At 34.7% G+C, this 72,089-nt stretch overlaps 3 protein-coding genes and 1 non-coding gene across 8 annotated transcripts; all 4 read left to right on the top strand.

Annotated features, from left to right (window-relative positions):
• Nucleotides 1-23,741: 23,741 nt before the first annotated feature.
• On the top strand, nt 23,742-28,625 carry LOC113741205 (ubiquitin-conjugating enzyme E2 5). Of its 5 annotated transcripts, none has more exons than XM_027268699.2 (8): nt 23,742-24,197; nt 24,500-24,583; nt 24,882-24,941; nt 26,514-26,593; nt 27,059-27,173; nt 27,364-27,416; nt 27,527-27,655; nt 28,305-28,625. In XM_027268699.2, exons 3-8 carry the CDS (start codon nt 24,895-24,897, stop codon nt 28,436-28,438), a joined length of 558 nt encoding a protein of 185 aa, XP_027124500.1. In that variant the 5' UTR covers nt 23,742-24,197; nt 24,500-24,583; nt 24,882-24,894; the 3' UTR covers nt 28,439-28,625. The 5 variants fall into 5 exon arrangements, with proteins under 5 accessions (XP_027124500.1, XP_027124498.1, XP_027124499.1 ...); XM_027268697.2 differs by having other exon boundaries at nt 24,820-24,941; XM_027268698.2 differs by having other exon boundaries at nt 24,811-24,941.
• Nucleotides 28,626-28,749: 124 nt separating this feature from the next.
• Nucleotides 28,750-32,821, top strand: LOC113741552 (probable inactive receptor kinase At2g26730). The gene is made up of 2 exons (XM_027269086.2): nt 28,750-31,395; nt 31,902-32,821. Exons 1-2 carry the CDS (start codon nt 30,105-30,107, stop codon nt 32,480-32,482), a joined length of 1,872 nt encoding a protein of 623 aa, XP_027124887.2. The 5' UTR covers nt 28,750-30,104; the 3' UTR covers nt 32,483-32,821.
• A 2,935-nt stretch (nt 32,822-35,756) lies between these two features.
• LOC113741164 (RING-H2 finger protein ATL46-like) lies at nt 35,757-37,684 on the top strand. Its single transcript, XM_027268645.2, has 2 exons — nt 35,757-35,946; nt 36,182-37,684. Exon 2 carries the CDS (start codon nt 36,480-36,482, stop codon nt 37,452-37,454), a length of 975 nt encoding a protein of 324 aa, XP_027124446.1. The 5' UTR covers nt 35,757-35,946; nt 36,182-36,479; the 3' UTR covers nt 37,455-37,684.
• A 27,260-nt stretch (nt 37,685-64,944) lies between these two features.
• On the top strand, nt 64,945-65,052 carry LOC113743129 (small nucleolar RNA R71). The gene has a single exon (XR_003461014.1). It is a non-coding gene; the product is annotated as a small nucleolar RNA R71 (small nucleolar RNA).
• Nucleotides 65,053-72,089: the final 7,037 nt, after the last annotated feature.

Here is a 72,089-nt window from a genome sequence, read left to right as displayed (position 1 = left end):
TCAGTGCATAAGTCACTCCATGAATGTCGAGTAGAGAGTGCACACGTTCTTGCCACCTTTTGAAGTTTTCATTGGCAAAAACTCCAATTTTGGAGACATCTGGAAAAGATTTAGCCAAAGGTAGTGCCCCTACAACTGATGCGGATGTAGATTGTGAGGTGTTAACATTGACGGAGGCCATAGTTTCTTAGATTGTTGGAAAATAGCCACAAAAATAATGTTAACTAAATCTAATAAAATGTAGCTTGAGTCATACTTAATAGCACTGTCCTAACAAACTATTTCAAGAGGTCGAAATGTTTCCCAGAATTAAACAAGCCTTCTCCAAGAAGGATCAAAACTAGCAAATATTATGTAAATCCAGCAGAGAGTGAAGAAGAAGAAGAAACAGTAGTAGAAGGAATCCAGCAAAACGAAATGTATTTTAGCAATAAGCCTCCACACACCTTTCCTCTCTCAATTCTATTTTCCTAGCATTTTATATTTTATTTATTTCGTAAAATATATCATGGGCACATTACACCACCACGTTTCCCTCAAACAAAAAATTAACTCCAACTAACACTCCTAACACACCTTCCCATTACAATCAAAACTCTTCCAATCAAGAATTTCACTCCGATTTAAACTCTTCTGATTCCATAATAAGATTGCATAAGATCTCTTTCCACTTGATGTTGGTATCCTTATTAGCCCTCAAATTAATTTCCACTCCTCACACACCTTCCCACTACAATCTTCCAATCAAGAATTTGTAAATTCGTCATTGCCATATATTGTCATTTCTACTCTTCCAACGCCATAATAAGATTGCAAACTCGCAAGTACTCTTTCCACTTTATGCTAGTATCGTTAGTAGCCCTCAAATTAATTTCACAATGGAACATGACCGTTTACAAGCATTTCAATAACGCCTAAATTTCAAACTCGTAAGATTGCAAAAGAGAAAACATTTGCTTACAAAACGAAATGTACACCACGATGATCCCACACAAGAATTGGAAAAGTTTCAACAACTTTGCGTTGACGAAAAAGAAATCTCACATCAACTACGATGGATAAAATCTCGACTACACCGATCCAAACATCGCACCCATCAAATTAGAAGTTTCGGTACTATTTATTCTTTAAATATTGGCATTTTCATTGTAATTTCAAGTATCAATAATATTCCCAATATTATAATATTATTGCTGTTTTCATTGTTTATAAGAATCAAATTAGAAGTTTCGGTACTATTTATTCTTTAAATATTGGCATTTTCATTGTAATTTCAAGTATTAATAATGTTCCCAATATTATAATATTATTGTTGTTTTCATTGTTTATAAGAATGTCGAAAGAGTACCAATTGCTTATAAGCACTTTAATGAATACTGCCAAAAGCTACCCAATTGCTTTGTTAATATGTTACATGTTAACAAATAGTACTGAAAGCTATTATTGCATGTGCAGCGGTCAACCATAATGAATAGTATCGAAAGTCATTTACTACATAGGAATGTGCTATTGTACTGGATGACCAGTATTGAGGGGGTATGGAAGGCAAAAATAAGATATCTAGATCCTTTATTTCACACTCTTGATTTGTTTAGGTGCAGTGGTGTATTTTCGCAAAATTCGGCTTCTGGGGGAACGGGCTTGTCATTTAATCTAAGTTGTTCAAAATTGAGATATTAATAACAATATTGACTCCTTAATTTGCATAGATTAATTATTACTACAGTTCAAATACCATATCATTTCTATGCTATTTTATTTTTCATGCTTCTTATGTTTGTTTTTTATTATTTGGGTCATTGATCAACCTAATAAGTTACTACGTTAGAAATCTTATATGTTTTTACTTTTAAGTTTCATATTAGTTCTTACTTTTTATCTTACATTAGTTCTTTCTTCTTAGTTGATTTAATTTTAATCAGACATTACTAAAGCTACAATGTGACGGCCCCACCTCCCCCTAAGGCGAACCAGAGGGTTCGGCGGGCCGCCTGCCCGGCTCTCGCCGGGACTCAGTCGTTCACTACGGTCCTCAAATGAATTGCAATATAAATCTCAAATATACATCACATGGTCCACAAATATACATCCAAGTCTCCAATAATTACATGTCACAATTGCAGCGGAAACAATTCCCAACGATACATAAAATGATTCCAAATCCAAATTGTACAACATAAAGGCCATCCATTCACGTGAACAAGCACAACAAGTCCTGCCTTCGCCTTGAGCCCTGTGGAGGGGAATAAAATATTTTTGGGGTGAGCTAGAAGCTCAGCGAGTAACCAGAAAATCAGTAATCAAATCGGTTTAACAATATTTCTTTTCAGTGATGTCATAAATCACATGATAAGTCCAGAAATGATTACAGCATTTACAAAACATTAAATATGGAGTATCAATAATTCAAGAAACATGTACAATGGAAAGCGATAGTAACATTCATGAAAAGGATACGTTCATTTTTTATAAATAATCCCTCGTTCATCTTTTTTTTTTTCCGGACGTTGGCCGGTCTCCACCCATCCGGACGTAGCCGGACTCCACCCATCCGGACGTAGCCGGACTACAAGGTAATACTCGAGTATACCAAATTCACCCAGGGTCACCATATCGCCTGACCGAGTCCGCTTCTGGCTCGAGTCGATCGGTAACGAAGGGCAGTGGCCAGTTCAGCCAAACGGCTTACATTCATGCGCAACTAGCATTTAATCATTAATCATTGAAAATTTCATATTTATTTAGGTCGAGTGCGATAAAATACACACTCGCCTAGAAAACTCATTTTAACAATCATTGAAAGCACTTAACACATTATCAATCAATAATAACAAGCCAATAAATCAAGGAATACAGCCAACAAGGAACACTCATATGCAAGCACGCATGATATGCAAGAAAACAGTTCAAAAGTAACTTTGGAAACAGTTTAAAGGTAAATAATGTAAGAAAACGGTTCGAAAGTAACTTTGGAAACAATTCAAAAGTAAATAATGCAGGAAACGATTCATAAATAACTTTAGAAATAGTTTGAGGTCACTCACCTCAATGGCTCAGAAATCATCCATCATATAACATTGCCTTGCTCAAACCCAAGTCTTAGATCACAAACTCAATGCAATCAAGTCCTTTCAAAGTTCGGACAGCACTTCCCCTGAATTTGCTTACTTTTCCAGCCATCATGGCTTCATTATGTCCTCAGCCAGTCCCAAAGGTACACACACAACAACAAGTTCATCCAATAGCCATTCAGCAAGCTCCAAGTAGTACTAGTACAAGTCAAACTAGGGAAAAGTTCGGAAATGAAAGTTAAGCTCAAAATCAGAAAAACAGTTTTGACGTCATTTTGCGGTAATGGCACCAAAGGTACTACGATTGTCGGATGAAGGTGAAAGATCCACCGTTTCGAAGCTAAGAGACAGGGCTACAATATTACAGAAGGTCACTCAACCCAGTTTCGAGTGTAACCAGGTCAAAAATGCAAGATACCATACCAGAATCACAAAAACAGATTCACAGAACGCATTCTAGCGGAAACATCATAAATCAGGCTATCCAAGTCCAAATCCAGAAATTCTAAAACCAGATAAAAGCTAAGAAACAGGGATACATTTCATCAGAAGACCTCAACAACCAATTCGGAAGCAATTCCAGCCAAAACAACCAATTACAGTCGCAAATCCCAATTTCGGGTAAACCAGAACAACAATAGTAATTTCGACTTTTCTCACTCTACGCTACTCCGATTAACCTGAAATTTTGTAGGCACCTATAAAATGTAATTCCCTACAACTTTCATGTTTTAAGAAAAGGCCAATTCAGCCTCTATCTAGGACCTAAAATTTCGGACAGAATGAAGAACCAAGAACCCTAATTTTCCAGATTTCTTCCAAAACAGAATTTACTTGCAATCTTCCACTTTTTCCACCTTCTAGAATCATTAAACATCATTTCCAATCATCATACATAACCACATAATCATACTCATATTAAAACAGAAAAATCCCCAAAAATAATAAAAGTTCATCCATCCAACCACAACTCAAAATATAATCCATCAAACCATCTCTTTAGCCATCACAAGTCTCTAATTTAGCATAATCAAGAACAAAGAAAGGATGGCTAGACATGATACCTTCAAATATCAAGAAAGGTGATGACTTAGGGATTTTTCTTCCAAAACAACTCCACCAAGAGCTTCAATCTTCCTTAGCTAGCAAGTTTTATGGAGTGATTTGCAATTTAATCGGTTGGAACTCAAGATTTGGACAAGAAATTGAAGTGCAAGATGATGGATTTTCTCTCTCTTTTTCTCTCAAAATTTCGTCCAAGACAAGCTAAAATGGAGAGAAATTGGGTCCAAATTGGTTTTAGTAAAGTTAGAAAAGTCTTGGTCAAAAGTCAAGGTCCAATGGTTTTGTGACAAATGGTCCTTTAGGGTTTTAATCTTATCTTTTTGTCTCTCCAATACAAATATCTTAACACATTGTAAAATAATATCACTTAATACAAAATTCCAACAAGTTGTCAAAAATATAATGCATTTACCGCACTTGCGGGTCCCACGTCCAAAATACGCTTTTAATTTCTCAAAAACTAACCGATACTAGAAAAATCATTTTAAAACTATCTTTGCTCATAACTTTATCTGGAGAATTTTTCTAATCAAGAAAATGTAGAAAAGGCGGGCGTTTAAAAAAATAAACCCTAGAAAATTAGAAAATTTCCGGGTTCTCAAACTCATTTTTTTTCGGGGCGTCACATACAACGATGAAGTTATAAAAGATAAAAGTCTATCGTGGAATTATTACCCATTCCGACTACCAAAATTGCTTATATGTAAGGATGAATATAACATAATATGATTGAATTAATATAACATAATATGATTCATTCCAAAACTCAACACTAAAGCTGCAACCATGAGGTTATAAACTATAATCTTTCTTCAAATCACTAAAATCTTATCTTGAAGTTATAAAAGATAACCTTTCTTTGGATCACTACAATCTTATCTAATATCATAGGTTAACATAAATATATCGTCACTTCTACTACCAAATTGCCTATTTGTTTGGATCAATAATTAACATAATCAAAAATATTTTTTACTATTCTAAATGTTTAATTGCATGCCATAAAAAATATAGTGACTCATAACTCTTAACTTTCCCGTACATGCTTCACATTGTACATCAATTTCACCCACTAAATAATTTCTCAAACATAAAACATTACCAACTACTATCATAAACATTATCAAATTAAGGTTAAATTTCCTCAAATCTTACTATTAAATACACATATTATCATTCATTAATTGAAAAAATATTTTTCCAATCTAAAATACTTCTTTTCGATTTTTCTAATCTTTGCACATAACGTAATTTATGTTAACAATTGAAGTAATTTTTTTCATTTACATTTTAATTAATGCATGTTAACAAATGGTTTTATGTAGGGGTCACTTTACAAACTATGGCTACTAATGACAACACTATTGCTATGCAACGTTCATCAGATCTTCATATGGTTTTATATCAGACCACTCATGGTATCTTTTCTTCGACCATTATACGTCTTTCCTTTATAATATTCATACAGTATATTAGATCATTACATTTTTTATGAGTATTACATTAATAATTGTAACTTAATTTAATATGTCTTTTAATACAATTATTTTAGTATACTTCTAGATCAAACAAATGATTACTCAACATCTTTTTAACTTCAACATCCATCGACCGCAACTGTGATTCTCCATGATCATGGTAAATCCAAATTTATCCACAATTTCAAATTCATGCTTAACCATTAATTTTTTTTAACGCACTGCATAATTATATTAACTTTCTATATTACATAATGGTAGATGAATTCCATAATGACTCACCAACTACTGAAATTCCTATTACACCTACGTCATCGGCTAATGGTCCCGATGATGGTGAGTCCAAGTTTTCTCATCTATCTTGACTAAGTAATCAATTATTATTTATGCAATTCAATTTCTTTCAATTCATTTTTTGCATTTGACTTCTAAAAATTCATTTTACATACAGACTCATCAGAAGAATTTGTTCCTGCTATACAAGACATTGTGCCTACTAACACAGTTAGAGCAGAACAAATTGGTAATCTACTAATACTTTTCTCATGTTACCATAATTAATATTTCTTGCTATATATGTTCTTAGGCATACAAATATTATGTGCTTTATTTTTATACAACAACTTTATATTATGTCTTTCATACAGTGATAGTTTTAGGTATGTACCTTATTATACTTATTTCATCAATCAATTAGATCAAATAGACCGAAAACGATGGTGACGTCGAATCACAAGAAGATGGACATTTGGTCCAAGAACAGTAATCTGTCACAAATGTCAATCTCTAATGTGGGTGGAAGAAAGTATTCAAAGTAGCACAAAACAAAATCCAAGATTTAATTTGAGTTATCGAGATGGGGATGTTTGTTTTACCACTATTGCCTCAAACTCCCCAAGTTTTACAACATATATTTACCACTCCAACTTTGAAAGAAAAGATTCGATTGCTGAATGAACTATTCGGGTTTACATCCATGGGAGGCAAAATAGATCATTCTGTAGTCAATTATGCTGGACCATATTCATTTCAAATTAGTGGAGAAAATTATCATCTAATTGGATTGCTTTTACCACCTCTTGGAGAATTAGGTAGATTCATACAATTGTATATTCATGATACCGATAATGAGTTGCAGAATTGTATGAATCTTCTGAACAGTCATGATGGCAATCCAATTGGGATTGATGCATCAATAGTTGAAGGATTGCAAGATATGTTAGATGAAATAAATCCATATGTACAAGTTTTTTAAAGTGCAAGAGACATGCTTCGAAATCAAAATGTTGTCAATCTGCAAGTACAGATAATTAATGCTCAAGGTGACAGACAATATATCCAACCAATTACAAGTGAAATTGATGTTTTGATTGTCGGCGAAGATACTGATCATGTCACACACCGTGATATTGTGCTTGTCACTCGAGATGGAAATTTGAAAAGAATCAGTGAGACACATCCCTCATACATTCCACTTCAATACCTTTTGCTATTTACATATGGAACAGATGGATGGCATTGTGCAATAAAATTTTCACCCTCTGCCATTAGGAAGAGAGAATTTGTGTCAATGCATGAATTCTATGCGTATCATATACAATTTCAGCAAAATGAAGGCCATACACTTTGAAAGGTGCCAAACTATTTCAACAATTCGTTGTTGATTGTTATGCAGCTATTGATCGCTACAGATTAAATTTTATGAAAACCCATCAATCTGTATTACGTGCTGATGTATATTAATGTTTAGAGGATGTTGTACTTGCTGGAAATACAGATGCATCAGCAGTTGAAAAGAGATTTATTCTACCTTCTTTCATTTTCGGGTGGATTCCGAAATATGGTACAACATTTTCAGGATGCGATGGTAATTTGTAGGACAATTAGAAATTCAGATCTTTTCATTACATTTACTTGCAATCCCAGTTGGCCAGAAATTAAACAAGAGTTGACAAGAATATCGGGACAGAAAGTTGAAAACAGGCCCGATATTACGGCTCGAGTTTTTCGGATAAGCCAAAAAAAAATTGATGGATGTTCTAAAAAGTACCCAACTATTTGGAAACGTACTTGCAGGTACAAAATTTACTTTATTTAAATCATTAATTTCTTTTTTCCAATCCCTATATTCTGCTATGCACTAAGATTACTTCTATAATGTGCAGACATCTCTGTCATTGAATATAAAAAATGTGGTTTACCACATACTCACATCACTCAAACATTAGCTCCGGATGATAAGCCCCTTATTCCAGAGCAAATTGATGATATCATTTGTGCTGAAAAACCTGACAAAATCGTTGACCCACTAGCTTATGATACGATCATCAAGTGCATGTTATATGGACCCTGTCGTGATACTTATCCAAATGCTCCGTATATGGTGAATGAAAAGTGCTTTAAACACTATCCAAAAAAGTTTTGTAGTGAAACCACAATCGATGAAGATGGATTTGTATCATACAGACGTAGAGATGATCCAAGTAAGAGGGTAACTATTAATGGCTTTACATTTGACAACAGATGGGTTGTTTCTTACAATCGAGATTTGATTGTGATGTTTGATAGTCATATCAATATAACCAAAGTTGCACGCCCAAACATCACTAAATATCTGTACAAGTACATGAGTAAATGGGTTGATAGAGCAAATGTTCAGATTGAGAATAACATTGTACTTGCAAATGAAAGTGGTCATCGTCGTTACAGAAGCATTGATGAGATTAAACAGTTCTTAGATTGTCGATATTTATTGCCAATTGAGTCATGTTGGAAGATATTTGATTTCAAAATGCAGAGATAGTATCTATCCGTGATTAGATTGCAGTATCATCTTCCTGATCATCAATTTGTGATATTTAACGATGATAATCATCTTTATGACATTCTTGATCGTGATCACATACATAACACAATACTGACGAAATGGTTTGAAATAAATTAGAGCAATGTTTCAGCTAGAAACTTGACGTTTGTGGAGTTTTCGAGTAAGTGGACTTGGAAGCAAAATAAACGACAATGGGAGTCCATATTGCAAGGTAGGTATATTGGAAGGCTACCCTATGCACATCCTCACTCTGGTGAGCGATACTATTTGAGAATGTTGCTGCATAAAATTTGTGGTGCACAAAGTTTTGAACATTTGAGAACTATTGATGGAATTGTGCATCCAACATTCAAAGTTGCATGTGCAGCACTTGGTCTTCTAGATGATGATAACGAGTGGAACGAAGCTTTAGCTGAAGCATCTACATAGGCATCTGCAAAAAAATTACGAGCATGTATTGCACAATATTTATGCATTCTAAGGTAACTAACCCTTTTGATATATGGCAGTGTCACTAGAAAAGTATGACAGATGATTTACAATATCAGATCAGAAGGGATATGAGAAATCCTCAAATACGCATTGATGATGATGAGTTACAAAATTTGGGATTAGTTGAACTTGAACTCATTTTGAATAAAAAATGGTCGCTCTTTGCGAGATTTTCCACCGATGCCATTGCCGTCCTTTGAAAATGCTCAGTTTTCTATGAATAGACTTATAAGAGAAGAGCTTGGTTACGATTTTACATCAGAGCAGCAATTATTTGATAATTTATATGCTGGTTTGAATGATGATCAATTGAAAGCATATGATCTTATTATGAAATCATACACACATAATCATGGAGGACTATTTTTTGTGTATGGAAGTGGTGAGATGGGTAAAACTTATTTGTGGAGAACATTGATTGCTTGGGTTAGATCGCAGAGAAAAATTGTTCTTTTAGTTGCATCGTCAGGCATTGCTGAAATACTCTTACCGGGTGGAAGAACAAATTCCTATTAATTTGGATGAGTCATCAAGTTGTTCAATCAATAAAAATTCTGACTTAGCCAAATTAATTAGAGAGATATCTTTGATAATTTGGGATGAAGCTCCAATGACACATCGGCATGGATTTGAAGCGGTGGATAGAACTTTAAAAGATATCTTAAAGGTTAGTGAAAATGATTCTGAGAATCATATTTTCAGAGGAAAATTAGTTGTTTTTGGGCAGTGATTTACGACAAACATTATCGATTGTTTCTAAAGGTAGGAGAGAAGCAAAAATATCAGCTACAATAAAATAATCAATGAATCGGGATCACTGTAGAGTACTGCATCTTAAAATAATATGCGCGTAATGAATTTGCATCTTTCTGAAAATATGCATCAGCAATTGACAAATTTTGTAAATTGGTTGCTATTTGTTGGTAACGGAAAGGTTTCAGCAATTTTACTTACTGAATTCGGGGAATCAAATTGGATTCGAATGCCATCGCAATTTCTCATAAAAAATGACAGTCAATCTTTGATGCGGTTAATAGATTCTATCTATCCAAATTTGAGAAATTCATACAAAAATAGCACTTACCTCAAGGAACGTGATATTTTGACTCCAAAAAATGGTGATGTTGACAAGTTGAATGATAAGATGCTATCAATGCTTCTTGGTCAATCACGTACCTACATGAGTGCTGATACTTTTTGCAATACTGAAGGTGACATTGTTGAAAATATGAATACTCCTGAAATGTTGCACTCTTTGAATTTTCTTGGACTTCCAAATCATTTTTTTCAACTTAAAGAAGGAACTCTTATAATTGTTTTGAGAAATCTCAATCAGTCAGAAGGTCTTTGCAATGGAACACGACTTGTCGTTACCAGAATGGGGGATAAAGTCCTCGAGGCAGAAATCATAACAGGATCTAATATTAGAGATTTAGTACTCATACCTCGGATCTCTTTAACACCGCAGAGCGCACGGACTCCTTTTCCAATTAAAAGGAGACAATTTCTTGTGAAAGTGGCATTTGCGATGACTATCAACAAAAGTCAAGGCCAAACATTGAAAAATGTTTGCGTTTACCTTCTGAACTTGTGTTTTCACATGGTCAACTTTATGTTGCTCTTTCCCGTGCTACTTCGCCAGTTGGATTGAAAATACTCATTGTTAATAGAGATAATGATCCATGGGATTGCACAAAAAATATTGTGTATCGTGAGATTTTTTACTCCCTTTGATAAATTGTGAACATCACTTTGTTTAAAAAAAAGTATATTTACTTTATATTATATGTACTATATATGCTTCATACTTCGACATTTTTTTGTACTTCTTTCAATTTGTGTTGCTTACTATCTCAACTATAGTGTTTAAATAATTAGCCTTCATGCTATATCATAATAATTTACGGATATCCGATATACACCTTTACTCTATCTGGACCCTTATGGGTACAACTGGAATGTAAAGGTTAGATTGTTTCAATTAATAGATATAACCATAGCTGGAGTGCTTCAACGTTCGGGATGTATCAAGATGCTTTTTGTACATGATCAAGTAATAATTAAGAGTGTATGTTATTTATTATATTGAATATTGAATATTTACTAATCTCTTGAAAACTATCAGAAATTTGTCATGCAGGGAGTTATAAGAGGCAGTAATATGATAAACATTTTCGCAGATCATCTCCATGAAGGCAAGGTATACTAGTTTCCAAATATACATGTAATTCCGGCAAACCTTAAATATCGGCTTGTACCACACTGATACCAATTATCATTTGGAAACGATATGAAGATAGTTAATATTTTAGATGATTGTGGAACCATACCCCGTTTCAAGTTTAATCTGGTCAAACGAAGAGATACAGAACAGCACATGGACAATGATTTGCAATTGATAGGTATTTCATTCATAATTAACCATACTTCTATTTAAGTTGTATATTTGAACTGGTATTACTTATACTTTTTGATCTTTTGCAGATGTAATTGGTTTAGTTGTATCTATTGGTTCACGTTATCAAACATCTATCAATGATAAAACTAGGTGTGACATACTTTTACTTGACAAAAGGTTAGTTAATAAATTTAATATCTTCAAAACATTTAATATTCTACAAATTTTGATTTATACTTACCAAAATTCTCTAAATGAAGCTTGACAGTAGTTCGGTTGACTTTATGTGATAAATTTGCAACTGATGATGGTGAACACTTGCGTCAAACTGTTACAAAAAATAATGTTTTACTAGCCTGTGGTATTTGTGTGAGAAATTATAAAGGTAATTCAATATCTTTTCACTTTATTTTATTTTATTTTTATAGTTTATCAATAAATATAGCACATTATGCAGGACCGTCACTTTATACTATTCGAGCAAGCAAATTGTATGTCAATCACTACTTGGATTTTACTCAATACCTACACAGTTGGTAAGTTTTAAAAATACAAAAATATTAAATTATTAATAATATTTCATACCTTTACGAATATGTATTTGAAAAATTTGCAGGTTTGAAAATGATAAATGTGCTCAGAAATTAGTGACGTGGTTGCGGTCATGCAATTTTACAATGTCCCAGGCATTGTTGATATCAAATGCTAAGAGAATGCGGATATCCGAATATGCAATTACACCTACGGTACAATTCCTCTCAATTAATTAAGTAATGAACAAGTATCTACATATAGTTGCGAATTAATAATTGTAATCCATACATTCTTTGGATGGTTTTAGGTTAAATATATTCGGATACTTGCTTACATTCAAAGCATCAATATAGACAATATGTTCCATGAGTTATGCAAAAATTGTGGACAACCATGTCAATCTCATTTTGCAAAAATGGTGTGTATTCATTGTAATGACGTAGTCAACACTATTGTCAGGTAATTATGTTCATATACTTTTAATTTTAATATAATTTTTTGTATCATACATCACAATTTCTTCTTAATAGATACAATGTTAACATAGAAGTTAGAGATTACAGTGGTAACCTATACCTCACTCTTCGAAACAGGCATGCACGATTCATGTTTCGTTGTGATGCTTTTTATCTTAGAGATTTAAAAAAGAAGGTATACATTATATATATATATATATACACAATATTATTTACAAACTTTCTAAAACAAAAGATAATTTTGAATTATGTATGCTTTTAATTGTCAGGAAAATGGAGGTACATTGTTCGACCAACACATTAATTCATGCAAAAACCGTGGATTCTCATTTATAGTATGAACTCCACAAAATTTAACAGAATTAATTAAACTCCCAATACTGGCATTCGTACTCAGAGTTGATTGGTGTGAATAATGTTCACACCTTCGTAGAAGATTATCAAATCAAAGGCAAAATGTTTGTAAGTATTTTATTTGCTTATCAAATTAAATATTCAATTATATTTAATTGGACCCTTATGTCACTCAATTTATGATATAGATTTCTATTTTTTTTTTCAGGATCCAACATTTATCAAAGTGATAGTTTATAAATAATGGAGATGTTTTTATCATATATTGAACTATTGTTACAAAGTTTCATTTTTTTAAATATACTTTCATGTGCCCTTGATTATAATTTTTTACTCATTTTAAATTCCTTTATAAATTGTAATTTTTTTAAAAAATGTAATTTCCTGTGTCTAGCGCGGATATTTATACTACTGAAAATAAAAATTTAGAACTGATGCGACGTGGCTAAAGTGATAACAATTAAGGATGAAAAGTCAAGAAGATAAGGGCAAATTATCCATTTGGCCCTTGAACTCTTTGTCTAAGTAAAAATAAGTCCCTCATCTATTTTTTGCTGATTTTAAGCCCTCGAACTTGTAAAATTGGGTATCCGTGACCCTTTTAGCCAGTTTCTCCGGTTTTGCAACCGGAAGGCGAATTCACACGAATGGCAGTATGCTTTAAGAAGGGCATTTTTGTCCGCATATTCTGAGCAAAAAAGGAACAACTCCTCTCTCTTCTATCCATGGACTACTCCTACACCTACTACGACCTCATCTTCCTCCCCGACTTCATTGACTTCTCCACCGATGCCGTCTCCCTCTCCTCTCCTCTCTCCCGCAACCTCTTCCTCTCCCTCCCATTAGTCTCCTCCCCCATGGACACCATCTCCGAGTCCTCCATGGCTTCAGCCATGGCCTCCCTCGGCGAAGTCACAGTGAAGCCCTCCATCTTTGAGATCAAAATCTCCTCGCTCAGCTTCGCCCTCAGCAGCCCGTACAGCAGGCACGCGAAGTCACAGTGAAGCCCCTCGTCTTGCGAGATTAGCTCATTGGAGAAGGTCAAGCCCGGCATCAGCCCCCAATTCTTCACCCAGAATATGGCGCAAAAGCTCCCTGAGAAGAATATCCCCTCCACGTAGGCGAAGGCCACCAGGCGCTCCGCAAAGGACTCGGAGTCGTCGATCCAGTGGAGGTCCCACTTGGTGCCATCAGGTTTTCGTCTAGTCTGCACGAGCTGAAGAATGAGAGGTCGTCGAGTACAAATATCCGAACCTCTGGGCAAGAAATCTCTTCTGACTAGTGCCTCCAGAACACTGGATTTTCCATTGCTCTGGCTTCCGACGACCGCCACTTGCGGCAATTCAATTGTAGACTGACTGGAGAGCTACGCGAATATGTCTTGGAGCTTGTTGACGATCGGAATGACCGAGCTCCCCAACGGCACAACACTACTATTGGATTGATTGGCCAGAGACGGAGAAGCAACAGTGTCGTTTACTGGTTCCTCAGCCATAGATGGACTGTCGTCGGCTGAGAATTGAGACCAATCAAATCAACTGTGCGTTAGCTACCGTGTTCTACTGTGTGTGGAAGAGATCGAAAGAGGGGAGTACTGAAACCCTAGCATCGCGCGAGTTTTGAATCTTTTGACAAAAATGCCATTTTTCAAAGCATACTGCCATTTGTGTGAATTCGCCTTCCGGTTGCAAAACCGGAGAAACTGGCTAAAAGGGTCACGGATACCCAATTTTACAAGTTCGAGAGCTTAAAGTCAGCAAAAAATAGATGATGGACTTATTTTTACTTAGACAAAGAGTTCAAGGGCCAATTGGATAATTTGCCCAGAAGATAACAATGACCACTTCATGAAAATAAGGAGACAAAATTACATGAAAATAAGGAGACAAAAGGATGGTTGTCAGATTGGGGACTCGTCTTCGAAAACAAGGAAGGCAACAACTAAGAGACCCTGGCATTTGAATTATGAGAGAGTGGCAGAGAGAAGGGTTTGGAAAGAATAAGTGGGGTGTTCCGATGGTGTTAGAGGTGGTTATATCGAGACGGCTATAAACAGCTTGGCATATCAAGACCATCGTTCATATAATGGAAATTACGAGCCAATGGCAAGCCACTTGGAAGCTGCTGCAATTGGGACGAGCTAAAACAAGAGGGTGTTGATCGCTTTATTGCACAACTATACTTCGTATAATTATTGGCTTTCACCCTTTGGGGCTATCGCCTAACTTGTCTTTTGATACTTATTACATAGTTGGATTGGTTTTATGGACATAATGATAAAACATGTAGGTACAACTTGGGTACACTCCTTTGGGTAAATGGATGGCTGCCTCCTCTATGCGCATGGATATTGGTGTTGCCTCTAGCTGTATTGTTTTGGTGAAAGCTTTTGGGCGTGTAAGCTGTCTTATGGCATGCAGATATTAGCACTGCCTCTGAGCATGTAGCTTTGACGACCGTCTTTAGGCATGTGGTGTTGGTATCATCTTCAGGCATGTGGCTCGACCATTTGGACCTTCCGGAATAAAACCATATTTGAATCCCACAAACCTCTCCCTAATCCTGTTCTGTGGTGCACAAATTTAGCCACTGAATTCTTTACTAGAGGCCACTATGCCTCTTAACTCCTCTTACCAGAATTCCCAAATTTTGGTAAGATGGATTTCACCCACCATTAATTGGTTCAAATTGAATTCAGATGGCTCTGCACTCGGAAATCCTAGTCCAGCTAGAGCAGGTGGAATTATCAGAGATTCCTCTGGCTACGGGATCAAAGGATATAGTCAAAATTTGGGGATAGCCACGAATGTTCTAGCTGAACTATGGGGTCGAAGGGATGGAATTGAATTAGCTATATCACTAAATATCTCGTCTTTAGAGATTGAAGTTGATGGTGTTGATATTTTATCCTTACTTGATTCTACTGATAATCCAGATAACTCCTTACATCCTATTGTCATGGATTACAAATCCCCGCTCTTGCAGCTTCGGCAAGTTAAGCTCTAGCATGTTTTTCGCGAAGCCAACAAATGTGCTGATGCACTAGCAAAATTAGAAGGCAAATTGGAAACATCTTTTGTGATTTTTGCTTCATGTCCTCGTGAACTTTTTTTGCTTTTGTTGAGGACGTTAGAGGGGTTTACTATCCCCGCAGCATTAGGATGCCTTGTAATAGCTAAGTGACTTCTGTTGTGCTTTCTTTTATTATATGCAACTCGCCGTTTTACCAAAAATAAATAAATAAATAAAAATTCCGGCATGTGGATATAGCAGCTGCCCTTAGACATGTAGAAATTGGTGGTACTAAGGGTGTGTGGTTTTGGTAGCTTCTTTCAGAGATCTAAGGTTTTGGCAAGTGCCTTAGGCCGTATAAATTATTTGGTACCACTAATGGGCGCGTAAATCTTGGACGCCTACAAATTGTTAGTATTAATGGAGTTGCAAGAGATTCACGAAAGTTGCACGACTTTCACTTTGTGAAGCTCCTGTAACTACGGAATATTATTGGCATCTAATGTGTGTGTAAATACATTGGGAATCTTTTAGGATTGGGAATCTTTTAGGACATCTGGCCTAGTTGAGAACTAGATAAGATTGCAATTCGACCTTGATTTTACTATAGATTGAGAAAAAATTCCACACCAGAATATGGATATGGGGGAGTTTGGGTTACTCACCGGAATTTGGAATGATTTAGAGTCCTTGGATAGACTGCCCATATAAGGACCTGCCCTTCATCCTGGCACCCTAACCCAGGCCTGATTGTCAGTCCCCTCTAAACCTAATGGCCAAAAGATGAGGGTCTTGAAATGGAACTAAAAGAGAGCTCAAAAGGCATCAGGAATAGGTGAAATAGCTAATACGCATCCAGTCGAGGCCGAGTGGACAAAAGGCAGATGGTAAACACATTTTCTTCCTTCAGCATCATAACAATTAGGCGCCAGTTAGAGATTCCTTCAAATAATAAATTAGCACTTGGGGCTCATTGATGAGATATAGGGTGACCTTATTGTTTTTGTCTTAATTTGGATGGATGCAAATGCTAAACCAATGAAAGAGAGAGAGAGAGAGAGAGAGAGAGAGAGAGAGAGAATAGGACACTTGGTGGGTGCAAATTTAAGGAGAGTTCTACTTTTGGATCATCCAAAAATAGAGGTAACTCTTACTTTTGGATGATTGGGGCATTGGCCAACTTCATAATCTTCTTCATAAAAAAACCCGAGCTCTTACCGCCGCCCTTTTGAAGTTCCATTTTCATAACATTATTTGCTTTCTTTGCAAAGATTTGGAGCCACTTTTTGTCTATTTATCATGGATATTAGCCCAATTCATCATTTTCTTAAGACACTGGTTCTTTTGAGCTTTTCGAGTGAACCTGCTCACCATGCAATTAACCCATAAGATTAACGCTCTCATTCTCTAAAGTTGTATCTGATGTTATTTTATGAGTACTATTGAACCCTTTGTAATTGATGTTTTTATTCTGATTGGGTGTTATGATTTTAATGTATCTATTTTAAGTTTTATAAAAGTTAGCTTCAAAACTTTTTGATCTATTTAAATGCTGCCTATTATACTTCTATGAAAATTTTGATAAGTTTTAACATATGTGTTGGAGCAAATTAAACAACTGTCGATTTTGAAGAGACCACATGAAGCTGATAAGGATTCGATGCCGCTAATATGCCTGATAGACATTTTGATGTGAAGTGATTCCTTTAAGGGGTGGATGCTGATTCATAGAGTCAATTAGAGAGTTCAGGAATGGTAGTATTGGCCACGGGCAAAAGCATGACTTAGGTTCCGTTTGATAAAACCGAATCTAAATTCTAAAGTCTGAATTCTGAAATCTGAATATTGAAATAATTAATTTGCTGAATTTTAAACACTGAAAAGATATATATGACTGTCTAAATTTTTATACTAAATATATTTATACTGTTTGATAAATATTTATAACTGACTGCTTAATAAGTTTAAGTTGACAATTTTGCCCTTATATCTTTTCATTGAAAAAAGAAATAGAACCTATGATTTAATTAGCTTAAAAGTGTTAAGTATGAAAATGACAATATTTATTTTTAAATCAAATTAATATAAAAGATGAAATATATTATATGAGGAGTATGGAGAAGAAGTGAAAGTCATTAAAAAGGGAGAAAAGATAAATCGAAAACCATTAGATAGAAAATATCAGGTTATTTAATTAGATAAGAATTTTGAATATAATTAACAAACAATGGTAGATTTGGTAAACAAGATAAGATGGTTGATGTAATTCTATTGATTCTTATCAGAATTAAGCATTCAGTTAGCATTTTTGTGCTGAAAAAAATACACACAAGTTCAACAGATAGATTTTCATTTATCAAACACTCAAAACATTTAAATGTAAAGATTCAGATTCAACACTTTTTTATATTATCAAATAGACCCTTACTCGAGAATGCATGACACGATGGATGCCGATTCAAGAGGCTGATTCAGAGCTTGATCTAAGGAACCCATTTCCTTGACAATAGGAGTTGTGTAGAATCATGGCCCTATAAGTGAGGAATTATGCGTAGTTTAGTCCTATAAATTGGATAAATTTGCGGGCCACTAGTTTTTCTTTTTCTTTTCTTTTTTTTTGTCAAGCATCAACATTTGACACCTGCACCTATTTCTATACTATGATGGAAGGGGCCATTGCCCAATTGCCCAACAGGATCATTAGGAATCTAGAGGGGACTAAACCACTTCTAAACTAGACAGGTGCACTAAAGCTACGAGCAATCAGTTGAAAGCATAATAGGTTGTCCATAGTTGCCGAGTGAATAATGTCATGGACCATTATTTAAGGAAACATGGAGAAAATTGGCCCTGTCATATAGGGTAATAGCATTTTTCGAATTTCAATAACCGCCAATAATTTTGTATAAATACCAAGAGAGAGAAACACACACAATTCAATGCCCCGAGAAATATATCAGAAGAAAATTCTCTCTCAAAGATGCAGTAGATTGTTAGGATTAAGTTTAAGATTTCCAAGCTTTCATTTGTTCATTTCAATTCTTAGATTATAGGTTAAAGTTCTTAGGATTTCCCTATTTCATTTTCAAGTTTTCATTCTTAGTCATGTCAGTTAGCTATGTGATCAGGTTTGTAAATATGTAATGTTTCTTTAGTCTGTTGGTTCTTATTAGTTTGGCTTATGTTAAGTAGTCGATACATTGACACTAATTGAAAGTCCTTTATTCAAGGGTCAAGACGAGATGAGAAGTTGACATGAATGGAGGTTTTCTTTTATGCTTCAAAAAAAAGAAAAAGAAAAAAGACGAGATGAGAAGCTTACCTGAAAGGTTAGGAATATTTTATTCTCTCTAGTTTATTTTTCAATTGGCTTTGTCAATCAGCTTGTTCAAAAATCATTTCTATAGCATGCTCATAGCAATCAGCAAGCAGATATATACGATATTAGCTTCAATTCGGTAATTGTAAAAATTTGCATGAACATGATGTTAACTCGAACTAGGACTGTCAATGGGGCTAGGCCAGCTCGAGCTCGGCTCGCTCGACTCGACAGAAAGCCCGATGAGCCCGATCATTTAGTGAGTCGGTCTGAGCCTGAACCTAAAAATTAGGCTCGAATTAAATGTGAGCCGAGATTGGGCCTTATTAGGCTCCAATCCGATATAGGTCCGGCCCTTTAATTACCTATATATATAATATTTATATTTTGATATTATGTACAATTATATATCCAAATATATTATTACTAAATACTAAATATATACATAAATTACAAAACACAAAAATACATCTAAAAACTCTTTCATGAGCTTTCTTGAGAGCCAATATTGGTAATGCATAACTAAATCTCTAATTTTTCTTATTGGTTGAGTAAATTTTTGTATTGGCATAATATTGGTTGATTTTTTTTTGGCCTACAAACACAAAAATCATCATGCATATTTGGATTTAAATCACAAGATTATAAAAAAAGTTTCAACTTTTAAAGATATATTGGCTTATGATCGCATGTTTTATTACTATTTTTCATGCATTTTGAATGGATTAAATATAAATATTGTTGAAATTTTTTTGGTTTATATACATTTTAAGAACTATTATTTGTTCATGTTTAGTTTTAATATTATAGTCTTGTAAATGTTAAATTAGTTTTACAACTTAATAGTTATAGTAATTATATTAAGAAAATGAAGGAGTAATAAGTGAGCTTGAGCTAAGTCCGATTAAGGCTCACAACCCGAATATTATGTGAGTTGAGTATGAGTTTCACATTTACAAACCCGAAACTCATAGCCCGAAACCCGAAAATGATTCAAATTAAATGAGCTGAGTTTGAACTCATCAAAGCCCGACTCATTAGGCCCGATTGACAGGCCTAACTCGAACCAACGACAAGCGTTTGGTAATGAGATTTAAATTTAGGATAAAATACACTTTACTCCCCTATAGTTTAGCAATTTTTCACATAACCCCCTATAGTTTCAAAAATTATATATAACCCTCTCATAATTTAGACTAAAATATCAAAGTGACAGAAATAATCCTCTATAACGAAATTCGTGAAAATATCGAAATTACCCTTGTTTCAAAACTAAAATAGCCGAAGTTTTTAAAATATAAAAACATAATATGCATAACACTTTAAACCCATATGGTATTATGTTTTACTTTATAACTCCCTTATGGTTTAATACTTTATCACATAACCTCCTTATGATTTTCAAAGTATATATAACCCTTGTGGTTAATAAATAATTTTGAAATTTACATAGTTGTATTTTTGATATTTTAGTTGACTTCATTATAAATGCAAATTTCGTTATTTTGATACTTTAATATAAACTATGAGGGAGTTATGTATAGTTTTTGAAACTATAAGGGGTTATGTGAAAAACGCTAAACTACAAGGGGTAAAGTGTATTTTATCCTTAAATTTATGAAATTACCCCTCTTAAGGTTTAGTAACAAAGTTTCTAATCTGATAGAAGATAATAGGAGAGATCGTGGTCGAAATCCAACCAACTAACATCACTAATGATGGATAAATAGTTATTGAGGGGGTTTTTTTCACAACACTTCCATGGAGGGTAAAAATACACTTCCATCATTTTTAAAAAGGTAATATTAATTAGGAAAAATATATAAATGCAATAGAGGGTAATAATTATTAGCGTATGTGTATACATAATAGGTTGGGTAGAATTTAAATGTGTTAATGAGTTCCATTAGACACATGTTAAAAAACCCATAGTCATTTTACACAATTTATTTTCAAATTAATATGAATAGTAGGCAATTCTCCAAGTAGCAGTTAGTTGAGAATTTGATACAGAATGAGGACCTCGGACTTCAGGAATCTCCTGTCTATATCGATATTACTTAATTTAGGATTTTTTAATTAGGATTTTTTTTCTTAATAGACGGTGGAGTTTTAGTAGTTTTCTTTATTATTTCATTTCCTATTCTAATTAGATGTTTGAGGAGTTTCTTATTAGTTAAGTAGTTTTCTAAATTAATTAATTCCTATTCCTTATGTAATTCTGGTAGTAGTTATGTGCCTATAAATAGAATTATTAGGACAATGATATTCATTCAGGCTTTGACAATATTATTGATATTTTAACACTTGTAGTATTGTTTCGGTTTTATACCTTGGCCCTTTGGGTGCGCTCTAGATTTGAGATTATTGTTGAAGCTTGTTTATTTTGTGGAATTAATCATGAATCAACCTTGATTTCTCTACCATGGAGAGTATTCGTGTAATCCCTTTGTCATATCACACTTCTGTCTCGTGTCAATTGGTATCAAAGCAAGTTTCTCCTGTGATGAACATTGATGTGTATCACAATACATTGGATCGTGGAGAAGAGGGTGATTGCGCCTGGAAAGTTGCTCATGACCTCACCCTTATTCGACATGGTCCACATCAATTTCGAGATAGTTAGACTATGAAGCACCATCTTCAGATGATACAATTTTCACAAGTTTTGTTGGGTTAAACCCTAACTTTGGTTTGACCCAAAAAAAAAAAAAAACCTAACTCTAGGGACGAATTTTGTCAAAACATGCAGCTCGCGTATATGGTTTGCAATCTTTTGCCAAAGGAATGTGAGATTAAAGAAATAAATTATTTCGAATCAGGTGCAGAATTTTGAATCATATCTTTGATTCGGCAATGGATGGTAGTAGTTGTTGAAAGCACTATAATGAATTTGTTAAAATTGCCCGTTAAAGAGCATTCCCCAATCTTATAGGATTGGTTGGATACGAGGGGTTGAACACCTGTTGAGGTGATTGCAAGGTGTCATGTTCCGTTATCCATTGGTAAATATATTGATGAAGTTTTGTGTGATGTTGTGGATATAAATTCTTATCGCTTATTGCTTAGTAGACTATGACAATATGATGTAGATGCTATCATAGTGGATATAACAATATTTATTGATTTGTGATGGATGGCAAAAATATTGTTCTATGACTATTGAAAACCGGTTCACAATCTAGGTCTAATCAATTGAAAGGGACTAATTTGTTGCCTATATTTTGCAATTTTAACACAAGTACGAAGGATGTTCAAGGTGCCAAAAATGTTGAAAAAAAATTCCTGACACAACTGTTGAACTCCAACCAGATTTGGTGTCTAATAAATCTGAACATATGCAACTATGATTTCGGATAACAAAAATAAAAGTCCTTTTAAAGAGACTGAAATCAATCAAGTTCCTTCAACTGCAAATCTACTTCTTGGTTTGCCTGTCACATCCATGGAATCAGTTCTTATCTCGAGTTATTGAGCTATTGGCTCTAGAAAGAAATGTGTTTGAAAAGTTTTTTCCAATTGATAATTTTCCTTTGAAGATCAAGAAAGTTGAGTTCCTTGACAATCTGGGAAAAATCGTAAAGTTTATTTTGATAATTGTGGACAATGAAGTTGTTGGTTTTGAAATTGTCTTGGGATCATATACAACTTTCTATATTTATGACTGGATGTAACAGTTCCATCACAAGCATCGACCCTATAAAATTCGTGGCCGGATCATAGTTGCATCTTCTCATGGTTCCTATATTAAACTTCTCTGTGTGGAACTTGGGGATGAATTTTTCTTTTTTTAACTGGAGGAGTTTGATATAGAATGAGGACCCTAGGGTTCAAGAATCTCTTGTCTATATTGATATTACTTAATTTAAAAATTTATAATTAGGATCTTTTCCTATAAGATGAAGTAGTTTTAGCGCGCGCTTTTCTTTATTATTTCATATCCTATTATAGTTATATATACGTTTTAGAAGTTTCTTATTAGTTAAGTAGTTTTCTAAATTAATTAATTCCTATTCCTTATGTAATTCTAATAGTGCTTATGTGCATATAAATAGGATTATTAGGACTATTGCATTCATTTAGACTTTGGATATTATACGTGTAATTCTTATTAGGACTATTGCATTCAAAAAATAGGATTATTGATGGTTTATCACTTGTGTTGTTTGGGTATTATATTGTGTCATTTGGGTGCGCCCCTAGTTTAAGAATCTTGTTTATTTTGGGGAATTGACCGTGAATCAATCTGTCGGAGCAAAAGCGTGATAAGATAAAAGAGTTACACGAACACCTTTCATGTAAAGAAATCAGGATTGATACATGATCAACTCACCAAAATAAATAAGATTCAACAAGAATTTCAAACTCAGGGCGCACCCAACAGGACAAGTTATAAAATATAAACAACATAATAAGTGTTAAAATAACAATAATATTGTCAAAGTCTAAATGAATACAATAGTCTAATAACAATAACATTGTTGGAATCTAAATGAATAAAATAGTTTTAATAATCCTATTTATAGGCACATAAGCACGGCCAGAATTACATAAGGAATAGGAATTAATTAATTTAGGTAACTACTTAACTAAGAAAAACTCCTAAAACATCTCATTTGAATAAGAATAAAATAATAAAAAAATCTGCTAAAACTATTCCGTTTGTCTGAAAAAGGCCCTAATTTTAAATATCTTAAATTAAAGCAATATGGATATAGACGAGAGATTCCGGAGGCTCGGGTCCTTGTTCTTTGTCAGAGTTTTTTCCTCCTCCTGGATTTCCAAACTTTTAAGTTTTCATTTCCCAAATTTTAGCAAACTTTTTTCTCCCATTTGATAGCAGAAAAATATACCACGTTTCTAACTTGTGGCCAAGCAATTAGTACTACGATTAAAGAGCAGTGAGTACAATATGTTTTCAAATCCGTTTTTTGAATTTCCCTTTAAGTTCGCAGGTCCCACGTTGCCATCTCCTTTCCGCAACACGTGCTCCTATTCAGCCATGTCTGTCCGACAAAACTTTCTATCTTTACGCATTTTAAAGTCAGGTTCGGACCATATAAAAAGCACTAATCAGGCATCCATTTGAGGTCTCGTGGACAGTTTTTGAGATTTGTCTGTGCACTCCAGATTCTTCTTCAGCAAAGTGCTCCCAAACCCCAGACACAAAGGTAAATTAACTCATTTTTAGGTGAAATATTTTTGTCCCAACTTCCCATTTTTAGCTGCTTTTCTGTAACATTTATTTTATATATAGATTTCTTTTTGGTTTATGTGACTTTGATCTTTGTTGTTAATGTGACCCTTTGTTTTCCTTAATGTAAGGATTCCGTTTCTTTGATGGATAGCAACTATCTAGTACCATGTTTAAGCCTTGATTAAGTTGAGCTGATCTTGTAATTCAGCCAATATTTCGTTATGCATTAAATCAATGATTTAGCGTTGATAGAGTTGATCTTTCATTTTGTCACAGATCAGAGGAAATCCAGACTTTGGCAGTTAGAGAAATTGAAATGACTTCTCCAAGTAAACGAAGGGAGATGGATGTAATGAAGTTGTAAGTTCCATTTTCCTAATAGTATCCTGTTTCTATGCATTGAGGAATGGACAGAAGGAATTCTTGATGTTTTTGAATTGAAAATAAGTCTACTTACCTGACATGGTGTACCAGAAGTTTCCGCAACTTCAATTAGAACTTTTAGTAGGTTAGCACATGAGCATTTGATATATTATGTACGAGACAGTTAAACTTTGAATTCTTTTGCTGATGCATTCTTTGAAAAGATGATTTAGATTGAAATGTGATGAGCTCTGAAGGTTGATGGTTTATAAATTATAGTCCTCTGGCTCCGTAGATGACAAGTCAGTATGTGGGTAGATCTGGTAGATAAAGGAGAAAGCCTAGCGAGGAACAGGTAAAGCAATGAACCAGCTAATGAGGGAAACTATTAGCCTGTACTTCCATCTACATTCCAGATTGAAAATCTATCTATCATTTTTGTCATGTTGCTGTCCTTTATAGTTTGAGCACAAGACACGATAATGTCCTTGTTCTGTTCATTTCTCATAGTTCTAGTAAGTTTCAAGGAATAGTTAAGGCCTGAAAAGCTGTCGCACTTAGCTTTCTGCACAAAATTTTCAATTCTTTCTTGTATAAGTTCTTATGACTTATGAGAATTGTAGATGTGTACAATCTGGTTCTTGTTCTGTAACCAAAATTGCTGGACTAAAATGGGCATGGCATTTGATGTTTAACTAGGGACTTTTAATTGTTATATATTTTTCTCATACGTGAGCCTTTGATGATTTGACTATCTAGTTGATCACTCACGATTGTGATTATATACCTAACGACTGTACCAGTTTGAATCTGATAAGATACAGAAGGTATTAGATCAATGCCTTGCCCATTCGCCCCATACAAAACTTGTCTGTCATCAAAAGGAAGAATTATTCTACAATTACTACATCTACGTTCTGTGAAATATTGTTGTTGTGAACTGGATATGGACATAAATCAGCTCTGACTTGTGGTGATCTTGTAAACATTTGCATGAGCTGGTCCATATTTGTCACAATTTGGGTCCTCTGGTTCGTAACCTGTTAGTTGGTTGGTAATGTAGCAATACTACACCAATACAAGTAATGGATTCACTTGTAAAGTTCATAACTTAAAAACATGGTTGGATTTATGCAATTTGAGCTATAAATTGGACCTTGCCATGGAAGTTGAGACTATTAAAAGCAAAGGATCAGAATACAGTTAGAGAAGGAATGCTAGTGCTCCAGTTCCTCAGTAGACTCAACTTATGCTCCAAAGTTATCTTGCAATTTGTTATATCTAATGTTTTCATTTCTTTTGAAGCGGTAATTATTCTGCCATGCATGCACAGGTACAAGTTTTCTAATGTGCAACTTGAAAAAGATTTTTTCTTTTATGTATATTGACATGTAAAATAAAATACAGAATCATTTGTCGTCATTAATTTCAATTTCTTGCATTTTGCAATACCAGATTCTGTAGATTTATGGCTTTTGTTTTTACTGGTTGCAAGAAGGATTAACTGGTTGCTTTTTTGGCCTAAAGATGATGATTGGAGCATTGTTTTCCTTTTTTTCTCAATTTGATATTCTAGTTCTTTACCAAACAATTTTCCTCTTGAGAAAAGGTAGGTAGTGGAAGTTCAACTAATGTGTCAAATCCAGCCAGATGCTTGTTTGATGCTGTTGTATCTTTTTCAAGAGATATCATTCTCATTGAAATCCATTGTTGCTCCTGAACCTGGATAACACTTGAATGATGTGATATAAAATATCACCTATAATCTTTTGATCAATGGTGATTAGTAGATGACAAGAAGACCTCTCTGATTGATGATGTTTTAAATCTGAAAGTATTTTGTTGCAAGACAGCGTATTGCTTTTAATATAGCGTGGAAACTGTAATGTTGATTAATTCACTTTTTTCTGTGGTTGTGTTTGTTCAGGATGATGAGCGATTACAGTGTGGAAACCGTAAATGATGGGCTCAGTGAATTCAATGTGCTATTTCATGGTCCAAAAGAAAGTACAGTACAATTCTCATGCCTTCATTTGTGTAGTGTGCCTCATATTTGCTACTACAGTACAGTTCTGTTTTCTTTCTTATTGTTCTTGTTTCAAGATTGTACATTCTTTTTCTTAGGGGAATAAGTAAGAATCTCTTCCAGCTTTGCAAATAATAAAGTTACTGGAAGTTGGTAAATTAAAGCTTCCCCTCAATCTGATACCTTTTCTTTTTTGGTGCATTCATTTTCTATATGAAATAGAAGGATGAACTACTTTTGCTTCCTCTTCTTTGGCTTCAGTGGGAGGGTTCTGAACTTTGGCTTTCTCTTGCATTAAGAAATTATGTATTGTTAAGAATTAGTGTTCCAAACATTTCTGTCTGCATGTGGACCAGAAGAGATTTTTCTCTGGCAACATTTGACTTCTCAGATGAGAATGATTCTGCTGCACATCAATAGCCTAAAACTGTTCAAGATTTTTGCAGGCATATATGAAGGTGGGGTGTGGAAAGTCCATGTTGAGCTTCCTGATGCTTATCCATACAAGTCTCCTTCAATAGGATTTGTTAACAAGATTTTCCACCCAAATGTTGATGAATTGTGAGTTTGCTTGTGCTCTTGGCACTATATATTTTCGTCATTTTTCCAGACTAGTAATACTGTAATCTGTCCAGTCGATCATCACATTTCCTTTCCATCATTCTCTTACGAGAGACATAATTACTTTGCAGTGTATTCATTTTTTTCTTGTTTACTAATACAGTTCTTGTTTGATGTTATCAACTTTCAGGTCCGGTTCTGTCTGCTTAGATGTTATTAATCAATCATGGAGCCCTATGTTTGGTATAATCAGCCATCAAATTAGTTTGCTGTGTTATATTATGACTACTTATTGGATCAGTTCTAATTTTAAGTCTCGACGTTGATTAATTATTGCTATTTATTTTATGCAGATCTTTTAAACATTTTTGAAGTGTTTCTTCCACAGCTTTTACTTTATCCTAATCCTTCTGATCCATTAAATGGTGATGCTGCATCATTAATGATGAAGGACAAAACTCAATATGAACAGAAAGTTAAAGGTAAGACCTTCCACAGTTTTTCTGAATATTGAGCAGTATAATATTTTGTGATCATTTGGTCATTCCAGTGTACTGTAGTTGTAAAATTTCTCAGCAGAGAACAAATAGGAACAGGATTTGCAACTTATGGTTTGAAATCATAGTAAGAACTAAGAAGGTTAGAGAACCACCTATGAAATGCAAGTATGCAACAGTTATCTCTATTTATCAAGCTACAGTTTAGTTTAGTGCTTTAGTTTTAGTCAGTTTGCATACAAGATAGAAATTGGACAAATGAGAAAAAAATCTATACCAATCTTGTTATGATTTGTGATTCTTTAGGAAACATGGGAATCTCATCTTGTAATTTGTGCAATCAGTTTAGATTCTCATGTAAACGGTGATCGGTGTCCAAGCTAGTTTTCTTATGGTAAACCATTAATTTGCAAAGTATGGCTCTTAATCGATGATAAAGGATGCTGGAACAGAACAGGGGTACATAATTACTTTTACTAATTCAAGCTATTACATGATCATGTAGAAAACACGAAACATTTTCAGGACTATCGGATGCTGTAGACAAATGATCTGTCTCTGCATAAGATTCATTTTTTTAATCTACATTTATGGTATGGAAAATAAACTCGTCACTAATTATTCATGCAAGCAGAGTACTGTGAACGCTATGCGAAGGCGGAGAACTTTGTGAAGTCCAAAGAGGATGAAGAGAGTGAAGAAGAGGACATCAGTGATGGACACTGCACATCATCCGATGATGAAATTCCAGGACTAGAAGACCCTTGAATGTCCTTGGGATTTCAAGCCATTTTATGCCCATCATTCAACCACTTTTTGCGACCGTATTTGGCAATCTTTAGGTTACCTTGTAAATCATGAATGATGTGGCTTTCAACTTCAGATATGTTCACAAAATCTGTAGAATTTGTTTATTGCAGATGCAGCTAGTAGAAAAGTTTTAATTACTGAAAAATCAGAGTCTCTCTTTTGTCTTTTTTTTAGTCCTTTTAATTTGATGAATCTGATGACAAGTTTTATACTAACTTTCGCCCCTTGTACAACCCTTTACAAATTTAAACTGATAGTATACAACTTGTGAATGACTTTGTACATGTTTTTGGATGGGGCCAACAAACTTTTCAAAATGAGAATTACCTCCTAATTTACATAGCTGTTATGAGGTTGTGCAAGTTGTTTATAACGATTGATGAGTTACAAACTTGTCAGAAAACTTTTACATGGTTTGGGAGCAACTGCACAGGCAACTATTCATACCCATTTCCGTGAAATTATGTGATTTTAGAATTGCTGATGCAGTGTGAATACGAGGATATTTGTTCTAGCATAAGTTCAATTTTTAATCCTTTTCTTGATTGTGACTACCATCAGTCTCTGTCTTATATTCAGTTGGTATTTGTTTATCTTTTCTGTTGCCTGGCTAGATTAATCTTGGACAAAGACCATACTATGCAATCGGCTGCAGTGTGTCATGCATTTGTTCATGGTAGACAAATCGAATTTTCTGAAAACCAAAGCAAACGACTGATAAAAAAAATACACATAATGAAAGTCCACAGCAGGATATACATAAAGTAATTGCCGTCCAATAATCTTTAAAGTTCTGTTTTTGGCTAATTTTTTTTTGTAGGAAAGGATGAACAAAAACTGTATAAAGAAGTCCAGAGGTGGTTGGATGGATAGTAAGGACGTGCAAAATCTTTATCTGCCCTATGAAAGAATATCCTTGACTATTGTGTTTGTTTGATCTGAACAATTTGTCATACTTGCACAACTGGCAGATGATGAATAAGAAAGAATGGCTCCAATGAAAAGTTTAGAAGAATAACTATTGCACTTTCTTGTTTGCAAGTATGACAAGGTAAATGAAAGGTTAATGGAAAAAATCTAATGGGCCCAAGTTCAAGAATCCGCAAAGAAGTGGAAAATTTTCTTCATGAATTTCATGATTGTTCACCACTAATGATATAACTGCAATCCATGACATTAGAAAAAGAACCATTTGTGTTCTAAAGACCAAAACGTGTCGAACCAGGATTACAATATCATTTCTCAGAAAAAATAAATATAGTCATAAAGCTTAGAAAATCATTAGTAGCATTATCAAACCGCTGTACTTGTTGGGAAGGCAACGGAGAAGTACATAAACTTTCAAAATGTTGACCTTTTCCAACAGCCGGCATCAAATATACAAAGTTTTCTGAGGGGATTTCAGTTGGCTGTAAAGGATTTCGGCAGCAGTAGTCGCCGTGTGGTAAAAATCATCTTTGCAAATTCAGCCAATTGGCATGTTATATTGCCTTTAGTCGCTGCTATCATGTTGCTTTGTTCTTGGAAAACAATATGCTCTGACCAGTCTTTCAGGGATTTTTACAAAATGCAGAAGAAGTGAAATATAGTGGGCTTTTCATAATTTTTGCATTGCTTATGCAAGATGGATTGTGTTCCACCCTCCTGGACATCATTCATGGTGTTTTCGCTTCTTCTGGTGAAGGTGAGTGCAGAAACAGTTGAAGTGAGGCAAGCATTGGTGCAATTTCTGGACAACATTTATCCAGCGAATGCTGGAAGAGATGCGAGTTGGGGGTGGAATTTGAGCTCAGACCCCTGCGATGCACGGTGGAAAGGGGTGGATTGTCGTGGTACTTCATCTGTCAGGAAAATAGTACTTAATGAGATCAATCTCACTGGAATTCTTGATGCCAGTTCTCTGTGTGTGACGAGATCACTTGCTGTTTTGAGCCTGAATGACAACAATGTTTTTGGAAATTTGCCTGAAGAGATATCAAATTGCAGTCGTCTGACACACTTGTATCTTTCTGGAAACAATTTCACAGGCAACCTTCCAAAATCTCTTTCGAGGTTGAATAACCTGAAAAGAATTGATATATCGAACAATAGATTCTCCGGTGCATTGCCTGATTTGTCAAGAATCTCAGGCTTGTTATCTTTCCTTGCTGAAAACAATCAGCTCAGTGGAGAGATACCAGATTTTGATTTCTCCAACCTTGCAAAGTTCAATGTTTCTTACAACAATTTCAGTGGACCTGTTCCTAATGAGGATGGTCATTTTGGTCCAAGTAGCTTCTTGGGTAATCCTGAATTATGTGGACAACCACTATCAATTGCATGTCCAACTCCTCCACCTGTTCCAGCTCCAACACCAGCCAAAAAGAAGCATTCCTCAAGCAAACAATACCTTATCTACTCTGGATATGCTATTTTGGCCTTGATCATTATATTCTTGGTTGGCTGCAAAGTCTTCAAGAGGAAGAAGCATGGTGCAAAGAATTCAATGGCAGCAGAGAATGAAAGTAGCAAGCCTAGTAGTACATCTAGTGATTCAAAGATTAGGGAAGGAAGTCGGTCAGAATTTTCCATAATGTCTCCTGCAACAAGGAAAAGTTCATCTCTAGTTGTTCTTTCAAGTCCAATGGTCAATGGCATGCAATTTGAGGATCTGCTACGAGCACCAGCAGAATTGGTTGGAAGAGGAAAACATGGAACCCTCTATAAGGTCGCACTCAATAATTCAGTGACCTTAGCAGTGAAAAGGATCAAGGACTGGGAGATTTCACGGGACGATTTTAAGAAGAGGATGCAGAAAATAAATGAAGTGAAGCATGCGAATGTGTTGCCTATTGTTGCCTATTATTGCTCTGAGCAGGAGAAGCTCTTAGTTTACGAATTCCAGCAGGATGGCAGTCTCTTCAGACTCCTTAATGGTAAGCCAAAGTACTTCTCCTGGCATTTGATTCCTCATAGTCTTGAATTGCACAATTTTTATGTGTAGATGCTTTAACTTCTGCAATATCTAGTTTTGAAACCAAACAGTAGTGTGTCAAATGTCGAGGAGAAAGGTTCATACAACATGCTTCATTCCTTTTCACAAATTTTCTTAGACTTCACCAACATATCCTTGTTATGTACTCTAGAGAACTTGGGCATCTAGTTCTTTAATCTCTATCAATCTTTAAGAATAGAAAAAGGGAAATTAGAAAGAAACTGTTTCTAGATGAGGAAATTAGGTCTTTGACAATTAGGTTATATATGATTCTCTTTTATGTATGGTCCCACAAAACTTCAGAACAAGAAATGATTTTCAAACACATTGAACTACATGTCATATTTATTCATTGCAACCTCAGAACAGATGCAACAATTGATTGCAAAAGTAGGTAATCACCAAAAAGGGCAAAATGGAATCTAATGGTGATATTTGTATCTCCAGAAAACCAGAAAAGTGAGATGTTTGATTGGGGAAGCAGATTAAACGTTGCAGCTAGTACTGCTAATGCATTAGCTCTCATGCATCAGGAGCTTCACAATGATGGCATTGCACACGGAAACCTTAAATCCTCCAACATATTGATGAACAAGGATATGGACCCCTGCATTAGTGAGTATGGCCTAAAGATGCTTGAGAATCATGATGAACAATTTACTACTCAAATTGAAAGCATAATGGATAGTGATTCACAAGGCAGCAAGAAAATCTTCAAAGCCGACATTTATTCCTTCGGTGTAATTCTCCTTGAGCTGCTGACAGGCAAGCTTGTTCAGAACAGGGCATCTGACTTGGCTAAGTGGGTACATTCAGTAGTGAGAGAAGAATGGACAGCTGAAGTTTTTGACAAGGCACTGATTTCAGAAGGTGCAAGTGAAGAAAGGATGGTTAATTTGTTGCAGGTGGCTTTGAGGTGCATAAATCCTTCCTTAGATGCAAGGCCTAGCAGCAGTCAAGTTGCTGTGATGATAAACTCTATAAAAGGCGATGAAGAGAAATCCACAAATACAAGCATTGAGCTCTAACTTCTGATCATAAATGTTCAGCCATCACGCTTCCTTGAAATGACAGGAAGATATGTTGATCTAATATCTGAATGCAATGCTTCCTCTTCATGCAATCTCAGATACCATGAAATGATTGATTACTACACTGCAGATATGCATGAGCTCTCAAGATGTGGTTAAAAAAAAATTCTTTTCTGTATTCATAATAACTTTTACTACTGTATTTATGGAAAATTTTGACATTTATCTTGTAAAAGTGTAATTTTTTTGTCCAGATTTGGTGTTACTATATTATCAGCTTTGCTCAGCCTGCTGTTGAATGTTTCTCAGTCTGCAATAAAAGGTGTCTTTTTCTTTTGTCCTCTAGAGCAAGTTGAAGAAAGCTTCCCTCCTAAAGCATCCTTCTTCGCTCTTGCGCCCTGTCTAAACTCGGTCAAAAAAGCCGCCCCAAGTGGTGAACCAAAGGAGGTCTTTGGCCCTTGTCCTCACTCTGATCAAGGATCTTGCGGTAAGGGAGATGGGATATTGATCCACAACTATTGACAAAAACAAAATCTTATAAACTTCAACAAAATGTTGCCAGTTAATTGTTGTGAATTTACTGATTCAACATAATATTGATCGGATGAAATTCCCGGGGTAGGAAGACAAGGATCAGAATAAATTCTTCTCTGTTTAACTTGCCTTAACAGAACCGGATTGTTTAGCTCTCTCCCTAATATGTATACTTTCACAATTCTACACATGAATATGATGTTTGTAACTGTAAACCTACTTAACTGAAGTTGAACAAAAATTTAGCATTTGCACTGCCCATTTTCCTTATGAGATGATTTAACAGTGTCAATCACTATAATGCACTGCAAAAGCTAGGTCAATTTGATCCATGGTCCCCAAGCTGATATTCTCTTGTTTTTCTTTGGAAAGATCCCGTAGGACACAATAATGTCTATCTATAATATGATTTTCTTCCAATTGAAATGACCTGGGGTTTTCCCAATTACATGACTCCCTAAAAATCAGATGGTTGCATATACAGTTGGAGAAATGAAAGGATTAAAAGTTCCCAACTTCCTTGTTAACTTGGCTTAATGTCAAACAAAGTTAGGCTACGTTCTATCTGAATGATTAGTCATAATCCCCCACTTCGAAGGACAATAATGGTGGATGGTTTTGTCACCGCACGCGTTGCTTTGTGTCATCTCATGCTCAAATGTATGGAAAACAATGAGATACAATAGAGTCTTGCATCTCCATTTTTGCTCGTGTTCTCCGGGCAAGCATTACAAGTTTAGGTAAATTAGTTTCAGGCTCTTAAAACTTGACTCAATATCTAATTTGGTCAACAATTTAAATACAAAGAAGGAAATAAGTACAGGTGTCGGTGAAGTCAATTGTACAAAATTTGTTTATTTTTTTCCCTTTTTTCTCTCTGACTTGCTTTTTTGATGGGTGAATCATGAATGAATCCTAATGAATAGAAAGTTTGAAAGTTGGTAATCAAAATTATTCTCCACAGGGTTGGTGGACTGCTTAATCATTGCTGATATACTTTTGGCTTACTCGTCTATACAAAAGCATCACAAAAGCAGTGTGAATGGGAGCTTTGTTTAAAATTTAACTTCTTGAAAACCTTGACTAATTTAGGTTGCTGATATCCTTTTAACTTCTCCCCCTCTCATTCTCCCCTTCTTTTTCTGCATTATGGCCGGCAAAGCAAGCACGAATATGGTGTTTGTAAAGAAAATAATTGCAATGGATGTATACTGAAAAATCAACTGATCCCCTTTTTGCATTGTAGGATCCCCTAATATATAAATCGAGGATACAATTTGATCGCTTAGCCATATTGATAATATGCAAATAGGAACAGAACAAAAAAAAAAAAGAAAAAAAGTAAAGGTACACCAAAGAATTCAGGACAAACGAGAAGGGACACAAAATGTAGGGCGGTGAAAGTGACATATGTAGTACATTTGGTGAAGTAGGGAAAATTGCATCACTCATCCTTCACATGTTATAGATGTAAAATTTTAATCGCTCATAATCAAAATGAGTGTTTTTAGTTCTTAAAAAATAAAAAAATGCTTTTGGTCCCTTGTCATCTTTTCAGTCAAATTTTGGCCAGAATAGGTCATGAGCACATCACATGATCAGTTTTAGAAGGGAAACCTTAGCAACTCACTAGGTGATGATCCAATTTCTCACTTAATCTACCATTTTTCCCAATTATTCTCCATCCAAACCCTAATTTTGCAAATCCAAATGTATACAATCCATTTCTCTCTTCCACCATGATCCTCCCATGTCATTCTGACTTCCACCATTGCCACCACCAACCCCCTAATCCCTTCTTACTCCTATCCCGCCACCTCCTCCCCTTCTCCCTCCATCGTCCTCTTCTTCCTCTATCTTTAATGGTCTTGTAATTAGGTCCATCTCTTTCACCCTCTATTTTTTAAATTACATGGAAATGGGTCTTGTAAAGTTTCAAACCTTTGTTCTAAATATGTTGATTCGTCAGGTTATATGGTTGATTTTGGGACTTGCTAATGTTCTATGTTTCATGTGGGTTGTTTTGTTAAAAATTTCATGAGTTTTGGTGATGTTTTTGAGGGGAAAAAATGGGAAGCAACTGCAGCTGTTTTGGAGATTTTGACCATTTTTTTTTGTATAGTTTTGCTAAAAATATTGCCTGATTTATAACCTATACAAAAAATAGAGTGGAGTGGTAAAATTTGAGAGAATTCTATAACTAGAGAATAACGGCCTGCAGTGGCACTATACTAAAATTTGCCATTGTAGATCTAGTGAGCTTTGCAAGAAAATAGGAAAAAAAATGAAATAAGATGATAGAGAAAGGAAAAAGAAATGAAAAAGAAAGAAAGGAAGAAGAAGGAAAATAGAGAAATTAAGTTTTTATTGAAACTACGCCATTTTGGTTATTAGTTTGGCATTTGGAGAATAATTGAGAGAAATGGTTAATTAAAAAATAATGGGGCATTAAGTGAGTTATCAAATTTGCCTTTAAATATTGATCATAGTTATCATATTTTCCCTTTAAATATTGATCATGTGATGGATCGGTAACTTTTTCCAGCCAAAATTTAACCAGAAAGGTGAATAGGGACCAAAATAAATATTTTTTATTTATTAGGGACTAAAATCGCTCATTTTCATCCTAAAGGACTGCGGGTTGGTGCAATATTTCCGGTGAAATTTAGTGATGACCCAAATTGAAACCATAATGTTGAGAAATAGTGATCAAAGTCATTAAGCAATGTCTTGAATAGTATCTTGCACTTGTCACCTGCTATTATCAGCCTTGTCTCCTTTTTGCCTCCCCCAAAATGCTTGTACCCAAAATTGACAACAACATATCAAAGAATATTTGTATCATGGATATTTCAATTTCACAATCTTGGTGTCTCATTACAAGAGATTGGCTTTGATCAGTTACTGATTTTTCTGCACAATCAGAGGTAGGCCAACAGTAACCTGCAAACTTTACTATCACTCCTTGAGATTCTCCCTGTATTATCAGTTTCCCTTAACTATGTTCTGCAATTCTAATCAGACTCTCATCTTGATATGGTATTTCAATTTAATTATTTTTTTACCGTTTTCTCCTATTCATAAAACAATTTCCTGAAACTCATTCTTGTATTCTTTAGTAAGTCCCTTTTTTTTTCCAATTTTTATTTTCATACTTTTCAGGATTCTAGATCAGACCACTTAGAGAAAAGTTCCCAGTTGCTTACCATCTGAGGAATAATATCTCTTTTCTGATGCTTTTCCTCCTGTATCCTCTACCTAGAGATTCTACCCCATTTGGTAGGTAATAAAATATTCTCTTTTAAGCATACCAACTCTGGAGATTCTTAGAGAATTTGGCAATTTGGATAACCAACTTGAAGAAAAAGGTGAGACATCTCTTCTTACATTCTTCCCTTCCTGCCCATTGCAGATTCCTCAGAGAGTTTTCCACTTTATCTCAGAAATAACAATTCCATCCATGGGCAAAATCAGTCCAATAGTTCTACTAGTTATAATCATCCTAGCAGTAATCTTCTTTGTCTATGGTTTGCTTCATCTTCTCTTTAGATATTTCATGAAGATACCATCTTTTTCAGCGGTTTCTCAATCCAATAGAAACAGAGAAACCTCAGGTTCCCATGCTCTTCAAAGACAGCTGCAACAACTCTTTCAGATGCATGATTCTGGCCTTGACCAAGCTCTTATTGATGCCTTGCCAATCTTTTATTACAAAGACATTATGGGATTGAAGGAGCCATTTGATTGTGCTGTTTGCTTGTGTGAATTTTCTGACCAAGATATGCTAAGATTACTTCCCCTTTGCAGCCATGCTTTTCATCTAAATTGCATAGATACTTGGTTACTATCAAACTCTACCTGTCCATTATGTAGAAGTGTCATTAGCTCCGGGACTCCCATTGGAAATAACCCTTTGTTTAATTTTCATGGATCAAGAGAAAGATCGAATCGCTCTTTGGTGGACTCTGAGAATGAGCACTATTGCAACCACAAGCCAGATATTATGCAAGAAAGCGCAAGCGAAATGAGAGTTTTTTCTGTTAGGCTCGGCAAGTATAGAAGCATTAATGAAGAGGGTAGGAATGGAGACCATAGAAGTGATCAGATGGAAATGATCAGTAGCTGCAACTTGGATGGAAGGAGATGCTACTCAATGGGCACATTTCAGTATATAGTTAATTCTGAGATGCAAGTGGCTTTATCCGATGGAGATAGTCTGAAACTAATCAAAGGTAGTGTTGATCAAGGAAACTTTGCACCTGACAATACGGAAAGAGAAGGAAAGAAGATCTGTGCTAGGACTAGAAGGGAGAGCTTTTCTGTGTCCAAGATATGGCTTTGGTCCAAGGAGGAGAGTTCTCAAAGCTTATCCGAAAACACATTAAATGTGAATTCTTTTAATGTTGATATGCCTATGATTGAAGGAACTCACTAAATATCTGCATCATCTTCTTGCTGCATTTCAATTTTAAATAGAGAAATTAATAATCTATATGCATCCAAAGGTTATTCATGTTAGGATGATATGTTTTGTCTTCTTGAGTTGAAGTATTATATAACGGTCATTTTCTTAGGAAACAAAACTAATTATAATGATTGTACATTAAAATGACTCTTGAGTTTTGTTGAGTAGATGATTTGATTTCATAAAGGCTTGATGCAAAATGTCTCCTTGAACTTTCATGTCTATAAGGTTTGCTCTTTAAACTATCTGTAGAAGATTAATTAATACTATTAATTTGTTTCGTGTTACACACCAGCACATGGATTTGGTTGGTTTTGCTTAAATGCAGAGACTATAGCATCACAAAATGGATGGCTTATCAAAATACCATTATAAGTGTAAAATTGCTTCGAATTTTGTTGAGATTGGGAACCAGAGCAATGAATAGGAGAGGTGAGAATGAGAACTCCCATTTCCATGCAAAGAATCGCTTAGTGGTTTAAATCCTTTTCCAAACAGATCCTTTGTTTTAAAACTAAAATGACCTTGTCTAGCACTTGGTGTCACTCAGGGCAGGTGCCTTGTACAAAAAATTTGTCTAATAAGATTTGTGCAACAAGGAGTTGTATTCTCTTGGTCCGAACAAATGGTAAGATCTCTATGCCCTTGGTGGAATCCTAGGTCGTGGTAAATTTGTTTGGATCTTGGCTTGGCACTTGATCCTCATTCTCTCTCTCTCTCTTTTAAAATAAAAGTTCGAATGAATACGGTTCCGATCACCCTTATGAGTTAAGGTATGTCCTAAGAACGATAAGTTAGCTAATAAGGTTCTTATAAATTGCACACCAGCACAGCCCTCACATGCGACATATTTCAAATACAAGATCTTTTATGAGGAAGTGGCTCGTACTTGCTAACTAGTTAGCACTTGATCCTCATACATGTTCTACTTCATGCCTTTTGTGCGAATGACAAAATGTTCATAATCATCTCCTCCATTCCGTTCATAATTACCTCTTGTCTTACATGAATTGTCTAGTCAACCTCATAGTCTCGTGCACATGGTCTCTACAGAACTGTTTACGGACACAGAAAAGAATAGGGACTAGCAACTCTCTCAACTCTGTAGACAATGTGTGCATGATCCCTATTTGCTAGATCAATTAATAAACAGACAGGTCTAGAAATGCAATTTAGCCCAAGGAAGCCCAAAACAAACAGATTATGCGACTAATGATAGGCTTTTGAACCAGTTAAATGCCAAAAATATTTTCCTCCATGGAGATTTGATATACTAGGAAGTATTTATGGTGCATTCACCGGGGCATTGTGGGGGGGCGGGGATGTTGGTTTTGTTGAGGTTGTAGTCGTTGAAAGTCACTTATATGCATTAAGACATAATCTTCGTGCTTGGTTTAGGTGATTTGGTTTGGCATTAAAAAAAAAAAAAAACAATTGTGATCATTTTGTTTTACATCACCGGCCTAAAATTGGTCTTATTGATGGCATGTTACAACTTCAACCCATCCTAGATAGTGACTAGGGTAACATACTTAGAGGTTATGGATTCAGATTGCTCTGTTCTCTCCCCATTTTTTAAATCTCATCCCTTTACTGTTGAAGTCAAAAAAAAAAGGAGGATGTTGTAAATACAAAAAATAGATATAAGATTTGATTATAGGATTAGATTGCAGTTGGATTTAGATACCTTCATTTTATTCTCTAAATTTGTGAGTTTACTTTTGGGATCTAGGTCATTCTACACTTGTATAGATTTGTATCTTTTGGAGTATTGTTGAAGTCAAATCATAGCAGATAAAGTGAGGAAAATGACTTTAAGGTGTGTTGCACTCACTCGTCGCTATCCTTAATGTTTACTTTGCCTCTACAGATAGTGTACAAAAGAATTCTGTAAATTAACCTTTAGAATATGATATAATCCTTATTTGACTATGTTTTGCACTAACCGGATCAAACCGTCGAGTATTCAACGTTTGTAAGACTTGTCAGAAGTGTTTTTTTATAGAGAAGAAAATTTAGAAAAGAATTGTGAAAAGTACTATGATGCTTTTTTGGTGTCTGAGTATTTGTTGTATCTTTCAATAACCATTTGATAATTAGTTATAAATGGGGTTATGCTTGAACAATAAAGGAACACATCCCTTATTTAGGGGTGTAAACAAGACTAATCAAACCAAACATTCTAGTGTTCCAACCTTATTTGATTATTTTAACGAGTTTGTTCAAATTTGTTTGTTTATTTGTCGAATCGAATTTGAATGAATTTTTTTATTAAGTTTAAACGTTATCGAATATAAAATGTTGTTTAAATTTGGTTTGACTAACTAGCGAATCAAGCTCAAACGAGCTCTTACCAAATTAAAATCAATTCAAATATCGAGTAGTATTTATCTTTCAACCTTACCTTTGTTGAATTCAATAGCTAAATGAAGAGTTGCAAGACTCATACCTATTCAGGAAATAAATAACCAGATATAACTGATTTGGAACAAAAGTCCTATTATTTTAAAATTCTCCTACATAACCGTAGCAAGTGTTTACTGGACGCGATCCTTAATGTTGTGCAACAGGATAGGCATTTTGGCTTCCGTAGCAAAACTTTTGAGCTCGTCATTGGGGTCGTTGTGGTAAAACTTGATCTTATTCGACATGTATTCATAGAAACGAGAGATTTACATAAATAAAAAAGGGAACCCTTAAGTGTTTCCCTAAGCGCGCTTAAGACAAGATTTGATAAACTTCAGCGTCCCGACTGTAGCACAAGAGTATCCATAATGAATATAAAACTTCGAAAAAAGAGGAATAAATAACTATGAGGGCAAAGTGCCCCAGCGGCCCTCAAATTATTATGAAATTTAACTTTTAATCCTTCAATTGTTAAATAATAAGTTTTAACTCTTCAACTAATTAAAATATATAAATAAGTTTCTCCCTTCCGTCAACTTGAGTCATTATATCTAATAGAGCTACAGGATTGATGAGATGGCCAAAATGCCCCACTGGCCATCAAACTATTATAAAATTTAACTTTTGACCCTCTAATTATTAACTAACAAATTTTAACCCTACAACTAATTAAAATGTATAATCATAACCCTTCCACTAACTTGAATCGTCATTGTTAAACAGAAACATCTATTGATAAAGAATTCGGAATATGCCCAACCAACTTGGTGTTTGGCAAATCAAGAAGGTTTCGATATAATGATGTAAAGTTTGGAGGAATCTCGCCAAAAAATTAATTATTTGAGAGATTTAGAAAATTCAAGTTTGGAAGAGAACCAACGTTTGTTGGAATATTCTTTGATTTATGTCATTAAAAGACACATATGAACCCAATGAATCTGGAACAACACCGAAAAATGAGTTAAATTTAAAATGAAGACAATTCAATTTCTTCAAGTTGCCTATCCTTGTCGGAATTTCTCTGTTTAGGGATATAGGTTTTCAATTGATTTTGTTCAAGAATTGGAAATTTGGTAAATTAGTTTATGAGTCAAATGGGGTTAAAACAATTTTACCCTAACATATGTCTTGTGAAGATGAAAGCACCCTTCAGTTATGCCCCCTGCTGCACACATGGTAATGTTTCTATTCAACATAATGTCTCAAATTGATGGAAGGGCTAGTATTATACATTTTCATTAGTTGAAGGGGTAAAATTTATCAATTAATAGTTAAAGGGTCAAAAGTTAAATTTTATAATAATTTGAGAGCCTCTGTTGTGCATGTCGTGCTATTTCTATTAAATATAACGACTTAAGTTGATGGAAGTGCTAAGCTTGCATGTTTTAATTAGTTGGAGAGTTAATAATTGAAGAATCAAAAGTTGATAGTTTGAGGGCCACCGAAACATTTTGCCCTAACTATGAAAAGTAGAAGTATAATAGAAAGATTCAATAATAAAAACCCTAACCTTATTATAGGCTTAATTACGTACTGTCCCCTTACTTAAGGGTCCACAACAATTCCTCCCCTCCCCCCTCCCCCTAAATGTCTAGACCACAAAATCCACAAAATGCTCCAAAGACTTAAGACTTGAACATATCTGGATAGCAAAAAGATAATCATACCATCATTGAAAAAAAAATTGCCAAATGACCCTTTTCTTTTTCTTTTTTGTCTTCTTTATATACCAAAAATAGTTTTTCTATATTTCTTCTTCTCCCTCTTCCTTTCCTTTTATGAACTAAAGATTTCTTTTCATACTTAAGATGCATAGTTATGTTCTTATAACATAATATTTAATTATCGTAAAAAATTAAAATGTATATATTTAATAAATGGTAGAAGTAATTTTTTAGTTGGATTTAAATAAATGGTAGAAGCTAAATATGTAACAAAAATGTTTCACTTTAATTTTTCTTTATTCTTTTTTTACTTCTTTTTCTTTCATCTTTATCCTTATCATGTGTCTTGATGCCTAAATATGTGTTGTTATTTGTTATTATAAAAAATATATTCTTAATTTTGATAATAAACTAAAAATTATATATTTAAGAATCATATGTTATGTAATTTTTCTTTTACAAACTATTAAAGCATAGTCAACATTTTATTAACAATCAATGCATATTAGGGAATTGTTAATAAAAAGAAGTAATTCATTTCTTTGTATTGAATTATTGATAAATGTTTTTTAACTTTGTATGACAATTTATGATAATTCAACAATTTTTCATAAGAAAATAACACTATATATCTAAACAAGAAACAAATTCGTTAGCACTTTGTGAAGCTAATATCTCGTGAAGATAATTCATAATTATAAATAACTAAGGTCTCCTTGTAGATAATGTGAAATGATCATTAACTATGTATTGTGGTAATTTTGGCATGCAAATAGGTGGAGAAACTAGGTTGCAAGTGCTCTAAGTTACTTTCAACAAGGGTGGAACGCCCCAGACATTGGAGTGCCGATATCATCGAATTCTTAGTCAATCAACCACAAAAGATAGAGAGTGGTGCCCAAGAAAATTGAAAGGATAGTTTAAGCTAGAAGTGGCAAAATGGATTCATATCCACCAATCCATCCATATAAACCAACCTTAAATGGATTTGGATGATCCATATAAATTTAATGGTTTTAAATGGATAACCATTTAAATCCAATTATGTTGGTAGATTTAAATGGATTATCCATGTCATCCATCTACATCCACTTAACTTAAAAAACAGAAAACACACATAGTGATTGTAAATATTTATAAAAAAGTGGGATAGAATCTTGTGGGATCATCTATTCTTTCCTTCATAACTTATTCATATGTCAAATTAATTTTGTGGGACAACCTATTCTTTCCTTCATAACTTCCTCACATGCCAAGTTGCCAATAATATTAATTGCATTTTATTTGCTTCTAGTTCCTAGATTTCTTCCATCCTTTTCAAAATTATATTTTAGTCTCTGCTCTTATTTTTTTAATTAAACTCTCATGTAGTAATGATTGCAAACATTTACATTCTTAAGTAAAGAAAAAGAGAGAATGCATCATGCAGTGGAAACGTAAACCTCTTTTCATTGTAAAGCCGTATCAATTCACCCAAAAGTTATAAAAATGTAGCAAAGTTCTTAATTGTTCATTGCTTTACAAAATGATACTTAAAGTAATGATGAAAGGCTAAATTGACCACAACAGTTAAATTTTCTTAGAACTAAACTAATTTTATGACGAACTGAAATAGAGTAGTAGTACAAGCATTTGTTATTACCAAAAAAGTTTTAGGTGATTTAAGGATAGAACTTTGGGGATCTATATTTTTTGGAAAAAAACATTTGAATCTTAAATTTAGGATTTGGGAGAGTAAATGGATAAATGGATGGATCATGGTTTACACTATCCATTTAAATGACATCCATTTAGATCCATTTATTAAATGATTTTAATTGGATTGGATCAATTTGATCCACTATCCATTTAACTAAAACCATTTATCAACTGTATATCCATTTTGCCACTTCTAGTTTAAGCAAACCCCACTATACATGGCCCAGATTGAATTGATTTGTTATTGGATAGATGATATTAAGTATGGTGTACAGCTTGAATAAGTGACAAAGTTGAGATTAACAATTGGAGAGGGCATGAATCCTGTTCAAATCTCCAATGTAAATTGTATATAAAAGAAATATTTGATGGTAATATATACTTTCGAATTTTTTTAACAGACAGTGACCCGCGCACTATTCAATTCTAAATGCAATTAGAAATCCAACTTATTTATATAAGAGGTTGAAGAGAAAGACCATCTAGTTTGGATTTAAAGTCGTGTGGCCAGCTAACTTTTGGCAAGTTGTTCATACTGAATTTTGACTTTAGATGGGTGGTTTATTGGACTTTAGAAAAAAAAATTGCTGCTCTACATCTTGGTGACTAACGTTTGGATTGCTATTTTTTGACGCTTTTATAAATAAATAAATAAATAAATAAATATATATATATATATATATATATATATATATATATATATATATATATATATATATATATATACTGTAGTGATTTGATATATGTGAGATAAAAAATAATTAGAAAATATATTCACGAAAAATGTAAAAAAATTTTGGAGAAAAATTGCACTCCAAACAAGGCATAAATGCAACTGTCAGCACAGAAAATTACTACACAGTCCACAATGGAAGGAACAAAACAAAATATACTTAAGCTGCTCAAAGAAAGAATGAAAATCCAGACAATTTTAATTTTAAACAATCTTTTCTATTAGAATCTACCTCACAAACTGCAAAGATGCGGAATTTCTCCCTAAAGAAACCTTGAGCCAACGAAGCATATATATTGCACTGAAGACACTCAAGATTCCTCTTAGGAATCTGAATTACTAACACCAAAAACTATTGATAGGTTAGAATTGTACACCTGTATACGAGTGTTTTGCATATTATGATATTTGAGCTCTAATTCAGCTAGAAACTACTTAATTTTGATCTTATGTCATTCTAACAGGTGAATAGCTCAAATTGAGAACAATGGACCGGTTTTGAAAGTTCAGAAAAGAGGTGAATTCGCGATGAAACGACACGAAACAAATTGAAATAAGGACTGCCAGAGTTATTATGGATTTGAGGACGGATCCCTGTGGATCCACGGGCCGATCATTGTTTTGGTCATCACGTCGGCCTTATTCTGATTCTGATGGATTTTGACCTTCACCCAATGTTCGAGGCCAGTCATTAGGCCGAACATCATTGCATTTTCACGCCAAATCGACTTTCTTACGCTCTATGAAGTCTATTCTTACCATATTTGAACTACAACTTTAGGAAGCTTTAAATGGGGGTTCTTCAGAATATTTTTAGGGTAAGAAAACACGAGACTAGCATTAGTTCATCTTTATAACTTGTTCTTAAGAGATCGAGATCAAGAGGGAGCAATCAACATGAAAGCTAGGGCATTAAAAATTGAGAAGCTTTTCTTTTTCTTATTCTTTTTTTTTTTTGTCAAGAGAAGCTTTTCTTATTCGATTCTCCAATATTGTATTTGTTGCTTGAATTCTTGGATATATCAATGATTTTATCTATGTCTATGTTGAACTAATTTGTTTCTAGGGTTAAAGTTTTGTGAAAGAGTATTGATTAGTTATTCTAGTTAAATTCTTGACTTATTACCTTGATTTATCTATCCAAACTTAATTATATTTATACTTAACCACCATAGACATGCTATTAAAGTTCATATTGAACTGAGAAGAGATCTACAACCGTACACTATATAGATAAACATATTTAGTTTAGACAAAAGAATAGTTTACGGTTTGTATGATGTAATTGATACCACTTAAGATTTTAAAGGGTTCAACTAAAGACTTGTGATCCTTAAAGAGACGTAAAATTTAATTGGATACAAATTAGATGTATTTAGAGATAATCTAAAATACTTATGTATGATACATTCTTGCCATGTTAAGAAAATAACTAAATAATTAATTCAAACTTTGGAACAAAATCTGAACCCTAGTTTCTCGCCAGTTGTTTTCTCCACTTTATTTTATATGACTTGATTATTACTTTATTTCTTAATTAGAGGTCAAAACTCCTCTAACTTTGAATTTTATTATTTTCTATAATAATTGAAGTAGAAAAAATTAACTCGTTCTTATTGGTTAGATCTTTGAAACACTCCAAGCAATTTATTACTAAGATCGACTTTATACACTTCCAGAAATCAACTAGCCATCTATACTAACCAATTAAAACTAGAGTGTAAAATTCTTTTTTAGACTCAATGTCTAATAAAGATGACATCAATCGTAGCCTGACTTCTAAACCACATATCTTATTAGCTTAGAAACAATTTAACCATTATGCTAATTAATTGATGATGTCCTAAATAAGCTTGGTTTTAATGTTATTATTGCACATGCTAGAAACCTGCAGTATCGATCCGGAGTCTTGAAAGCACAACAAGAAGGGCATGGAATAGGGATAGTTGTCAGATCAACTGTTTCTGAATAATGTACTATTTTTTTAACGTTTTATGATTCTAAATGAGATTCTTGTATATTCTTATAATAAAAGTGCGATAACATGTTATTGTTTATGTAAATCTCATGTATAATAATTACATATTTGTCGTTAAATTTTATAAGTAGTTCATGTAGAATCACACATCGATAAAAAAAATTACACCATTTAGGACGATTGTCAGTCCCAACAAGAACAAGGGCAACGGAGGAGAGCAAGGCTTTCCCCTTAATAAGGTATGTAATCGAGCCGAGTCGAGCTCGAGTATTGCCATACTCGAGCTCGACTCGACCTATAAATAACTTGGCTCGAGCTCGACTCGAGCTCGATCGAGTCAAAAAATCTCAAACTCGAGCTTGACTCGAGAAAATCTTTAAAAGCTCGAGACTCGACTCGATAAGGTTCGACCTTTAGTCAAGCCTTATCGAGTCGAGTAATCAAGTTTTTTGACTCGATACCCTACATGTAAATTCAGTATAAATTATACCCATAACGGTCATTTTATAATTATAATACATATATATTATTTAAATTATATATATTATTTAAATTATATGGCTCAACGAGCTACTCGTCGAGCCACGAGCTACAAAATTCTGACTCAAACTCAACTCTAATGTGTACTCGAGTAGCTCAAGACTCGGCTCGAGCTCGATTTGACCGAGTTTAAGCCGAGCCATTGACCAAGCTACTCGTGAGTAGCTCGGCTCGCATACATCCCTACCCCTAATGTCACTTTGATGTCCAAGTCAGTCTTTAAAGTGCTAGGGAGTTTGGTTTTAGAAGAGGATTGTACAATTACCTAAGTTTTTTTTTGTCGCAACAATAATATTTATATAACTTACTCTAATCTAGTTTAAGAGGGAGAGGAGCCGACGGGGTTTAGACAGCATTTTTATCTCAACGATACAGTTATCATTTTTTTTTTGTCAACACAGGGGTGTCCGGGTCAATCCTTACGGGGCCCGACTAATCCCCTGTGGCCTGGGAGAGGAGGCCCCACTCCACACCGAGTACGTTAACAGCGGAACTCGAACCCTAAGCAAGCCAGGAAGGTCACCATACCCTAAGGAGGGAGAACGGACCGCTCGAGCTATCCCGTGGGAGCAGAAGACCAGCCACGTAAAGTGGCAAGTTTGTGGGAGGCAGGGGTTGAACCCCTGACCTCCAGCATCACCAAAGAGGGTGATGACCACTGGACCAAATGGCCAGTGGCGCAACGATACAGTTACCAAAGTTGTGAGGAGTTAGATATTTACACCAGGTGCGGTACTACTACTCACGGGGCATGTGCCCATATATGGATCTTGTAGGATACTGTAGCTTGACGCTATTTATTATCCTATTATGCCGTATTGAATCACGTCACATTAATCATGTTACCCGTTTTTGACCACCTTGGATTGGTTCCTAATTGGTCTGCAGCTCAAGCTCTTTGGACTATGAGCTGTCAGGAATTCAAGTAGAATTCCTGAGACTAAGCTGCCGTAGCACAGGGAAGAGGGTAAGCAATTTAGGGAGAATAAGAAATAAGGAAGAAGAGTAAAGTGATAGAGAAAATGAGGGAGAAATAAGAATCAAGTTTGTTATTCTGCTCAAAAAATGCTCATCTCGTGCACTGAGCTCCTTATAAGGAAATTAGCTAGCTAACCGTCTGCTAACTAACTGAGCTGCTGACATCATTACTTCTAACCACCTGAGTAACCGACCTAACAGAAATAGAAATGGGTATTTATTATTCACTAATTACAATTAAGTCCTTCCAGTCCTGACAATTCCCTCCCCTTATGATTAGCCTTGTCCTCAAGGCTGGAAAAGTGGAAACTGATGGCTAATAACAGAGACATCTTCCCATGAAGCTTCATCACTATCCATATTAGTCCACTTGATCAGATATTGTATCACAGGTTGATCATTTCTGAGGATAACCCTTCGTTTAAGGATTGCTTCAGGTTCCAATATGCACTGATCTTGCATGTCAAACTCTGGCATGGTGGGAGTGGTATGCTGATCTGGCCCAATCTTTTTCTTAAGTAGGGACACATGAAATATTAGATGTATCTTGGCTCCTTCTGGTAACTTGAGTCTGTAACAAACCTGTCCCACCTTCTCCAGAACTTCAAAGGGGCCATAATACTTGGTTGCTAGTTTGAGACTTTTCCTGATAGCTAAGGACTGTTGTCTGTAGGGTTGCAACTTAAGGAACACGTAATCTCCAACTGCTAAAGTCCTTTCAGTTCTGTGCTGGTTGGCAAAATAAGTCATCCTTTGCTGTGCCTTGTCCAGTTGTTCCCGAATGGACTGAGAGATTCTAATTCTTTCCTGTACCAAATCCTTTGCTCCTGGTATGATAGTGTCCTGGTAAGGCCCCAATGGTATGTGTGTTGGCTTGTAACCATAGAGGGCTTCAAAAGGTATGGCTTGTAATCCTGAGTGGAACGTAGTGTTGTACCACAGCTCTGCCAATGACAACCATTTATGCCAATGAGTGGGATCTTCACTAGTCATACACCTCAAGAAGTTCTCCAGGCATTGATTAAGCCTCTCAGACTGCCCGTCTGTCTGGGGATGGTAGGAAGAGCTCAGATGTAAATCCACCCCCATTAGTCTAAAGAGCTCTTGCCAAAACTTGCTAGTGAAAACTTTATCTCTATCACTTACAATTGACACTGGTAGTCCATGCAACTTGTATATATTGTCCAGAAAAAGCTGTGCAACCTGTGTGGCTGAGAAAGGATGCCTGAGTGCCAAGAAATGAGCATATTTAGTGAACCGATCGATAACCACAAGGACAGTGTCAAACCCCTGAGAAATAGGCAACTTCTCGATGAAGTCTATAGTAAGATGAGACCATGCTTTATCAGGAATAGACAGGGCCTGCAATAGGCCTGGATAAGGCACATTTTCATGTTTGCATCTCTGGCATACCTCACAAGAGCTGACAAACTTGACCACATCTTGCTTCATCCCCTCCCAATAAAATTAGCTCTTCAGTTTCTGATATGTCCCTCTTTGACCAGAGTGCCCTCCCAAAGCAGTGTCATGTACTGCTTTCAGCAAGGAGTTCCTGATATTGTTGGCTGATCCCACAACCAGCTTCCCTTTATACTTGATTATACCGTCTATAACTTGATAGTCACTCTCAGCTTGTGAGTCCAGCAAACACTGAGCTATAACAGATTGCCATTTGTCATCCCCTGCATAGCTACTACATAGATCCTTCATCCACTTGGGTCTAACTGCAGAGAGTGCCAGTATAGAGTGTTCTTGTTGGTTTTCCTGGGCATAGCAGACCTTCCTAGATAGAGCATCAGCAGCATTGTTATCACTTCCTTTCTTGTATTGTATCTCATAGTCCATACCCAGCAATTTAGTCAACCACTTATGTTGCAAGGGAGTGGTCAGTCGTTGTTCCAATAAGTACTTCAGTGACTGGTGATCAGTCTTAACAATGAAGTGATGTCCAACCAAATAGTGCCGCCACTTGGTCACAGCTAACACTAAGGCCATTAATTCTTTCTCATAGATAGATTAGCCCAAATTCCTAGGTGAGAGAGCTCTGCTGAGATAAGCTATTGGGTGAGAATCCTGCTGTAAAACTACACCGATACCTCCATTGCTAGCATTTGTTTCAATTACAAATGGTTTCTCAAAGTCTGGTAGCCTTAGGACTGGAGAAGAGCCCATGATTTGCTTCAGTTCCCGAAAGGCAGCTTCTGCTTGCTCATTCCAGCAGAAACTATCTTTCTTGAGTAAGTCTGTCAATGGTCTGCATATGATGCCATAATGCTTGATGAATCACCTGTAATAACCAGTAAGGCCTAGAAATTCCCTTAAGGCCTTAACTGAGTTGGGTGTAGGCCAATTCAGTACATCCTTTATCTTCTCATCTTCCATACTCACTCTTTCTGAGGAGATTATGTGCCCCAGATATTCAATCCTTTGCTGGGCAAAAGAACATTTAGACAGCTTAGCATAGAGCTGGTTTTCCTTCAGTACCTTTAACACCACATCCAAATGCTGTACATGCTGGCCCAAGTCCTTGCTATAAACCAATATGTCATCAAAAAATATGAATACAAACTTGCGTAGGTAAGGCTGATAAACCTAATTCATCAAAGCCTGAAAGGTGGCTGGTGCATTGGTTAACCCAAAGGGCATCACCAGAAATTCATAATGTCCCTCATGGGTCTGAAAAGCAATCTTGTGCACGTCCTGGACTTTGACTCGCACCTGATGATAACCAGCTCGCAGGTCTATCTTGGAGTGGTACTTAGATCCTCCTAGCTCAGCTATCAGCTCCTCAATGTTAGGGATAGGGTATTTGTCTTTAATAGTTAGTTTGTTTAGGTGCCTGTAATCAACACAAAAATGCCAGATTCCATCTTTTTTTTAACAAGCAGCACATGAGAGGCATAGGGACTATTGTTGTGTTTAATGATCCCACTGTCTAGCATTTCTATGACTTGTCTCTCTATCTCAGCCTTTTGTGAGTGTGGATACCTGTAGGGCTTGATTTTGAAGGCATGAGCATCAGCCTTAAGAGGTATGGAATGATCCAGATTCCTCTCAAGTGGTAACCCTGTAGGAGCAGCAAAGACCTCTCTGTACTTGTCCAATAGTTCCTTTACCTCTGCTGGCGTGTCAGTATCTGAACTCCTTTGCTGGAGCTCAGATGTTCGGTTGTAACAACTGTGCTTATAGTTGATGTAGTCTCGTAGGTCCTTATTCCTCAGTAGATTAAGTTTAGCCTCCACTACATATCCCTGCAGGATCACTTCTTCTGCTTCACTGTGAATAGCTATATGAAGCTTGTGGAAATCAAAGGTGATGGGGCTATAATGGGTCATCCAATCCACTCCTAAGATCAGGTCCCACTCTCCTAGCTCCATAATCCTCATGTCAAAACAAAATTTGTGATTGTTGGTGGACCATAGCACTTTTGGACACTTGGTGTACCCCGTCACACTCGAACCATCTCCAATGACTACCGTGAAGGGATTAGTGACTACATATGGTAATTCTAGATTTCTGACCAGATGTTGGCTAATGTAGGTTTCTGAACTACCTGTGTCTACTAAAATGTACACAGGAAATCCTTTGATTTCTCCTCGGAGAGTAATTGTCTTCCTTTTCAATGCTTCAGAGAGTGCATGTAATGATACATCCATCAGTTCCTCAGGATTGCCTGTTTTTTCATCTTGCTCCCCTACCGCATCTAGGAATTCCCCTTCGTCTTCCTCCTCAACTACTATCATATTCAGCTGTTTATTCTTACACTAATGTCCGGCACCATAACGCTCCCCACATTTGAAACACAGTTCATTGTTCCTCCGAAATTGAATCTCCTGTGGAGATATCTTCCTAGTTGGCGTGGTTTCATTATTCTCATTTTTTAGCATACTAGATGGGGGAACCTTATAGGCATTAGAAACAGCCGCAGTGCTGTTAAACAGGCCAAATTTAGGATCAACAGGTGATTTTGTTATTAGCTTAGCAGACTTTTGTTGCAGTTTCCAGGCTTCCTCCTGCAATCGAGCTAACTCCATCGCATCCGACACTTTGTTTGGTTTCAACATTTTAACCATGGTTTTAATTTCCTCTCGCAATCCACTAATAAAACTTGAAACGAAGTATGATTCAGAGAGGTGAGAATTCTTTACCAGCATTAGTGATTTCAATTCTTCAAACTTTTCTTGGTAATCCTCCACAGTTCCAGATTGTTTCAACTTATTGAAATCCTCCACCACATCGCGCGTACCTTTTTCTGCAAATCTCTCGCTGAGCATGTCGGCAAATTGCTGCCATGACAAATCTGGAAACTCCACCTTGATGCCTTGGTACCATACATCTGCCTTACTGTCAAGGAACATTTTGACTACTTCCATCTGCTGCTCTGGTGCAATTTGGTAAGTGATGAAGTACTTCTGGCACTTGCGAAGCCAGATGCGTGGATTCTCTCCGGTGAACAAAGGCAATTCGATCCTTGGTGGATTGGGTAAGAATACCTTGGGAGGTTTGACTCTTGAGCATTGATTGGTGCCAAGCTCCGGTTGGAGCTTCGTGTGTGGTGGCGGCGTGGGTAGAATGGGGCTTTTTCTAGTTGAGTTGTTTCCTCTCTTTCCCCATTCCTTTCTCTGGCCATGATCTGAACCAAGGCATTGAGTTTCTGGTCCATGCCGACGATCATTGTTGGAGATCTCCATTTCTCCTCGCAGCTGCTGTTGAACTTCCTGCTGGTTTTGCTGAAGAGAAAGGATTGATTGCAGAGCTTCCTGCAATCGAACTTCTTGTTTCCGCAATTGATCTTCCATATTCTTGAATCGGGTGCCTTCTGCCATTGTGATTAGCTGCAATAATCTGAGGATTCGCAGCTCTGATACCAGTTGTCAGGAATTCAAGTAGAATTCCTGAGACTGAGCTGCCGTAGCACAGGGAAGAGGGTAAGCAATTTAGGGAGAATAAGAAATGAGGAAGAAGAGTAAAGTGAGAGAGAAAATGAGGGAGAAATAAGAATCAAGTTTGTTATTCTGCTCAAAAAATGCTCATCTCGTGCACTGAGCTCCTTATAAGGAAATTAGCTAGCTAACCGTCTGCTAACTAACTGAGCTGCTAACATCATTACTTCTAACCACCTGAGTAACCGACCTAACAGAAACAGAAATGGGTATTTATTATTCACTAATTACAATTAAGTCCTTCCAGTCCTGACATGAGCCAAGGCCATGGCTCGGATCCCATAGTTGCATTGTCTCCATTAAACCCCAGTCTCAATTGTTTTCTTCACCAATGCTATCACTCCTCTATATACAACGGATCCAACTATGGTATGAATTTCCTACCGTAGGTAAAACCTCCCACACCTCTAGAATTGTGACAACAAAGCACTTCTTAGTATGGCGTGGGACAAGGCGAACAACGTTCAGACGCGTGGCCACACAGACTTCTCATGACGTTTGCTAAGGGGGTCGTACCAACCATATAGAAACACCGGAAATCCTTTTCTTTTTTTTTTTTTTGGTAAGAAGGGAAATCCTTTTCATAGTATAAGAAAAGTTTGGATTGTGATTTTCTGTCAAAAAATTTTAACGTTTTTGGTGAACACAATTTTTAATCATCTTTTTTATCTCATATACATTAAATTGTTACAGTACATTTTCTTACAAAAAAATCCTAAAAATAGCAACCCAAAGAAGACCTAATTTTTTTACATGGGAAGCATATGCAATTTGTGGGGGCAATGAATGGGGGTTTAAAGAAGTTGGAGGGTGTAAGGTAAAAAGGAAAAGTACCGTATATATTGGTGGCCTCCTAATGGATTTTGAATATCGTCCTGGTATACTATCACAAAGCCAATTGTAAGGCGTCAATCGGAAAGCAGTTGGGGATGCCCCAATACCATTTTTGGTGCCAAAAAGTTCTTCATATGGTTCAACATATACTATTATTCTCTTGTAAAAAAATTATTTTGATGCATAGATATATTTATAGTTATTGAGTTGCGTGAAATATTTAATTATCATAAATTATTATATGAAATGAGAAAGTGTGTAGTTAATGAAAAAAAGTGTGGTTGATGAAAGTAACTTAAGTTGTTTTTATTTTTTCTTTAACAGCTTGCTGTTGTGATTGATAAGATGTTGATGATGCATTGGTGTGTATTAAGTTTTAATAAGATATTTATGATGCACTAATTGTTAAAAAAATAAAAAATACGCAAAATACTATCTAAATATAGGTTTTTCTAGTTTCTTATAATAATTTATGATAGTTAAGCATGTTACAAAAAAAATAATGGGATACTTTTAAGTGTTAAATAAATTATTTATAAACATAAAGAAGAAAGAACACAAAGAAACAAAAAAATAATTACAAGTAAAATATTGGGTTTGTTTGGATTGAGCATTATTTCCCCAATTTTATTTGTTTACATCATCATTATAATTTTCAATACACCTTTTTATCTCACATACATCACATCACAAAAAGTATTACAGTAAAGATATCCCAAATAACTTACAATCCAAACAAACCCATTATATTTATTAATGAAATAGAAATTCCTTAGGATAAATATATACATTTTTACTTCTTATGATAATTAATTTTTTTAGTAAGAAATTTCTTATGCCATCATTATCAAAATTTGCATTTCATAGTAGGAATTGAGAAGGAGGAAAAAGAAATTTAAACATAATAAGAAAAACAACAAGAAAAAAGATAAAAAATGGTCATTCAACAATATTCCAAAAATGAGGGCATAATTGTCTTTTGGATACCCAAATACATTAGGCCATTATCATCAAATAGTAATATATGGGTTTGGTGAATACAAGGGACAATTTGTTACTTACACCTAATTACAAGAGAATAATATGTAATTAAGTAAAAAAAATGAATCGGACAGCAATAGTTCGAAGTGAGAAGAAATAGGTATATGGCGTGCTTTCAGATGCTTTAGGACATAGTAAATGTAACAGTTTGATTATGGTTTAAATTTCATTGGAAATAATTGTTGCATTGAAAATAAAAATTGACCTTTTTTTTTTAAAAAAAAATTCTCTATTTAGGGGAGGAATGTACTTTACAAACTGTGAAGGGGGGGACGAAGTCTTTTCCAAAGTAAATTCATATGCTTTTGTTGGTGCTAATTCCCTTTTAAATGTTCCATGTTAATATTGTTGATGACAATTACAAAATATTCCCTTTAAAATCTTACCTTACATTGAAATAATATTCATGCATTTTCTTCGCGTGTAAGTGGATAACGTGGATTTGCTGCTGAATACTTTTGAGTTACAAATTTTTCAATTTTACATAACTGGTCCTGCCTGTCCCTACAATATACTTTTTTTTACGGCAACAATGATATTTTTATAATCTAATCTATCCTAATCTACCGGGAGGAAAAGTTAAAGAGACTGTATATAAAGAGGCCTAGTAGGTATAACAGCCTGACTAGACTAAGGGCATCTTCAATGGCGTGTAATCATGAGTGCAATGCCTATCATTACACTAGTTCATTACACCCCACCCATTGTGGCCGTGTAATGCCTATTACACGCATAATTCTGATCAGAATGATGCGTGTAATGGGTGAGTTAGGGTCAAATAGTAATGACAAAAAATTGTTTAATAATTGCATAATTATCACATATTTGGTTAATAATTGCATAATTATTTTTCAAAAAATAAAAATATATTATTTTTGAAAGATAGAAAAAGATATATTGTCCAAACTTAGAAATTAATAATATTATTTTTTTTAAAAATAAAAAATACAAAAGGTAAAAAATTTAATGAAAGTTAATTTTTTAAAAAAAAAATAAAAAAAATATTTTTTAAAATATTATTTTATTTATTTATGGGATATGAGTTATGCGTTTTTAAAATAAATGTTTGATTTAATTGTGGACCCATGCTATTACACCTTGTGGAGTGTAATCTATTGTGAGTGAAAGTATAATAAAAAAGGAGAAAGTAGAATACTGAGGGAGGAGGAGGAGGAGCCTAAGGAGGCTGTGGTAAGAAGCTAGTGGGTATACAGACCCAACTAGACCAAGGAAGTGTTATGACACAACCCTTAGATTTTTTTCGCTGCAAAAAATAAAAAATACAAAAGGTAAAAAATTTAATGAAAGTTAATACTTTTTTTTAAAAATAACAAAATTATTTTTAAAATATTACTTTATTTATTTATGGGATATGAGTTATGCGTTATTAAAATAAATGTTTGATTTAATTGTGGACCCATGCTATTACACCTTGTGGAGTGTAATCTATTGTAAGTGAAAGTATAATAAAAAAGGAGAAAGTAGAATACTGAGGGAGGAGGAGGAGAAGCCTAAGGAGGCTGTGGTAAGAAGTTAGTGGGAATACAGACCCAACTAAACCAAAAAAGTGTTATGACACAATCCTTAGATTTTTTTTGCTGCAGGTGAGATTTGAACCCTCATCTACAGCCCAAAGTCTCTCCCTGATGGCCACTGAGTCATTGGCCCAGTGGTTGGCCCTGCAATGTACCTTTTTTCCAAGTCCAAAGGACTTTTGATATTTGGACAAACCTAAACCCCGTGAAAGCCCACAAAAGCCGGCAACTTTTGAGGCCCTGCAATGTACCTTTTTTTTTTGTCAGCAACGAATACATTTGTATAACCTATTCTATCATAATCTAGGGGGAGGGGGAGCCTAAGGAGGCTGTGATAGGGGCTAGTGAGTATACAGACCCAACTAGACCAAGGGAGTGTTATGACACAACCCTTAGATTTTTTTCGTTGCTGTCCAAGGAGGGATTTAAGTCCCTCTCTGGTGGCCACTGAACCATTGGCCCAGTGGTTGACTTCAATGTACCTGAACTTTAATATTTTGTAAGATATCACTGTATTGGGTTCCTTTGGATCCCTTTGACAGATTTCAAAGATTATCTGTCGGCCCACGTGTACATTTTCCGGACTCCTTTGCCTCGTCAGTTTCACAATTACAACTTTACCTACGGTAGGAACTTTGTACCAAGTACTTTCCGTAGAGGACATGCAACAAATACACATACATTGTAATTGATTTTCATTTAAACTTTTTTTTTCTTTGCTGGCGAGAGATTAGAGATACAGTCTCCAGATAGCAACAAAATGGGGGAAAGCAACCCCCTTATATAATCTGCACCACGTATTTGCCTTCTTTATTGACTTTCACTACCATGCCTTCTTGATCAAAATTTGGATATGTTCATCCTTTCATCATCAAAGATGCCACAATTACTCTTAGGAGAATCACCAAAATAATTGCTAAAAACAAACAATAATAAATTTCTTTTTTGCAAAAACAAAAAACAATAAGAGCCCTCTCTGGTCACTGATTTTTTTCTTCTTTCTTTAAATTAAATTGAAAAGACAATTCTTTAATTTAATTATGTAATGATTAATCTACTCAAAATCTATTTCCACCTTCAAATAAAACATAACCTTTGCCAGGATATTCACAAAAAAAAAATTGATTTGTACCCTAGAAAATTAGAGATGTGCTCCCACTAATTAAAAAATGTACACTTTAAGTAGTAGATCTACAAAAGAGGAATTGTTTATGCCCTAATTATTGAAAGCCTACACACACACTAAATGATTTGATAACGACTTCTTGAAAATGTGACAAAGTAATTATCACGATTCATGACTCTTATGATGGTGAAGTCAAGTTCAAGGCTATTAGTGTGGGTTTATCCACAAGCGTCGGTTCATCCACCTTTAATAGTTCTACTTCAATAACGTCTAACATATTAGTGAGAGTTTTGGGTCACTTTATGTTATTTACTAGGGGGAGATCCAGTGCAATACGCAGGAATTAGTACCTTTGGAGTTAGTACCTGTGGAGTGTACGAGTTATTGAGGTAGCAATTAATTAATTTCTAAGAAGAAAGTGGAAGCGTAACGGATCTTCTGTCCCACTTTTTGTATCACTGTCTGTCCCATTTTTTATTAAATTATTATTTTTTCTTCATAAGTGAAGGGTTCCAAATATAAGTACAAGTTTAATTTCAAAATATACCCGTTTGACTACAAGTATATATGTCAAATAGTAGTTTAGGGCATATATCGGATTGATCCCACAGGAAACAACTTTACAAGTATTAGGTCCTTTACTTGCTCTATTGTTTAGACTAATCTATCAATAAAAGCAATGAAAATAGCAATACTAACTATCTAACTAAATTAGCTAGATAACTTGCAAGTAAACAATGTAAAAATATCACTAAACATTTGAATATAGGGAAATAGAGTCCACTTATGACACCAAAGATACAAATAAATAGATTTACCTCTTGTTACTACTCTTGTTTAACTAGAGATTCATTTCCATAGTTACAAAAACTCATTCTCATGATGTAGTGGTTTAGAATAGTCTAGTTTTCCCTATTTCATGGTGAATAATTAGATCTACTCTTTTGTTCTTCACGAAATGCAAAAATAATCCACTTAAGTGCACCTTTATTCTCATGAGTCTGCTTCTTAAACTCCATTTATGTTGGTCCATCATTATTATCAACTTTCATTGATTAATAATAAGTAACTGAGAACTTACTATTGATGATTGAGCAATAACAAGTGATAAGCATGCATAAATGAACAAGTTAATACAAGATGTACCAAGTATAAATCATATTCAACTCATATCAAGTAGCCATAAGGTTCATCTACTCCCTAGATCTGGAAATTTAATTACTCATATGATAAATAACAAGAAAGAACATAGTTTCATTGCATGAACACATATTGAATCACAAGTAAAAAGATAGATAATGAAAGTTTAACCAATATGATGAACAAGCTCCGAATGATCTTCTATTTTTTTAACAAAAATGAGTTGTACAATGAAGTCTCCTATTGTTCTCACAAATTTCTTGTTAGAAAGAACCAAAAAAGACTAACACTAAACTCTAGAGCTAAAATCTGATAAGAACTCCTTCTAATGACTAACTTTTCTCTTCTCTAATGATTCTTACATCTATAATGTTAAGAGAGTCAAAAAGTGTCTAAAGACAAGACATAAATCTTCCATTCCACTCCCCTAGGGTTTCTTGAGTATGCGCAGCTGAAATTCTGTATTGGAATTGAGCTGAAAAATAATGTGAAAACAGTGTAAGTTGCAGAACAACTTGCAGAAATTCTGGCCACAATCACAACCTTGGAATATGCAACCTCAAGTCGCGTATTCATGGGTCCCGTACTCTCCTTTGCCACGTTTTCTTGCTTCTTTTCTGCTCCAATTCGATTTTAAGGTTCAAAGTAAGATGTTTTCATTTGAGCTCATGCATTACTCCAAGAATAATTGTTTTGAATAACCAATTTCCTTTTCAAAGTATCATTGAATCGAGCTTTAATGGATTTGACGTGTGTCCGACTTGATTTGACGATTTGTGTTTTCTCAATTCCTACAAATATAACCACTTTTTGCACATTAATTTGCTCAAATAAAACTTGCAAAATTTAGAAATTTAAGAAGCAAGTTATATCTTAAACCATCCTTATTTGTACCAAAAATAAGCACAAAATACTACTTAATAATACTAATAATAAACACTTATCAAATTCTCCCACACTTAAGTTATTGCTTGTCCTCAAGCAATAAGAAAATAACCCGACAATGATTTAAGAAATGAGACGAATCAAGTGAATTTGAAATTCATTCCTTCTCTCAACTCGACAAGCTTTCATTATGCAACCATTCATAGTACCCTCAATACTCATCATATCGCGCAAAAGAGAGATAATTATGCCCAAAATTTAACCTATGTAACAAATTCAATCTCTCTCTCATCTACTCTCACAAATAGCTAACCTATACAGTCACCTTAGAGTTTCTTCCTTTGAAATGACTTGTTAACTTCCGAGGTTTAAGAGAGAAGTATTCACTTTATTTTTCTTTTATTCATTCTTAACAGAGTGGAAGTGTCTTTTGATGCGAAAATTGACATTTTTAGATGAAGATCCCTAGTTATTTGACACTTCACTTATCTCTCCTTAATTCCAAATACATTTTTACGCGAAAATCGATATTTTTAGATGAAAACTCATGATTACTCGGTACTGGAATTTATTGGAGTTTTTTTTGAACAATCCCCTCAAAGAATATAGATACAAGGAAGAAAACATCTTAACGACTATATAAATCAATTACATGTAAAAATAGATAGGATGAGAGATTTCATTTACCATGTAAAATTGTAGGCATAATTTTTCCTGTTTTACAAGATATACTTTCTCACATGTAATAATAGTGATCACCTAATTTTCTCTATTTTACAAGATATACTTTCTCACATGTAATAATAGTGATCACATAATAATTACTTCCAAATCGAAGAAACATTGAATTGTTAGGTTACTTAAATCATCTCACTTAAATAGGAGAAATTTAAACAAAAAGGGATTTAATTGTCATGCCTTGGGCAACTTCATTGAAGTAGATTGCAAAAATTTGGGACTAAAAATTGAAATTTGGAAAAAATTTTGACAGAATTTTTCCTAAAAATTGGACGAAACTCCCTGCCGCAATACCCAAGAAGTAATATTTTAAGTATAAGATAATTTTTCAATAACATTTCCAACATTTAAGCACAAAAGTAATATCTAAAGACAATTCTCCCCCCACACTTAACATACACATTGTCCTCAATGTGTAGGGAAAGAAAGTAAAGAGAATAAGAACAAGTTATTTTTCAGTTTAAACGGTTGAGATCCGAATCAACCATGAGTCACGAGCTATCTACAATCGACAACCAAGTATCGACTAGAGCTGCCAAAAACCCAGAAGTGCAAAACAATAAGTGCAAGTTAAACATGCCCCCAAGAAAAGATAAAAAGAAAACTACTAAAAATAAGCAAAATTGACTCTGTGAAAAGATGCCCATGCTATGAAGTGAAAAGATGGATAACTCTGTGCTACGGCGAACAGTCTCCCATATGGCTCTAGTCAAATTGACTTCCTGCCTCTTGAATACCAAGGACAATAGACGAGGAAATGCTAACTTAAATGACGTTGTGCGTCTTCTCGCTGTCGACTGTATGTAACTTATGATGATGTTCGGAAGGGGAATACGAGCATATGAAGAGTTCCAGTTGTGAAACATGTAGTTTAGGAAATAAATATCACTTTTCCAGATCTCGCTGTGACCAGTCTTCTTCGGGATTACATTGTACGCCATCGTGTATATAATGAGATGACGGCGAGTGTCAAAAATGCTTGCCACCATTGTCTCCTTTCTTGAAGACCGGAATGGTTGTTACTCGAGACCAAATCGAGACATGGCATATGATGGGTCCTATTTCTTGTTAGGAGCAATAAACCCTTTCTTCAAATCAACCACCGGACCAGTGTTGGTGTGACCCAATATTTGTGCTAGCAGGTCACGGCTTAAGTAAATTCTAGTCCCGCACACCCACGAGTCCACCAACTCCCCATTGTGACTTGCCATGTTAGCAATGTTGGCGTAGAACTCACGCACTAAGTCAAGGTAATAGTGAGTTGGTAAGTTAAGAATAGGCACCCAACCAAGTTGGTTGAACCTTCAAAGATGCGGTACACCGACTCAATCTCTGAGTTCATATGCTTCTCAAAGATAAACTCCAAATTAGCATATGTCTCATGCCATTCTTGATTCTTTCAAGTTGAAAATTTGGCACTATCATAAACAACTAGCTGAGCTTGTCGTGGCGTGCTCTCTCGTTGACACCGTGGCATAGGTTGAGGCGAAGGTGATCTTTTCTCTTCTTCACTTTCCTCGACTTCCTCGCTCAGCTCCATCTCCTCGCTTTCTTCATTACTAGAAAAAGAGGGTTCATGAACCACTGGTCATTTTTCTCTTACCATGGTATCTAAGAAAGAAAGGACCATTAACTTCATATACCAAAATTGTGTACACATAACACATTATACAAAAAGTAATTCTTACAAAATGGCTAAGAAAAATCTTTCCAACTATAGTACCCATAGACATTTTATAGAATTATCTTTCAAGTATAGGGATCAAAATAGACTCAATTAACCATACATACACATTTTAATGTCATAAATAATCAATGCAATTCCCCAAAATGTACAATATTATGACATGTAAGGCATTACATGAAAAATTCCAGAAAAATTACCAAAATCACCAAATTATTAACATTGGCAACAAATATGATCAATTTAGTGACTTTTAGCGAAATCATGTTCATAGAAAATATAAATTAGCAACAATAATTGACATTTAGCAATAAACATAATTAGACAAAAATAAATCCAAAAATCACAAAATCCGTCAAAATTACTCCTAATCAATAATGTACATGCTAAAACATCACCAACCAACCATTTTTTATCCAAACACATTAATGAATATGTCTCATTATTATTCAAAGCTAATTTTCAATTTTTGTTCCAATATAGCAACCTTAATTTTTTATCAACCATATGAACGTCAATTGCTACATTTGAACATGAAATCATGGTTAAACAATCTCAATAAGAAAATTAGAGGTCATAAACATCTAAATTTCAAAATTAGAAGATGCCAGAAAATTCAGAAATTTGAAAAATATCAACTTCTAAAATTCTAAAATTTGATGAAGATTCTTACCTCAATCACAAAGAATGACGTTTGATGATGAAGAATATGCAAAAAATCATATCAAAAACACCCCAATTGACCTCTAATTGCAAAATTGAAGAACCAAGAACCCTAACCTCAATTTCTTAAAAACCGAAATTTTGGATGTTTTTCTTAAATTTCAATCAGTTAAAAAGGCTCTAGGAGAGTTAAAAAATGTTGGATTGGCGATTTCTAACAAGAAAATGGAGTAAAATTAATGTTTTGTGAAGGTGTGTGTGTGAGAGAGAGTTAAAATATGCGGATGAAGAAGAATAAGAGAAGAAGAAAAGAAAAGCAGGTTGCATTTTTCATTTTAAAGCCAAGGAACAATACGCAACTTCAGGAAAACGCGACTTGAGGTTGCGTTTTACTTAATCATGCTTTCTGTTTTAAACTTGCATAATACAATACGCGACTTCAGAAAACACGACCTGAAGTCGCGTATTCTATTGCCGTGTTTTCTATTGTAAACTCACAGAAAACAATGCACAAGGTGATGAATACGTGTCCTCAAGTCGCATTTTTCTAATACCCGCGTTTTCTTCGGCATTTTTTTTGCAAAAATTTTAACTTTCTAAAATTATACATGCTGCCCCAATTACTCAAAATGCATTCTGAATCTTTTTTTTTTGTGAAAATAATCAATATGCACATATATAGAATGATCAAAACATGCATTTTACCTCCTTCTAATGAATGAAAAACAATATTTGATAAAATTGAATGGCTGAGTTCCTTAGTCAAAATTCGCCTTTTTTGCCTCGATTGGTCATCTTTGCTTCCAAATGCCAAACCTACAATACAAAAATAACAAACAAATTTAAATACATAGTTTGAATACGAAATCACACTAAATTAACATATATACAAAATCATTGGATTGCCTCCCAATTAGTGCTTTTATTTATAATCGTTGGCTCGATTCAAAAATTTGGTTCCTTATTAGAATGTTAGGGAGTGATTTTCTCCCTAGGGTCAAAACTCCCGAACCATTCCACCGTGTGATAAGCCATGCGTTGAATTCCATAGTCTAACTTTCAAAAATGCCAAGGAGGAGTATTAGACTTGTCATGTAAAGGCTCGACTTCACTTTTGAGTAGAAATTGCTTGTCTTTTTCAAATCGGCTCAACTTTTCAACTCTTCCCTCATGGAATAGTGAGCTTATTGAGCCACCTTCCTTCCTTATCCTTACCTCCATTGTTCCTACACCATAAAAATTAGTACCAAGAACATTTATAGATTTAACTTCTTCATGTATTTCTTGGTTAACTCTGCCATCACATGGCCTATTAGAAACAAGATCAATTGGCTCTTTACCCTCATCTTTAGTAATCAAATTAAATTCCAATTTCTCACCATTAACCCGAAATATAGGCATACCTTTTTCCACATCAATTATAGTTCGTGCGGTGGCTAAGAATGGTTTCTCTAGAATAATTGGCATTTTAACATCTTCTTCTATATTTAGGATAACAAAATCCACAGGTATAATAGATTGCCTTACCCTTATGAGCACATTTTCTAAAATACCCATTGGATATGTAATCGACCGGTCCGCCAATTGCAAAGTGATATTGGTAGTTTTGAACTCTTGAAGTCCCAATTTCCGTGCAACCGATAGAGGCATAAGAGACATTCTTGCATCTAGATCACATAAAGCATTAGATAAATGCAAATGACCAATAGTACAAGGAATAAAAAATCTTCCCAAATCTTTTAATTTAAGAGGGAGCTTGTTCTTAATCAATACACTACACTCCTCCATTAATGCTATCATCTCATTATCCACGATCTTCCTCTTCTTTGACATGATATCCTTCAAGAAATGCACATAAGAAGGAGTATGTGTAAAAGCATCAATGAGGGAATGTTAATGTTCAACTGTTTAAAAATTTGAGGAACTTCTCAAACTCCCGATCCTTCTCGTCTTTCTTCAACCTGTGAGGGAAAGGAATCGCATTAGAATTTATATTGGAAGGAGGTACATCAATATCAATAATAACATGATCATTTTGGCTCCATTTTACTCCTTCATTTGCTTCCTCCTTATCCTTTTCACTACTCAAATTACCAAAGTTAGATCCCTCTACCATTTTACCACTTCTAAGAGTGATAGCATTGACATGTTCTCTAGGGTTAACTTCAGTCTTACTAGATAACTCTCCACAGTTTCTATTGTTGATCGAATTGGCAATTGACCGATTTGGACTTTCATATTTCTATACATACTGGTCAATTGATCCAATGTCCCCTCTACTAGCTCAAACCTCTCTGAAGTGCCCTTGGCAAGTTTCTCCACTGCAATCTCCCAACCCGGTTTAGTGTCCGCTTATGTTTGCCTTGGTTGGAATCCCTGTAGGTTAGTTAGCCGTTGAGGGTTGTTTTAATCTTTCCATCCAAAATTGGATGATTTCTCCACCCCAAATTGTATGTGTTCGAGTAGGGGTAATTTTGAGCATTTCTATTGTAATTGTTAACAAATTGAGTCTGCTCAAAATCAACACACTCGCTAGAATCGTGTTCACCTCCACATATAGAACAACAAATCACATATACATTAGATGAAGAAGAATTCGGACCAACGTCAGCTTGTCTACTTAACAATTTTTACTGCATTGTTCATTTAGGCACTTAGTATATTAAGAATGTCCATTTTAATCATACCTGCTTGGTGCCTAGAATTACCTCGCTCATTAGTCTATTAATAGTTGTTTGCCACCATCTCCTTTATCATGTTTTAGGTTTCTTCGGGTGATTTACCTATTAAAACTTCACTTGCAGTTGCATCAATAGTAGTTTTAGTAGAGAAAGATAAACCATTATAGAAAATTTGTACTATTAGCCAATCGAGAAGTCCATGGTATGGACATTTTTGAAGTAAATTTCTAAACCTTTTCCACTCTTTATATAATGATTCACCATCTTGTTGACTAAAATTAGTTATATCCATTCTAAACTTAACCGTTTTACCTAGTGAAAAGTATTTATTAAAAAATGTTCGAAATAAATCATCCCAAGTAGTGAAAGTATTAGGAGCATGAAAGTGTAGCCAAATTTTGGTTTTATCTCACAAAGAAAATGGGAACAACCTTAACCTTATAGCATCATCACTAACTCCATTCATTTTAATAGTATCACATATCTCTAAAAACGTGGCTAAGTGTGCATTGGGATCCTCTACGGCATTACATCCAAATTGAGATTGTTGAACCATTTGAATGAATGATGGTTTAATCTCAAAATTATTAGCATTTACTGTCGGCCGTACTACGCTCATTTGTGATTCTTGTGTTCCTGATAGAGCAAAATCTCTAAGAGTTCGACTATTTGCTTCGTTTTCCATCATTACTTCTACAAAAGGCAACTCTATAGTGATTCCCTCTGTGTGTTGAACTTCTTCTTCCTCTTGTTCTGGTATGCGCCTTTTTTGTCTACATAGTGTCCTTTCAATTTTCAGATCAAAAAGTGCGACTACCCGTAAAACTTGGTGCATACACTACAAATAAGAAGAAAAGAGATAATGTAGTAATTACTTAACAAAAACAAATAAAAATTCTAATTTATCTATGAACAAGGTTCAACTAACTAATAAATACAATGTCTAAATTAATAACGTTTGTTAGACCCTAATATTGCCGCTTTCCGGGAACGGCGCCAAAAACTTGATGGGTTCTCAAAATAAGTACAAGTTTAATTTCAAAATATACCCATTTGACTGCAAGTATATAGGTCAAATAGTAGTTTAGGGCATATATCGAGTCGATCCCACAGGAAATAACTTTACAAGTACTAGGTCTTTTATTTGCTCTATTATTTAGACTAATCTATCAATAAAAGTAATGAAAATAACAATACTAACCATCTAACTAAATTAACTAGATAACTTACAAGTAAACAATGGAGAAATGTCACTAAACACTTGAATCTAGGGAAATAGAGTTCACTTATGGCACCAAAGATACAAATAAATAGATTTACCTCTTGTTACTATTCTTGTTTAATTAGAGATTCATTTTCATAGTTATCAAAACTCATTCTCATGATGTAGTGGTTTAGAATAGCCTAGTTTTTCCTATTCTCATGGTGAGCAACTAGATCTACTCTTTTGTTCTTCATAAAATGCAAAAATAATCCACTTAAGTGCACCTCTATTCTCATGAGTCTACTCCTTAAGTTCCATTTATGTTGGTCCATCATTATTAACAATTTTCATTGATTAATAACAATTAAGAACTTGATATTGGTAATCAAGCAACAACAAGTGATAAGCATGCATAAATGAACTAGTTAATACAAGACATAACAAAGTATAAATCATATTCAACTCATATCAATTGGCCATAAATTTCATCTACTCCCTAAATTTAGAAATTTAGCTACTCATATGATAAATAACAAGAAAGAACATAGCTCCATTGCATGAACACATATTGAATCACAAGTAAAAAGATAGATAAAGAAAGTTTAGTCAAGATGATGAACAAGCTCCTAATGATTTTCTATTTCTTCAACGAAAATGAGTTGTTCAATTAAATTGTACAATGAAGCCTCCAATTGTTCTCACAAGTTCTTGTTTAAAAGAACAAGAAAAGACTAACACTAAACTCTAGCATTAAAATCTGATAAGAACTCCTTCTAATGACTAACTTTTCTCTTCTCTAATGATTTTTACATCTATAATGTTAATAGACTGAAAAAGTGTCTAATGACAAGATATAAATCTTCCATTCCACTCCCCTATAGTTTCTTGAGCATGTGCAGCCAAAATTCTGTACTGGAATTGAGTTGGAAAGTACTGTAAAAATAGAACAAATTGCAGAACAAGTTGCAGAAATTCTGGCCACAATACGTGACCTTGGAATATGCAACCTCAAATCGCGTATTCGAGGGTCATGTATTCTCCTTTGCTATATTTTCTTGCTTCTTTGCTATTCCAATTCGATTCTGAGGTTCAAAACAAGATATCTTCAATTGAGTTCATGCATTGTTCCAAGAATAATTTCCTTGAATAGCCAATTTCCTTTCCAAAGTATCGTTGAATCTAGTTTTAATGGATTTGAAGTGTGTCCGACTTGATTTGACAATTTGTGTTTTCTTAATTCTTGCAAATATAACCACTTTTTGCATATTAGATTGCTCAAATGAAACTTCTAAAATTTAGAAGCTTTAGGAGCAAGTTATATCTTAAATCGTCCTTATTTGTACCAAAAAATAAGTACAAAATACTACTTAATAATACTAATAATAAACACTTATCAATAAGCATCATATTTTAGTTTTTTTTTTGCTTCCTTGAAATCCAATAACTATTAATTAAGTAATACACAAAATTTAACGATCAAAATGCATAAAAATGAGATTTTTTTATGAATTTTCTATTATATATTAATTTTTGAGATTGTTGTATTTATTTTTTACTCAATTAATAGCTATTGGATCTTAAGAAAACAAAAAAAAAAACAAAAATATGATGTTATGAAGGAGAAATAGCAATATAATAAAAAGTGGGATTGAAAGTGGCAAAAGGAGTAGGACAAAAGATCCGTTGTGAAGTGGAAAAAAGCAAATCAAAAGAGTATCCACTCGCAATTGATTTTGTGTCTCATTTTCTGTGCCATTCTTTGTCCTACTTTTTATTATATTGCTATTTCTTCTTCATAAACACCATGTTTTAGTTCTTTTTTATTTCCTTAAAACCCAATAATTATTAACTCAGTAAAAGATAAATACAAAAGTCTCAAAAAGTAATTCATAATAGAAAATTAAAAAATATAGCAAAAAATTCATAAAAAAATCTCATTTTTATGCATTTTAATTTTTTGAATTTGTTAAATTTTGTGTATTACTCAATTAATAACTATTGGATATTAAGAAAACAACAAAGAATTAAAATATGATATTTATGAAAGAGAAATAGTAATATAATAAAAAGTGGGACAGAGAGTGGGAATATGTGTATTATCAACAAATCTGAAGAGGCCAATTTCCCATTGATCTTGTTTACAACCTTCATAACAACAAAAAAAAAATCATCATCCTTTAGTTTGTTGATGATCCTGGATACTGGCTGATCAACACTTTCTGTCCTTTAATTGTATTTGTTGACTTGGAATTGATGAGACTAATCCTAGAGTACTTGAAACCCACCCAAGCCTAAGCCATCAATTATCTTCCTACTAGGATCTTTTGCAATATCAAATCAAGCTTTTGCAATATCAATACTCAAATATACCTAGATAAAATACAATCTTCCTAACATAAAAATAATTTCCAATAACTCTATTAGTATTATCATAGTAAAAAAAAAGCTTTTATTACTAATATTTGTTTGTTCTTTCAGTGTTTCTTCCTTGGGGCTAGAAATTCACCTTTGATGCGGAGGAGCATCAATTTGACCACAAAAATTATCCATAGCCATTTTAGTTTTGATTCATTCGTACATATTGCTAAAACCAAATAATCCAAATCCCACCCACAATTCCTTTGAGAGGCTGACATTACCTGCTATCAACAAATAAAATACGTTAGACAAATCATGCATTAGATCAGTGAAAAAGGGAAGAAAAAATATTAAATAGCACGCATGGAGAATTTCAACATGTAAAAGAAATAGAGCCAACAACTGACATTTTTGGATTAAAGAAACATATGAGATTACTCGAACTATTATTTCTTATTATTTGTAGTTTGAAAGAAAAACCAAAACCCAAAGCATTAAGGATTAGTAGGGGAGAAGAAGTAGGAATATAAACAATTAAATGTGAGAGATAGGATGAGATTAGTACAAATTTAATAACCTATGATGTTGTTAAGAGATTAATGCAAATTTAATACTGGCAATCAATAGTTGTAACCGTAAGAAACTATTTATGATTTATCAATAAGCCAAAAAGGTGACTTAAGAATTCCTACATGATTAATTAGTGTGAAATAACTTAGAAACCAACCTTTTAAAATGACTCCGAAAGCAGCTTTATGGGCAGTAAAGTAAGTTTCATAAGATAATAATACTTAATAGCTCTCACACATTAATATTGTCTCAAACATGCCTCAATTACTGATTTTAATCAGCTTCATACTTTATGGAAGTGAAATTCCTTATCTCAAGGTTTCCTTTAGTTTGCAATCGGATAAATTACCTTTCTGTTTGGATGACAGATAGTTTGGAGGGTAAACTGATCACTTCCTATACATAAGTAGCATTTAAGCTGCTAATAGCATTTTTGCTCTATCTTGATGGCATTTTTCGATTTGTATTAATTACACTCTCTTTCGATAAGTTTCCAACAGTCTACCACACCCACATTTAAAAGGGAACTATAGGAATGACCATCTCGTACCTTGCACTTAAGCATTTATATTACACTTTTCCTCTTTCATATTTACCCCTCTAGATGTTGTGACGCCCCCACTTCTCCCTAAGGCGAACCAAAAGGTATTCGCGGGACGCCTGCCAGCTCTTGCCAGGACTCAAGTCAATTCCCGTTCCAAGGTTAATATATTACTAGCCATCCACGAAAGAAAGTAAGAAAGTGCGGAAAACTTTCATCTTAACAATATATAATAATAATCCAATTCTTGCATCGGATTTCCAAAAGTTACATCAAATCCCAAAATGTACAACATCCGGATACATCGAATATTCCATCCATACATTAAGTTCCCAAAAGTACAACCGATACGAAGTCTAGTCCAAAATACCTTAGAAACCCTAAACCAAAAGTACGTCAAAAAGGGGGTTTCTCCAAGTTCACTCCATGACCAACCTGTCAAGGAAAACAAATCTATAGGGTGAGCAAAATGCTCGTGAGGCCAAAAACACACATGCAAGCACATAGTTCAAGTAACAAGCCAAAATTTACAAGGAGAGCAATAATATATCAATAATTAACGATTCACTGAAAGTAAACAGAAACAATTCAAGGATACTGGAGCTCTCAAGAGCTATATTCCGCTGGCACGATCAAGAACCTCCACGAATTGACACTCCGTCAATCGGGTAGCTTTAGTCCGTAGAACTCAACTTAACCGGTCCCCTTTTTACCTTACATACCCCTGTATCGGGCCCACCTATCATTTGTTTAAGGCAATACTTCAACGAGTATGTCAAGCAAGATCTCTCCAATAGATCAAACTTATCATGTGATTCTCATGGCTCGCCGAGGTTCCCGGCCAAACCCATGCCGGCTCGAGTTCCAAGGTTGACCTATGAGTTTGGGCGTCCCCCATGTACATGTGTGTGTGTCGAGGAGATTCACTCTAGCGACGTATGCAGCCATAGCATACTATTTCAAGCCATACAAGCATGTGACGTATTCAAGCAATCGAGATATTCAAGCATTTCAAGTACGAGTCATTTATTTCAAGCGAGAACGAGTGGGATAAAGTACATCCTCGTCTCGAATTTTAAAATCTCAAATATCAATAACATGTAAACACGTATCAAGTTCACAGGAGTTCAAGTAAACATGCACTTGACACTCACCAAGTAAACAAGAAGAAACGGCACTCGAAGTTCAAGCGTCCACCATGGAATTCTCTTAAAGTTCCTCTTGTGTGCCTGAGCAATTAATAAGGATTTATCACTCATAAACCCCCAATTATTACGAAGATTGTACTTAGTGCACAATCTAAGAAAATTCCATGAAAACGAACTCCAATCACTCGTAAATCGGGGTTCAAAGATGGGATTTTAAAGCACAAAAGCAAACGAGGTTTCATCTTGGAAATCAAGTTTAATACGTTCAAGTAACATCGAAGGAATGAGGAGAATTTGAAAAACTCTTTTTCCTTAAGGCTTGGAAATTTTTCAGTTTTGATACGAGATTTTGGAAAAATCGTATCTCACGCTTTACAAGTCCAAAATTGGAAAACTTGATACGGTTGGAAACCTCTTCCAAAGTACTAAAAGTACCTAGAATACACATTTCTAAGATTCCAAATGGAAAACATTCAAAAATGAGCTCAAAGTCGCTGTTTTGGTTCATAAGGCAGATTTAAGTTGGTTTTTGGCCAACTTTGAAAATTCGGCAAAATTCACTTGATTGGAGCTAACCTTTGAAATTTACAAATCTATTAGTGTTGTAATCCAAGTCTACAACAAAATAAGCAGAATGAGAAATGGAGTTTTGAGAACCAAGATATGGTAGCTCAAAGTTACCCAAATTTCCTTGTTAAACAAGGGTTTTCCAAAATCAAGTCTTGAACTTTGGTAATTTAGTCGAGCAGCGAAATGGACTCGGATTGGTACTAAATTTGGCAGTATAATACTCCTATATAAAGGGTATCCCTCTATCAATTTTTATGGAAAAATACCTTCGGGAAGGTAGTCGACCAAACAACCAAAGTTTCGAAAAATCCTAAGGCAAAACTGCCTTGAGCTTTTTGTTTTCCATTCCAAACATTTGGCCAAGAAAAATCCTTCAAACCTGGTTCATTTGTGTAGGAAAAGCCTAAGGAACATTCATGGTATATTTGGTAAGTGTTTTAACTCCAAGAAACTCAATTGGCAAGTCTACACAAGTCTAGCATCAATTCTGCCCAAAATTTAGGGTTTTCAAGAACATGGCAGGTTTCGTATTTTGATCACAAATTACTCAATTCAACTCGGAATTTAGCATGGTTGGTGGCGTTGGAAAATAAATTCATAAAAATATAATTTCACAGAATAAATCATTTTGAAATTCAGTACACAACTAGCTCAAATTTGAGCCTCAAGTTGCAGCTTCTGAACTTCATTCCAGGAAAACAGAGAAACAGGACAGTCATTTTTAAACAGTTGGTACAGGTAACTCGAGTGGAATTAGGGGTTTTATTTTATACCGTTGGAAATCTGAGAATGTCTAGTATCAAATGCCACTAACGGCACTTGATTTTGACGTCGGAGCACAGAGTTATAGATGAAACAAGAAGACTTTGTGAGCATTACGGGAAATTTTTCCAGGTTTACTAGCTTTGCGAAATTAATCCATTTGGCCAACCAAACCTCAATATTTT

This window comes from Coffea arabica, chromosome 4e (assembly GCF_036785885.1).
Source record: "Coffea arabica cultivar ET-39 chromosome 4e, Coffea Arabica ET-39 HiFi, whole genome shotgun sequence".
Taxonomy (NCBI): Eukaryota; Viridiplantae; Streptophyta; class Magnoliopsida; order Gentianales; family Rubiaceae; genus Coffea; species Coffea arabica.
The sequence above is the reverse complement of the archived record's forward strand: the minus strand, read 5'-3'. Positions and strand labels throughout refer to the sequence as shown.

Bases quoted from the DNA above. Each gene is read 5' to 3' on its own strand.
- LOC113741164 (XM_027268645.2), top strand. From the start codon at position 36,480: ATGGGCAAAATCAGTCCAATAGTTCTACTAGTTATAATCATCCTAGCA.
- LOC113741552 (XM_027269086.2), top strand. From the start codon at position 30,105: ATGGATTGTGTTCCACCCTCCTGGACATCATTCATGGTGTTTTCGCTT. The intron at 31,396-31,901 runs GTAAGCCAAAGT...TTGTATCTCCAG, and splicing joins TCTCTTCAGACTCCTTAATG to AAAACCAGAAAAGTGAGATG.
- LOC113741205 (XM_027268699.2), top strand. From the start codon at position 24,895: ATGTGGGTAGATCTGGTAGATAAAGGAGAAAGCCTAGCGAGGAACAG. The intron at 27,174-27,363 runs GTGAGTTTGCTT...ATCAACTTTCAG, and splicing joins CACCCAAATGTTGATGAATT to GTCCGGTTCTGTCTGCTTAG. The intron at 27,417-27,526 runs GTATAATCAGCC...TATTTTATGCAG, and splicing joins ATCATGGAGCCCTATGTTTG to ATCTTTTAAACATTTTTGAA.